This window comes from Talpa europaea (genome assembly GCF_964194135.1).
Source record: "Talpa europaea genome assembly, chromosome: 7".
In the NCBI taxonomy this organism is placed as follows: Eukaryota; Metazoa; Chordata; class Mammalia; order Eulipotyphla; family Talpidae; genus Talpa; species Talpa europaea.
The window spans coordinates 121,375,166-121,445,536 of NC_140074.1; the positions used below are offsets into that span (position 1 = coordinate 121,375,166).

The 70,371-nt window shown below is 48.4% G+C and overlaps 2 protein-coding genes across 7 annotated transcripts; one reads left to right on the forward strand and one right to left on the reverse strand.

Annotated features, from left to right (window-relative positions):
• Positions 1–6,355: 6,355 nt before the first annotated feature.
• Positions 6,356–35,206, forward strand: DHX8 (DEAH-box helicase 8; the record flags this gene model as incomplete). 3 transcript variants are annotated; one of them, XM_084236897.1, is made up of 23 exons in its annotated part: positions 6,356–6,503; positions 9,950–10,035; positions 10,547–10,619; positions 11,024–11,109; positions 11,424–11,546; positions 11,954–12,312; positions 12,710–12,854; positions 12,944–13,147; positions 14,057–14,144; positions 15,954–16,051; positions 17,306–17,453; positions 18,471–18,652; positions 20,527–20,721; positions 21,024–21,209; positions 21,332–21,542; positions 22,010–22,191; positions 24,262–24,402; positions 28,875–29,030; positions 32,029–32,166; positions 32,632–32,760; positions 33,161–33,357; positions 33,817–33,996; positions 34,987–35,206. In XM_084236897.1, the coding sequence occupies 23 exons, from the start codon at positions 6,356–6,358 to the stop codon at positions 35,204–35,206; spliced, it is 3,675 nt and encodes a 1,224-aa protein (XP_084093023.1). The 3 variants fall into 3 exon arrangements, with proteins under 3 accessions (XP_084093023.1, XP_084093022.1, XP_084093024.1); XM_084236896.1 differs by having other exon boundaries at positions 11,424–11,533; positions 11,941–12,312; XM_084236898.1 differs by having other exon boundaries at positions 11,424–11,533; positions 11,947–12,312.
• Positions 35,207–39,977: 4,771 nt separating this feature from the next.
• On the reverse strand, positions 39,978–53,833 carry ETV4 (ETS variant transcription factor 4; the record flags this gene model as incomplete). 4 transcript variants are annotated; one of them, XM_084236899.1, is made up of 13 exons in its annotated part: positions 39,978–40,202; positions 40,574–40,675; positions 40,939–41,111; positions 41,232–41,300; positions 41,423–41,497; positions 43,305–43,570; positions 43,825–43,986; positions 44,469–44,595; positions 45,769–45,822; positions 52,587–52,634; positions 52,850–52,943; positions 53,130–53,272; positions 53,788–53,833. In XM_084236899.1, the coding sequence occupies 13 exons, from the start codon at positions 53,831–53,833 to the stop codon at positions 39,978–39,980; spliced, it is 1,584 nt and encodes a 527-aa protein (XP_084093025.1). The 4 variants fall into 4 exon arrangements, with proteins under 4 accessions (XP_084093025.1, XP_084093026.1, XP_084093028.1 ...); XM_084236900.1 differs by lacking the exon at positions 53,788–53,833 and having other exon boundaries at positions 44,469–44,592; positions 53,130–53,189; XM_084236902.1 differs by lacking the exon at positions 53,788–53,833 and having other exon boundaries at positions 43,825–43,968; positions 53,130–53,189.
• Positions 53,834–70,371: the final 16,538 nt, after the last annotated feature.

Here is a 70,371-nt window from a genome sequence, read left to right on the forward strand (position 1 = left end):
TAGTCCATGGTGATAAAACAGGAAGGGAATTTCAACATGTCCTCGGTGCTGAGAACGATCAATCAATACTGGATCTCTATATCTTTGAAGTTTTTCATACGAATTTTGCTTGCACCAATATTTGAGAGTGGGCTGTGGGGGTTAGGGAAGATCAGAGTCTTTCTTTGTTATGTAAAAGCAAATCACCATGTCACATATAACTAAGGAGAAAAAACATCTTTGCCTCACACATACCCATGTGATAGAGAATTAGTCTCACTTCCCCTTTTCCCTTCCCTTAGCTAATCTGCAATAAAAGATGGTAAAATGGCAAAGGAACAAATAACTTTGAAAGGCAAAAGCCCAGGCTGGTGTTTATGGGAGAACTTGGGCATTATTGAGAGGCAAAGGGGATGCTTGTTAGGATGTAGGATGATTAGTAAACCAGGTAGGGCACCCCTGGCCCCTGGACTCTGGCTCATTCTGCTGGGCTCTGAAAAGCAGGAGCTCAGCTTCCTAATTGCTCCCTATGCTGGTTTTATTTGGTGGCTCAGCTGGGTGGAGTGAACTCTAGGAAGAGATGCATTCACTTATAGTTACCTCAGCAGATTGCTAATTTTCACTCTGGAGGCATAAATCACCATAATTACTGTAATCCCCCAAACGGAGTGGCAGCTAATTCTGGCACAGGGGCAGCCACTATTGCTACCAACATATCTGCTGTACCTGAGGTTAAGGGCCTGGAGAGCTGGGAGGGAGTCCACGGGGTTGGCTCAGTAGGACACTCTGGATTTGGAACAGAAGGCATATTGGAAATTCATTCTCCTTCACTTGGGGGAAGAAATAGAATCCCCTGAGGAGCAGTTTCTTTTGAGTTAGTGGCTAGGTGCAGATTAATACAGACCTTTGGCCCTGGGCTAACCAGACAGCTGTTTCCACACGTAGCTTGCCAACAGATTATCAGGTGCTATTTTCTCCGACCTCTTCTTATCAGCTTTTTGATTCGGCTTGATTTTTGTACATCTCTCCTGAGGAAAATCTTAAGGATTATCTCAAACAGAAACCAGAGGTGACAAAAATACCCTGCCTTCAGAGGTGGGGGCTATGTATCACTAGACAAAATAGAAGCCCAAAGTAACTTGTCACTCTGTCACCTATAGTTACAATATCAATTAAAATGTTTTTTTCTTGTCAAAGAAAACCAACCTACATCAAATCTAAGAAATAGCAACTAGATCCACAACCAGGGTCAAGTGATGAATAACTCATAAATAAACATACAAAAATTGCTTCCGATTCCCACAGAAGGTGAGGAGGTAGATAGGGGAGAATAAATTTTCTTAGTAAGTTCGCATTATGAGGGTGTCTGATTTTTTTTTCCCCTGACATTTTAACGACAGCCCTTAAAGTAAGAGGAAAAGGTGGGAACTTGAATGACAGAAAAGAAAAGGCCTGTTGAGGAGGAGCATTTTTGCTTAATACTATAAAACTTTGGAGAATTTAGAGCCCAAAACATCCATTATTATGATAGCAGGTTGATGGCCTGAGAAGAGAGGGAATTTTATTTAGGTCAGGGGCATCTTGCACAAGATTCTGGCTGTGCTCAGGCATTAGAAGATAAGGCAGACAAATAATGGATTGCAGCAGGAGGAACAGCTCTGCAAGATGGCCCTGGCCCTGATCTGCTCCTTCACTCCCCCCACTGCCGTCCAACAGACCTGCTTTGTTTTTTGTCTTCCAATCACCTGCCCTTATATTTAGGCAGCAGAAAGTCCAGTGTTACAAACACAGCTCTGCATCCAGCCACAGTGTGGTACTTAAAAGAGCTTTCTAATTCTTCCTTGATGTTTTCCACTACTTTTCAGACTCTTTTTAAAAAATATTTATTTTATTTATTTATGCATACAAGAGCTGGGGTGTAGGCCAGAGGCAGGGGGTTGGCAAGGGTGTGTGTGAGAGATTCACCAGAGACAGCGTGGGGAACAGAACAGGCAGATTGACTGAAATACACTGCTGAGGGGAGCAGTGGCGAGACAGGAGAGGTCTGCTGCACCATGTGTGTCAGCTCCCTGGCTGGGGATAGAACTCACTGCCTGCAATAGCTTTATAGTGCTGAGACTTAACCTCTTGCACCATCAGGGAGGCCCACTTTTCAGACTCTTAATGATCCTTCCAGAACCTACTATGGTGCCTGGGCACAAAGTCGATGTTCAACACATGCTTGATGAGTTGATTCAAATTTGGAGAAAAATTGGGAGGTAAAGTCAAAGGGGAAAAAATGAGGGCTGTTTCACTAGTTCACTTTCTTTTTTTAAAGCTTTTTATTTTTATATTTTTAAGATTTTTATTTATTTATACAAGAGCTGGGGTACAGGTCAGAGGCGTGGGAGGGTGAGAGAATTCACCAGAGACAGAGCAGAGAGCAGAACAGGCAGATGGACCAAAAACACCGAAGACCCGGCCGAGGGAGCGGTGGGCGAGGCAGGAGAGGTCTGCCACACCGTGTGGGTTTCTCCCTGGCCAGCCAGGACTTGAACCCGCGCTGCAGAGGCTGCAGACAGCTTCACAGTGTGGCTTTCAACCCGCTGAGCCACCAGGGAGGCCCCACTAGTTCACTTTCTCTGTGGCCCTGTTCCTAGCAGCCAGGACTTCCAGTGAAAAGGCTCAGCCCATTTCATCAGATTCTTTAGATCAGCTTCTGCCTCTCTGGTTGGGTTAGGGCCCCAGAGGAGTAGTAAAGGGGCCATTTTTTTCCCTGACGTTTCCCTGCAATAATAACAGTAACAGTTGGGTGGCAGGTACTACTTAGAAGTTGAGGCATTTCCCCTAAGATCTGAGTCTTACTTCAGCAGAAAAAGCCAAGGCTGTCTTGGTCGCAATGACACCATTTGTTTTGGTGATAGGAAGTCCTGTGATTTTTCTCACCAGCGTCCCCGAGAATGCCACCTTTCAGCTATTTCTTTTTAGCTTTTAGCTGCCCTCCCCAATCCAACCTAGTTTGCTAAGAGGCTCAGAACTTTCTTCTCTGCTTCCTGCCTCCCACCAAGCTCAAGTTCTAGCTCTTACCAATCTCTAGGACAGAGCAGACATAATGTGAGAATTGGGGTTGAACTCACATATCAGAATAGAAATAGGTATAAAAGCAGGACCCTTGTTACTACAAGGGGGTGGTAGAAATAATTTCTTTTCCATAATGGGTGGTGCTATGGGGAGGATAGTAACTAAGCGTAGGCTGTTTGTTTTAATATTTTTTGATGAAGGTAAATTATTTATTAGGAACTATCAGTGGCTGTATTACAAGGACCACAATGATTCTTAGGAAGGTCACATAATAATAATGTTCAGGGCCTCCCCGGTGGCGCAGCAGTTGAGCGCTGGGTTGCGAAGCTGCCCACAGCCTCTGCAGTGCCGGTTCGATCCCCGGCTGCTCCCCGGCCACCGGAGGAGGGTCCCACATGGCGCGCAGACCTCTCCTGCCGCCCGCTGCTCCCCTCAGCAGTGTACTTCGGTCCTTCTGCCTGCTCTGCTCCCCGCTCTGGCTCTGGTGAATTCTCTCAGCCTCCTGCGCTTGTGACTGTACCCAGTGCTTGTATAAATAAATAAAATAAAAATAAATAAAAAATATCTTTAAAAAATAATAATAATGTTCAGTTAATTATAGCTGATATTATGTGTGTATGTAATAGTATATGTATATGCCTGTCATATCCAACAGACCACTGGAACACTCTCATTTTATTTTATTTTAAGATTTATTTATGTATGCATACAAGAGCTGGGGTATAGGCCAGAGGTGTGGGGGGTGAGAGGATCCACCAGAGAGAGTGGGAAACAGAACAGGCAGATCGACCGAAGCACACTGCAGAGGGGAGCAGCGGGCGAGACAGGAGAGGTCTGCTGCGCCACGTGGGTTGCTCCCTGGCTGGCTGGGAATTGAACTTGTGCTGCAGTGGCTGCGGATTGCTTCATAGGTTGCGTCTTAACCCTTGCACCGTCAGGGAGGCCCCCACTCTCATTTTAGAAATGCATTTGGTTCAGTGACTTTTATGGCGTGATAGTGTAGAGATGTGCATCTATGTTTGGGCTATCAAGTTATCTGAAGGTCTTCCTGGTGGCCTAGGGGTTAAGTCCCAGCACTATCACCACTATTGCATCCTGAGTTCCATCTCCAGCCAGGGAACAAACCCAAATATGGGGCAGCAGACCTCTCCTGTCTCTCCTGCTGCTCCCCTCAGCAGTGTATTGCAATTAATCTACCTGTTCTTCTCCCCATTCTGTCTCTGGTGAATCTTCTCACCTCCCCGAATCTCTGGCCTACACCCTATGCTATGTTCTTCTATGTTCCCCTCCCAAAAAAAGTTGTCTGTAGCTTATTTTTTCCTTAGCTTCAAAATAATCCCTTGGTGTTACAAGATATATGTGTATTACATTAAAAAGCTGTCACTTCTGAAGCTGTCATTAATGGAATATGTGAATACATTTGAGTAAATTTTGCTGCTAATATTTACCAGTGAGATAATTATTCCCAATAATTCTCAACAGTATCCCAAGCAATTAATAAAGTTCTTACAGTATTTACTGCTACTACTACATGTTATAGTGCTATACTCCTTTTTCCCACAGACATTTTATTTTATTTTATTTTAAATTTAAGATGTATCTATTTATACACACAAGAGCTGGGGTACAGGCCAGAGATGCAGGGGGTGGGGGTGAGAGGATTTACCAGAGACAAAGCGGGGAGCAGAACAGCAGACAGACTGAAATACACTGCTGAGGGGAGCAGTGGGCGAGACAGGAGAGGTCTGCTGTGCCATGTGGGTTGCTCCCTGGCCAGCTGGGGATGGAACTTGTACTGTAGAGGCTGCAGATTGCTTCACAGTGCGGTGCTTAACCCCTTGCACCACCAGGGAGGCCCTCCCACAGACATTTTAAACCAAAACAAACTCCATGTTTGCTCCCCCTTCCCATTAAATATTGGAGGAAAGAAAATATATGTATGAATTTTTTTTTTTAAGCAAAACAGCACAAAGAAAGGAAGCCAAATGGATTAAGCCCTTGATATCCTATCTCCAAGCTGGCAAGTTGAACATGTTGAATCAAGTGCAGAATTTTCCATTCCATTCTTGGGGAAAGGAGGAAGAGAAAGGGCAGGAGCCGGGGGAGCACAGAGTGTACAGTACTGATTCCTTAGGACCCTTCATATGTGAAGCCCTGGGAGGCAGTGAGGGGGACTGCTCTGGGGTTTCCCCATCTGCCATTCTTTAGTCCTTGGGGAGATGTTGGAGGAACGGTGTCCAAAGGTACAGCAGTGTGATGCAGCCTGAAATGAAAAGCAAAAGGGTCTGATTTCTTTCCTTTTGATTGATTGGAGAGGCACTCACTCAGAAGCGCCTGTTACCTTATTCATCACACAGAGCAGTACGGTTGGGAAAATCACCTCAACATAGAGTTGCCACAAAGGAATGAGGACTTGAAGTAGAAGCTGAGAGGCCTGAGTTTATAACCTTGGGTTCACCACACAGCTGATATTTGGGGGAAACAATTCTGAGAAGACTGAGGGTATACACTGAGAAAATCAGGGGTTAAGAAGTGGTTTTCACAAGAAAGGAGTGGTTTTCACAAGAAAGGAGTGGGGTGGGGGGTGCTTTCTGGGGTCTCAGACAGAGAGGGGGGGTGTTTGACAGACGAGATTTACACCTACCATTATCTTGGGGAGTCCACACCTGCCATTTGTAGTGTGTCTCCTAAGTGTTAGGCTCTTTGCATAGTTATCTCATTTAGTCCTCACTACAGCCCAGGTAGAGCTGCATATACAGAGAAACTCAGGCCCCACAGAGTGATTTGCCCAAGGTCACTCAGCTGGGTAATGGAAGCCACAGTTTCCTTATCGGTAAAAGGAGTTAATGACAGAACTAGATTCCACCGTGTAGCAGGTTTGTTACTGAGTCGCTTACGCTGGATGTCGTAATGAGTTACGCAGAGGAAAAGCCCCAGGGACAACCCGATCCACTGTAAAGCAAATTTTGCCTTTTTCAGACTTAGTCGGGTTCCTGCGCCCGGAGCCCCTCGCGCAGGCCGCGGCCGCCCTCTGCCGACAAGGGCGGGATTGCGCCCAGAGCGCAGTTCCCCGGCGGCTAGGGCGCGCGCTGGCCTGTAGAGGGCGCCGCCGGCGTGCAGAGTAGTTCCGCCGTCCCTTCTTTAGGCACTTCCTGTCCCATCTCTATGATCCTTCCGGTCATACGTCATGAGAAGGGCCTGGGGTTTTGAATTTACGGTAAACAAAAGGGACGGACGCTGACCCGGAAGTGAAGCCTGGAGCCGGGCCGGAGTATCTCCGAGGGCCCCCTGCCTGGTGGCGGGGGAAGCCGTGGCGATGGCTGTGGCTGTGGCCTTGGCTGGAGCCGGCATCGGCACGGAGCTAGGCCCCGCCGAAGAACTCGCCAAGCTCGAGTATCTGTCTTTGGTGTCGAAGGTTTGCACGGAGCTGGATAATCACTTGGGGATCAACGACAAGGATCTGGGTGAGCCCGGGGAGGTGTCTGCGGTTGGGGTCGAGGGACGCGGAACGAGAAAGGGGTTGGTGACTGAATGTGTGTCGCGTGTCTGTTTGTCTCTCTGGTCTCTCACAGAGACTTGGGCGGCCGAGAGCCCTCCAGACCCAGCTGTTCTAAATCATTTCCCAGAGCTGTCAGTGAATCCGGAGCGGCCATCACTGCTTGCTTTTTTTTGTTTCGTTTCGTTTTTGTTTTTCACCCTCAGATAACTAATGTCAAACAGCAGGAGCAGCCAGCGACAACAGCTGTGTAATGATAATGATGTTGATAATCATGGTAGGGCATTTATTGGGTTCTCATTATATGCCAGATAAATGCTTTACATACAATATTGATCTTCACACTACACCGTGAAATAGCGTTATGTGTTCTAGATTAAAATCACAAGGCCCTAAGTAATGAAGTAATCCTCTCATCAGGCGTGAGCCTGGTCTGGAATTCAAGTCTCTTTAAGTCACTGTGCCTTTCACTGTGTTCTTAACCTTCCATTCTATACTGTCTCTGAAACACCAGTTATTAGATGTTTTTGGGCAAACTTCATGTGGAGAACCCAAACTGAGGAAATGGAAAAGGCGAGTGTGCTCAAGCTAAGGCGCTGGGCAGGTGGAGTCCCTGTGAAGACAAAAGGATGAATGTGGTTGAGATCAGAGTGGAGAGATTGACCTTTGATAGGTGTTGGTGTACTTCATTTGTTTTAACGGGAAGGAGGACAGAGAATGTGGATGTTAGTACAATGGGTTTAGAGATTGGTGGTAAGAAGATGAGGGAGAGAGTTCCATGTGACTTTGATATTCTAAATGAAGATGAAGTCATCAATTGGAGGGATGGAAGGAAAGGGGACAGACAGGGAAGTTTTATGTATGACCTTGGGTAAAATACTTATTTTCTTTGAAGCTGTTTTTCTCATCCAAGAAGTGGGGATAATAGTATGTACTTCATAAGGTTAGCAAATAGCACCTAGGAAGATGCCCTGTAGTCAGGATATTTTAACTCACTTTTTTCCTGCCTGCCAGGCAAAATGTGTCCTGTATGAATTTTCCTCAGACTCTCCTTCTTTTAAGTGATAGTGAGGTGACATTGTTGTCATTTTGAGATTTGAGCAGTATGTTCTCTCATTTAGCAAATAATTTCTTGAGCTAGGGGATTAGGACTACAGTAGAGAATAAGATTTCTGGGACCTAAGTTTCTTTTTCTTTACAGTAGACCCCTGCTTTACGATACATCTACAGAAGAGATCATAATATGAGCCCAATAATATTTAGGTGTTGGGTAATCCTTTCTAAAATGGCATCATTTGAAAATGTTGACACATAACTAAGTTTATATAAGACTGACTTATACAGTAAATCTGTTACAGGGCAGGGAGAGGGGCACCCCAGAATCCCCAAACCTACCTGTTCTAAATAGGTTCTGCCATCTGCCGCATCAAGACAAAACATATAAAAACTTTAATGGAAAGGAACTTTAATATAATTAGTGTGCAATATAGAAAAGACAAAGAATATAATTTCCAAATAAAGCACCCGAAGTTACCCATCCCCGGTGGGTAAAAGTCCACCCAAATGGGATTCGCCCAGAGCAAGGCCCAAAAACCACAAGTCTAAAGCACCTTCTGGTGGGGTCCCATAGAAAAGGGTCAAAAACAGACATGTCTGGGAGGAAAACAGCAAAATCAAAATCAAGATAAAAGGGCCTCCCCCATGGCGCAGCGGTAGAGTGCTAGGTTGCGAAGCTGCCGGCGGCCTCTGCGGCACTGGTTCGATCCCCGGCTGCTCCCCGGCCACCAGAGGAGGGTCCCACATGGCGCGCAGACCTCTCCTGCCGCCCGCTGCTCCCCTCAGCAGTGTACTTCGGTCCTTCTGCCTGCTCTGCTCCCTGCTCTGGCTCTGGTGAATTCTCTCACCCTCCCGCACTTCTGACTGTACCCAGTGCATGTGTAAACAAAACAAACAAACAAATAAATAAATAAAATCAAGATAAAAGCTGCCATTGTTAACCTCCCCACGGGTCTCTCACCCACATCTGTTTCAACCAGTCCAGGACCAAAAAAGCAAGTGCACCTTCTTCACATGTCTCTCTGCTCCATGTGCCTCCTCCAGGTCTCCTTCTTGCTTTCCATCCTGCTTCTTTTCTTCAGTCTTCTCTCCAGCTTTTTCTTCTCCCTGTTCAGCTCTACCCTCCCTTGGGTGGGGCAGGGAACCTGGAACCTCCCTCTTTTCTGGGGACCACCCTCTTACAAAACTACAAATATTTATTATAAATCATAACATCACACTGTTAAACACAGAATTAGAAAACCAGTGACATTAAAAATACTAGATAATGTGATAGATGGCATTGTTTTATTGAAACTAAATTGCCAGGGTTGGATTTAACAACTAAAAGATAAATATATGCGTCTTTCTACTTGATTCTTTTGATTATGACCTTCATGGATTATCATTTAAATCGGTATTGTTATTTTACCTGTTTTTAACAATGAACTTGTTTTTACTAATCTATTACAACTAATTTATGGACGCCTCAAATGTAATTTTGTATTTCACATCCTGATTAACGATGGCTGCAGTGTGAATGTGCTACTGACTACTTTGGTGTACTGACTCCTTTTGAGTATGGCACATCTAGCCACGTGGTTTAGTTCTTCCACAGAGTGGGGAACAGGCAGACTGACTGAAATACACTGCTGAGGGGAGCAGTGGGCGAGACAGGAGAGGTAATGATGCACCATGTGGGTATCTCCCTGGCTGGCCAGGATTGAACCCGTGCTGCAGAGGCTGCGGACAGCTTCACAGTGCAGCGCTCAACCGCCTGTGCCACCAAGGAGGCCCTCTCCCACCACATTTCTCTAAAGAATATGGGCTCTGAGCTCAGATTGCCTGGGTGCTAGTCCTGGCTCCACCAATTGTTATTGGGTAGGTCAGCATCTCAGACTCTCAGCTTCCTCATCTTTAAAACAGGGCCAATACTGCTACCTACCAGTGTTGAGGATTGTGGTGAGGATCATGGGGATAACCCATGTGAAGCACTTAGTAGGGTGCCTGGCATGTTCACAAAGTCTTTAACATATTTGAAACTGATTTCTTGCTCAAGTCTTCTTCTTTTTTTTTTTTTTTAAGATTTATTTATTTATTTATACAAGCACTGGGTGCAGTCAGAAGTGCGGGAGGGTGACAGAATTCAGCAGAGCCAGAGTGGAGAGCAGAACAGGCAGACTGACGATACACTGCTGAAGGGAGCAGCGGGCAGCAGGAGAGGTCTGCGCGCCATGTGGAACCCTTGCGCGGCGGCCGGGGATCAAACCGGCGCTGCAGAGGCTGCAGGCAGCCTCGCAACCCAGCACTCAACCGCTGCGCCACCGGGGAGGCCCTCAAGTCTTCATTCTTGTTATGATTTCTTTTTCTCATTTGCAGCTGAATTTGTGATCAGTCTTGCTGAGAAAAATACCACCTTTGATACTTTTAAGGCTTCTCTGGTCAAAAATGGTGCAGAGTTTACGGTATGTGTCAAAACACCTGTTTAATTATAATGTCATATTTTGATAGGATTTAATATAGGTATTGATATAGAAAGAAGATAATTTGTCCATACCAGTCAAATAAACCATTAAAGTTCATAATGTTTTCTTGCCATTAAACGATGGTGTGACTCCTTTCAAGGTAAATGAGGCAGGATTTCTATCATTAAGTCTTTATGGGTGTTTACGTTCCTGTTCTGTGAATCAGGGGCTCATACATGAACTAGGTTTTAGAGGGAGTTCTAAACCATGGACAATAAACTGGTTGAAGGGAATTAACTGACTTTACTCCCCCAAGAGCCTAAATATCAGCTTTCTCTGAAGCCACTAGGTTCATGCTACAGCAGTTTGACACACTATGTTTCTATGTTTCATTGTTCTAAATAGTTAAATACAGGTGCATAACCACCCCTCGCTAAAGGACATCCCTTTTTTAAGTGTAATTAAGCTCTGATTCAGGTGCTGACAATTTTTGTTTTGTTTCTCTTCAAAGGATTCTCTTATTAGTAACCTGCTGCGTCTCATACAAACCATGCGGCCCCCAGCAAAACCTTCCACAAGCAAAGGTGAGTGGAGCTGTGAGTTGAGCTGAGGTTCCAGAGTGGTCTAGGTTGTGAACATGCTTTAAATTGCATTTGTTTCCCTCTTAGCAGCTGCTGAGCAAATAAATATTCTAGTAAAAATTTTCAGATAACTTAAGACAAAATTAAAATTATAAGACAAAATAACTAAATGAGTACAAATGCATTCTTCCTGCCAGCACGTACCCCTGTAATTTGTTGAGGGTTTTATAATCAAGGTCATTAGAAAATTAAAGTGCATTTATGGTAATGTGTGTGGGTTATGTGTAGCAAAATGCCGGGTTTTGTTTTGGTTTGATGCAAATCTAATGTGGAAGTTATTTTGTTAACCATTAACAATATTAAATATCCTTTTTTTTTTATTCTTTCATGCTCTTTAATGAAACAAGATCCAGTTATTAAACCCAAAACTGAAAAAGAAAAGCTGAAGGAACTCTTTCCAGTTCTTTGCCAACCAGACAACCCCTCCGTTCGGGTACTGATACCATTTTGAGAATATTTATACTATATGTGCATCTTCCCCAACCCCAGCCCTTTTTTTTGTCTTATTTTTTTCTGACTTTAAGTTTGCCTTCATTGTTGTATTTTTCAAAATGAAAGTGTTTGCTCACTCCCTGAGCAGCCTCTGCCATGAATTGTGTTGGAAATTTCCACCTTCCTCAACTGCTTTTGCATAGGTGGTCAGTGATGTAGGGAGGGGCTGTCAGAATTGTAGAGGCACCTGATGTAGAGATTCTTGAGTGATTTTTTTTTCCCCTCTCCTGACTTTTCTGGGCTCTGCCCTTGTAGACCATGCTGGATGAGGATGATGTGAAAGTTGCCGTGGATGTCCTAAAAGAACTGGAGGCCTTAATGCCCAGTGCAGCAGGCCAGGAGAAGCAGAGAGACACCGAACACCGGTTTGTCCTATTTGTGTGGGTTTTTTGGGGTTTGTCCTGGATGTCCTGCCCTTTGGAAGTTTAGGATACTCTAATAGTTGAATTTTGTGGACCAGCCAAGCAAGTTTACAGCATCTGTACTGGCCATGCATCCTATGCTTGAATCTGTTTTCACTGCTCCCTGTCAAGAGTATTTATGCTGTAAATCATAAGATGTACAGAAGATAGAAAGCTGGGTCAGGAGGCTGAACATGCTTATGGCTTCATCCTTTATTGGCCTGCAGGAATGTCATGGTTACTGAAACGCTATTTCAGTGCCACCCTTAGAGGGCACCTACCATATGCATGGCTCTGTGCTGGGTCCTTGGGGACGCAAAGATGAAAGTGGCCTGGTTTCTTTTTCAAACAGATGTTTGTTGATTTGTTAGAGACAGGACAAAGAAGAAGAAGCGGAGCCGAAGCCGGAGCCGAGATCGAGACCGAGTCAGGGACAGAGATAGAGACAGAGACAGAGACCGCAACAGGGACCACAAGCGGAAACACAGGTCCCGCTCTCGGTCACGTTCCAGGACCCGGGAGAGGAATAAAGGGAAGTCTAGATATCGATCCAGGAGCAGAAGTCAGAGTCCACTCAAAGACAGGAAGGACCGAGACAAGTACGGGGAGAGGAATCTGGACAGATGGCGGGATAAGCATGTGGACCGCCCTCCTCCTGAAGAGCCCGCCATCGGGGACATTTATAATGGCAAAGTTACCAGCATCATGCAGTTTGGATGCTTTGTGCAGCTGGAGGGACTGAGGTAGGGACTGGGGCTCCTCTTTCACACCAGTGATGGGCAAAATTTCTTTTATTATTTGGGGTTTTCACATGGGTATGGTAAATGTGACACTTTAGTCAAATCAGCCTCACCAACTTGTTAGAATTTGATTTTTTGCATTTCTTCCTTTCTCTGCCCTCAGGAAATCTGTCCTTTTGCTATTTCAGACAGATAAGAATTTTTCTTGCCCTGTGGTCTCACCACATTTTTTAGTTTCTCTGGGAGAATAGTAAAACTATTTTATTAATTGACCACTTTCATGACACTTTCCTCTTGAGTTTAAGACCATTTATTTTTATTCCTTTCTCACGAGGGTGAACATTGGTTGGGGAAAAGGTATTTTTTAGGAATGCTCCAAATGTCTTCGACTCTCCCTCAGGAAGCGGTGGGAAGGCTTGGTGCATATCTCCGAGCTCCGGCGAGAAGGCCGTGTGGCCAATGTGGCTGATGTGGTGAGCAAAGGCCAGAGGGTCAAGGTCAAGGTGCTGTCCTTTACTGGGACCAAGACCAGTCTGAGCATGAAGGTGGGTGAGATGCCTAGCCTCCTTCCATATCTGATAGTCAAGGAAACATAAGAGGACAGTGAGTTAGTGTCCTTGTTTTTGTACCTTAGGATGTTGATCAAGAGACTGGAGAAGATCTAAACCCAAATCGACGACGGAATCTTGTTGGGGAGACCAATGAGGAGACCTCGATGCGGAATCCAGACAGACCCACTCACCTTTCCCTTGTCAGTGCCCCTGAAGTAGAGGATGACTCCCTGGAGCGCAAGCGCCTTACCCGCATCTCTGACCCAGAGAAGTGGGAGATCAAACAGGTTGGAGCCATTCCTTTGGTTTTTGTCACAGAAATGTTATATGCTGGAGTTCCAAAGTTGGAAATGCAAGGCCAGTTAATCCCAGGACATAGAATCTCTTTAACAATGGGCTCCTGCCCCAAACCTCAGTTATATATTTCCTCCTATATTATTCCCTGTACCAGCATGTGTGTCTAACCCCTCATTTATCACTGTTTCCCTTCCTCCTAACTCCTTTCAGTTACGTCCTCTGGATTGGCAGAGCCATTCACTTTTACGGCCACATGGTCATTCAACACAGAGCATGGTGGTTAGGTGTGCAGGCCTGGAGCAAGATAGCTGGGGTGACTTCTGGCCACTATCTAGCTGTGTGATCCAGTTACTCTACCCCTTTGTGCCTCTGCCTCATCTGTAAAACAGGGCCAGTGGTGGCAGCGTGGGGCTTAAATGAGTTAATAAAAGTGATGCTCTTAGGTCAGTGCCCGCATGTGGTAAGTGCTATAGAAGTGCTCTGTTTTCATCATTCACCAGTAAACATGAGAACCGTGGGTGTGCTGGGCACCATGTAGATGCAGGCTGCGGAGATGGTAGTTTACACCCTAAGGAACTTGGAGTGGAGTGGAGTGGAGGAGACAGGTTGAAACAGATAATTGTGAAGGTTTGTATATCATATAGCGAGTGTGCAGAGTGCTGTGGAAACAAGGGAAGGGGCAGATAACTGCCTGGGTATGAGACCTCTGAGCCCATGCTTTTGGGCACCATGTTGTCACCCCCAAGGATGGGATATGTGATGTTTGAGGTCCTGCAATCCCAGGTCAAGATTAGGAAAAATTCCTGGTTTCTTATGTGAAACCTTTGTATTAGCTGCCTTGCAAAAGCAGAATTTTAATCCTAGCAGGTTACAGATGTTACCTTCTGTCCTTTGGTTAGATGATTGCTGCCAATGTCCTTTCCAAAGAAGAGTTCCCAGACTTTGATGAAGAGACTGGCATCCTCCCTAAAGTGGATGATGAAGAAGGTAGGTAGCCACTTGGACTGAACAGGATAATGCATTGGGGGGATAATTAGCAAGTTGAGCCCCTGGACTGGATGGTTTATTTGTAGTTTTACCCAGTGGTTATGAATAATTTATTCCTTGAGTCTCACCACTCATCTCTCAAAAAACAAGGATCGTTCTATAATGGAAGCAAAAAAATTTACTTTTCTGGTAAATGTTTACATATTGTCATCATTGTTGCCTATAACAAGTTTTGAGAACATAAAAAGTTATAATCGTATATTGGGGAGTACATTTGATCTCATATTCTTAGTAATTATTTTAAAAATCCTGGGTCGGGGCCTCCCTGGTGGCACAAGGGGTTAAGTCGCAGCACTATGAAGCTATCCCCAGTATGAGTTTGGCCAGGGAGCTGACCCACATGGTGCAGCAGACCTCTCCTGTCTTGCCCGCTGCTCTCTCAGCAGTGTATTTCAGTTAATCTGCCTGTACTGTTCCCCACTCTGTCTCTGGTGAAGCCTCTAACCACCCCCCACAACCTCTGGCCTATACCCCAGTTCTTGTATACATAAATAAATAAATCTTTAGAAAAAAAGAATCTTGGATCCAAATAGATTATCTTTGTTTGCCCTGAAAGCAACCTTTAACTCAGCCCATTAATAGTTTCTTAAAATTGTGAAATAAATTCTGTAAAAGAGTCATTCCTAATTTATATAACAAAATAAAGGCATAGCTACACATCTATCCCCCAGCTTCAGTAGAAGCTTATAAACATCTTTGAAGCTACTATATACCCCCATGATTAAATCTTCTTTCTCTTTTTGGTAACCACTATGCTAAATTTTGTGTTAGTCTGTCTTTGCTTTACTTTGGTATTTTGCCATTAAACATATTGCTTAGTCTTTTTTTGGTCATTCATCATCATTCTTTGGATATTTATCTATGTTGTATTTTCTGGGTTTTTTTTTTTAAAGATTTATTTATTTATGCATACAAGAACTGGGGTATGGGCCAGAGGTGGAGCGGGGGGTGTGAGAGGATTCACCAGAGACAGAGTGGGAAGCAGGACAGGCAGATCTACTGAAATACGCTCCTGAGACGAGCAGCAGGTGAGACAGGAGAGGTCTGCTTCACCATGTGGGTCAGATTCCAGTGCAAACGTGCTGCAGTGGCTGGCAATAGCTTGATAGCACTGAGACTTAACCCCTGTGCCAACAGGGGGGCCCTGTCCATTTTACTTTTGATGGGCATATGGGTTTTTTATCTTTATCTTTATGAATAATATAATTATGAAATTCCTGTATTTGCCTTTTAATGCACATGTATAACACCTTATTTTTTCCCTAAATACATAGAATTACTGGGTAGTGAGAAATATGTGTGTTCAAGTTTCCAGTTTCCGTCCAAATTGTTTTCTGAGGTTTTTGTACCAGTTTATACTGCTGTTTAAGTGTGAGCTTTCATTGTTACACATTCTTGCCCACATTTGGTATTGTCCAACTTAATTTTTTTTCACTACTGTATTGTGGGTCAAGAGTTACTCTATAGTGAAGTTGGATTGTAAATATCTTAATATCATTTTCCACAGACTTCTTTTGAAAGTAGCTCTGATCAGTTTTTGGACTGGAGCATAAATGCCCTAGAAGTGATTGGGTGTGGCGCAAATAGTTGCTCGTATTGGAATTTCCTGTGTTGCTGTCCTTTTGACCTTGGGAGCTATCTTTGACAGAGATTTCTGGTGCCCATGAAAATGACTAGTTTTGGTGAAAATGATAGGTTATTTTTCTCTTGCTTTTGTTTGGCTAATTCTTTTTTTGGTGGGACTTCTAGATGAGGATCTTGAGATTGAACTGGTTGAGGAAGAGCCTCCATTCCTGAGGGGACACACCAAGCAAAGCATGGACATGAGCCCAATTAAAATTGTTAAGGTGAGAAATGTTGGAACTTTAACCTAGAACCTAAAGTTCACTCCAATGTGAACTTTTTTTTTTAAGATTTATTTATTTATGTATTTATACAAGAACTGGGGTACAGGCCAGATGCACGGGAGGGTGAGAGGATTCACCAGAGACAGAGCGGGGAACAGAACAGGCAGACTGATGAAACACACTGCTGAGGGGAGCAGCGGGTGCGACAGGAGAGGTCTGCTGTGCCATGTGGGACCCTCGCCGGCTGGCCGGCTGGGATCAAACCAGCACTGCAGAAACTGTGGACAGCTTCACAGCACTGCGCTCAACCGCCTGTGCCACCAGGGCAGGCCCTCCAATGTGAACTTCTTAGAGTAACAGTTTTTCAGAGCAGGTTATTAGATCTGCGTAAGCAGAACTCTGGCCACAGGAGGCAGTCCTAACTGTAGCTGAAGCTCTAGGAGGATTAGCTTAACAAGTTAAGTTAATAGCCTTCACCTATTTGATTTATGAGCTCTCATTTTAATGTGTTTTGGGAGGAAGCAGAGATAAATATCACTGCCTTTGCCAGGCCTTATAGCTGGAATCATTACCTTGAAGGTTCACAGGCAGCTTTGAAGGGTTCATTTGACCAACTGGGGCAGATCCTCAATAGAAAGCACTAGCTGTAGAGCAATGAGAATTCAAGCAAGAATTCATGGAATAGCTACAATAAAACTTTGGGAATGGAAAAAGAATCTTAAAGGTCTGCAGTGCAGCCACCCACGCAATGGTAGTAATCTACCTGTGTGCCCTCCTGCGGTTACTCCCATGTTTTCTCTCACACACCTGACATTGTGGTGGCAGCGCTTTATCAGCCCCTGAGGAGGCCTATCCATCTTTACCTGGATTTGGTCATTAGTTTTTCTTTAGGAGGAGCTGAAATTGTCATCACAAGGCATCTACAGTGGTCTAGCTTTTAGTTCTTGGGACCATAAGGAGAATTCTTACCTTTTTTAATGTCCTTTATCCAATTAAAGATAGCAGCATCCTGTCTCTCTTGGGGTTCTCGTCTTGAAGCTAAACAGCTCTAATTCCTATAGTGACTTATCGTTGTCATCATTTTCTCCAAGTATTCTATCTGTAGTTTATCAGTTTTTTTATCGTGTGGTCTGATAGATTGTATTGAGTTTTTCTTCTTAGATTCAAGTGGCTTAACATCTTACATTTTATTTCCTACACATGTAATGCATTTTAAAATCCCATTCTGATGTTTCTTTTTCCTTTGCTGCATAGAACCCAGATGGTTCTCTGTCTCAAGCAGCGATGATGCAGAGCGCTTTGGCCAAAGAAAGGCGAGAACTCAAACAGGCCCAGCGGGAAGCTGAGATGGATTCTATTCCCATGGGACTCAACAAACACTGGGTTGATCCTCTGCCTGATGGTAGGACCTTTTGGGATGTGGTGTGTGTGTACTTTAAAATTCAAGCACATGAGAAGTTGGCACGGCCAGCACATACTGAACATTTAACTCTGGCTTTAGTGATTTGGTTTGCCCCTCCTGCTGAAGTATGTTGTTGTTGTTTTTTTTAAACTAGATGTTTAAAACCAAAAATGTTTTAGTAATTTTGGTAAGAATATTAGCTTGGCTGAATTTTCCTTCTAAATAACAAAATTTTTTATTCTAAAGATAATATAGCATTGAAACTTCCTTTTTCATATAATCCTTTGTGTAGTAAAGAATTAACTGTTGGATATAGTCATAACAAATACTTACTAACTTGTTAGGCAGCTGGGGATACAGTTATGAATAAAACAGGATCCCTGGCATTATGAGGCTTACAGTTTAGTAGAGAAGATGGATATGAATTAAGTAATTAGCAAATAACTAATTAAATTGTGACTGATACCATGTGAAGAAGTATAGGTACTATGGTTGGCTGTGGTGGGTCACTTTCCTGGGAAAGTTGGGACCTGAAGGATAAATAGAACTTAGTCTCTCAAAGGGGGATGAGGTGGGGCCTGGGGACTGTGTTCCTAGCTGAGGACTGGCCCTGTGCGGGGATTGTGAGGTGGGGAAGCAGACCTGAAAGGAGGTCTATGCAGCTGGCGTACACAGAGCAGCCTGTGAGGGGGTGGGCGATGAGGTGTGTCACACCAGGACTTTTTTAGTGGCATTAGGAATTGTGTTCAATTAAAGCACTTTGGGAAATATTAAGTTTTAAGCAGGGGAGGTTTGCATTTTCAAAGGATTATTGAGGGCCCCTCAGAATGGATTAGAGGGGGCAAGAGTAGACACCTGAGATGAATCAGGAGGCTTTTTTTTGTAGGGGGTGGGGGTGGCTTGAGTGTGGTGGGAGCAGGTAGGGGGATATACCTGAGAAATACAATTTCTTGATTGTGTGGGAGAGACAATGAGGTAGCTTGAGGACAATACCGAGTTTCCTGTTTTCCTTCCCAGCGGAAGGCCGGCAGATTGCTGCCAACATGAGAGGCATTGGGATGATGCCCAATGACATTCCTGAGTGGAAGAAGCATGCTTTTGGGGGCAACAAAGCTTCTTATGGGAAAAAGACCCAGATGTCAATCATTGAGCAGAGAGAGAGCCTGCCCATCTACAAACTCAAGGAGCAGCTGGTCCAGGTGAGAAGCCCCTTTATGATGTATTGGTGTGGGGAGCAGGGTGTTTTCAAAAGAGGGATGACTTTTATTATTTTTTTATATTAATTTTTTTACATCATTGTTCATTTTTAAACAATATTTGCTTCCCCCCATCCCCTCAAGTGTAGACCCCGTAGAGTTTCCTTCACTAATGTACCCATGCACCATTACCTCAGTCACCCTGTGCTCCTCCCTCCCTCCCTCTGAGAAAGAAGGATGACTTTTAAAATGAAATTAGGTATGTGCATATTTGAAGTGGGTTTTTATTTTTTTTTAGATTTATTTATTTATGCATACAAGAGCTGTGATACAGGCCAGAGATGCGTGGGGTGAGAGGATTCACCAGAGACAGAGTGGGGAACAGAACAGGCAGATTTGACCAAAGTACACTGCTGAGGGGGGCAGCGGGCGAGACAGGAGAGATCTGCTTTGCTATGTGGGTTGCTCCCTGGCCGGCCGGATCGAACTCGTGCTGCAGAGGCTGCAGATTGCTTTACAGTGCTTTGCTTAACCCCTTGCGTGACCAGGGAAGCCCCTGAAGTGGTTTTTCCAACAGAGATAGAAAAAAGCAAAATATTTCCAGCTATTTAAAATATGTGTATAAGTCTATACATTTTTTTCTGCATGGGGAAGTAAATCTGTTTGAAGTGGGGGACCCTAGAGCAGTTCAAGTGGGTGGAGTCTTGTGTCACACAAATCAACAGCTCTGATCAGTAGGAAAAATGGGGCTGTTTGGCTAGCAGTGCCATGTTGGCAGGGAATTCACTTTGGGTACTTATTTCCATATTCTCAAGATCTGATTTTAAGACTGCCAAACCTTCCCGAGCAATTGAGTTTACTAATTTGCAGCAAGTGGATATACAAGCAAGTGCAAATATATGTCCTCACACACTATGTTTGATATGTACTCTGTGTGTTTCTAGATGGTGACATTATATACATTGTTCTGCATCTTGCTTTTTCCCCTTAAAGATATAGTTCAGAGTTTGTTCCCTGTGCAATGTGGGTTGCTCCCTGGCTGGCTGGGGACGAACCTGTACTGCAGTCGCTGGCGATAGCGTGATAACACTGTGTCTTTAGCCCCTGCACCACCAGGGAGGCCCTTTTCCTGTACTTTAAAAAATTTACTGTTGAATTCTTCAACCACATGTATGTAATACTTGAAAATACTTATTATGGTATCAGAGATATCTGGGGGGATATCTGTGGTAACTAATGGCTTATGCTTTCAGCTTCATCTTTGTTTTTATGAATGTAAGAAAGCTAATAAATTAAGAAAAGTAAATTTGTGTTTTCTAAAGAACACCCAAACGTTGAAAGTTTAAATCTGTCATACATAGGGCAATTAAGATAAGAAAGAACATCGCACATAAAAAATCACCACTGGGCCTCCCTGGTGACTCAGCGGGCTGAGTACAACACTGTGAAGCTGTCCACACCCTCTGCAGCACTGGTTCGATCCCCAGCTGGCCATGGAGATTTCCACATGGCGCAGCAGTCCACTCCTGTCTCACCTGCTGCTCCCCTCAGCAGTGTACTTCGGTTGCTCTGCTTGTAATGTTCCCCGCTCTGTCTCTGGTGAATCCTCTCACCCTCCTGTGCTTCTGGCCTATACCCTAGTTCTTGTGTAAATAAATAAATCTTAAAAAAAAAAAAAAAAAAAAAGTGAGATCCTTTTTTAAAAAAAAAATCACCACTAGCATTTTTTTCTATGCATGACTAAAAATAAATGAAACCCTGGTTATAATCTCTCCACACGTATTCTGTTGTATCTTCTTCACCTAAGCTTGAATTAATTTACAACAGAGTAACTTATGGCAAATTCTAATGACTGTATTTTTATTTTCTTGTTTCAGGCTGTCCATGACAATCAGATCCTGATTGTTATCGGAGAGACAGGATCTGGAAAGACAACACAGATCACTCAGTACCTGGCGGAGGCAGGCTACACTTCCAGGGGCAAGATTGGGTGTACCCAGCCCAGGAGAGTGGCAGCCATGTCAGTGGCCAAAAGAGTGTCAGAAGAGTTTGGTTGTTGTTTAGGACAAGAGGTGAGTGGAAGTGAAGAAACACCAGAAGAAAAATGTAAGGGCCCAGATCTCTAGCTCAGATTTTTCTTCGGGGGTGGGGGGTAGGATTTCTTTTTTGTCATTATTGATCTTGTCAAGGTCAAGTCCAAGGCAGATTTTACTATGAGGAAATCACTGTGTGTCTTGGTCAAAAATGTGCAAAGATGTACAAAAACGTTCTTATCTATTAAGATTATGGATAATAGTCTAGCTGGGCTGAAATCCTAGTGATTGCACAGAGGAGAGGTTCATGTTCAAGGGTTTCAGCTTCTGTTCTGCTTTAGGTGGGCTACACCATTCGATTTGAGGACTGCACCAGCCCCGAAACAGTCATCAAGTACATGACAGATGGGATGTTGCTCCGAGAGTGCCTCATTGACCCCGACCTCACGCAGTACGCCATCATCATGTTGGATGAGGCGCATGAGAGGACGATTCACACTGATGTGCTTTTTGGATTGTTGAAAAAGGTAACCAGGTCCTCTTTGGTGGGCCTCTTCTACCTGTTGGGAACTGAATTCTGGGATTGGGTTTGTGCGGTTGTTCCTTTAGGATGGTGCTTTTTGGTGAACCACATTGCGTTTCTCTTTAGACAGTTCAGAAACGACAGGACATGAAGCTGATTGTTACCTCGGCCACCTTGGATGCAGTGAAGTTTTCTCAATACTTCTATGAAGCTCCTATCTTTACCATCCCAGGCCGAACATATCCAGTGGAAATATTGTACACAAAGGAACCTGAGACAGATTATTTGGATGCCAGCTTGATCACTGTCATGCAGATCCATTTAACAGAACCACCAGGTAGAGGCAAAGGGCATTTTTTCCTCTTAGGCCAGTATCCTGAAGTGGGTATCTTTTGTGCTTATCTTTTTTGTGTGTGTGTGGGACCTTCGCCGGCAGCCGGGGAACAAACCGGCACTGCAGAGGCTGCGGGCAGCCTCGCAGCCCAGCGCTCAACCGCTGTGCCACCAGGGGAGGCCCTGCGCTTATCTTTTTAAAAATGCCTTTTAAATATTGGTTTCCCTGTAGGTCTCAGGCTTGCATGTTGTAAATAAAAGTGTGCAGGGCTTAAATGTACCTATTTGAACACAGACACAAAATTTTTAAAATTAAAAAACAAAACAACATGGAAAGCTAAAAACCTTGATTTATTGGAGGTCAGAATATGAGTCTGTTTCTGTCATTTGGAGCTCCATTAATGTCACGATGGCCTTTATATAGAACACACAGGGTCAGAAAGTAAGTTAATGTCCTCATTCTCTTCTTAGGTGATATTCTTGTCTTCCTGACTGGTCAGGAAGAGATTGATACTGCTTGTGAGATTCTCTATGAAAGAATGAAATCCTTGGGACCTGATGTTCCAGAGCTTATCATCCTTCCAGTGTACTCTGCTCTTCCCAGTGAGATGCAGACACGGATCTTTGACCCAGCTCCACCTGGCAGCAGAAAGGTACCTCTGGACAGAAATGAAGCCCTGTGTGCTCTAAAGCCATGTGGTATATACAGCTGGCTCAGTGGGGATTACTTAGGAGTATGCCAGTCTTGTTTGTTATGTTTTAGAAAGTAGTCCAACCAGTCTGTTAAAGAATGAGGGTCCTGTAGGTGACCCCTGCCCCCTTTCCTTCATTCAGCAAATATTGTTTTAGCACCTATTAGACTTTGGGGTTGACACAGGACTGCAATCTGAGAGCAGGCCTCCATCTGCTGTGGGACATTCACCTAGTAGACCGGCCTTTAACATACAGTGTGAAAGTGGTACTGATGCTCTGAATACCCTGGGGAGCAGCCCCCACCAGTATCCTTAGAGAAAGTAAGCACCTACACTAGTCCTGAAGAACACACACATGTTCATCCATGTAAGAGCAGGAGGACACACATTCTAAGTAGACAGAACAGCCTGTTACAGCCTGGAGGTAAGCAGGTGTGGCCATTTCAGGCAGGTGCCTAGTTCCAGTAGCTGGAAGGGATTGTGTAAGTAAGTCTGTGTATGAGGCGATGAGAAAGGAGACAAGTTCTTTTTTAATTAGCAGCTTTATTGGGATGTAGTGTACATAACATACAATTCACTCCTTGAAAGCATGCAAGTGGTTTTTAGTATATTCACAGAATTGTGAACTGTTATTGATAATAATCTTTTGAACATTACACTTAATTTTAGAACCTCTTCATCATTCCCTAACAAACCCTGTACCCTTTAGCAGCCATCATCCTTCATTCACCCTTCTCTTCAAACTCTGGGAACCAACAATCTACTTTTTATCTATGGATTTGCCTGTTCTGGACATTTCATATAAATAGCATAATGTATGGTCCTTGGTGATTAACTTCTTTCACTTAACTCTACCCAAGGTTCATCCATGTTGTAGCATGTGTAATGCTTCAGTTATTTTTGTTTCCAGGTAATATTCTATTACAGAATAGTTTACATCTAAAATGTGCATATACCACATCTTGTTTATCCAGTCATCAGTTGATGGACATTTGAGATGTATCCACATTGTAGTTATATGACTAATGCTGCTATCGACATTTATTTATTAGTTTTTGTGTGAACGTGTTTTTATTTCTTCTGAGTATATGCTTAGGAATGGAAAGCAGATGGAGTTGAATAACATTAAAGATTAGAATGAGAAAAGACTTAGTGGGTGCCTGGAGGTAGAGGGAAAGAGGCCGGAAGGAAGTCAGGGATGACTCCCAGGTTTCTGGCACGGGCAGCTGGATGGAAGATGGTGCTGAGGCGGGAAACATGGGAGAGGAGCAGGTTACAGGGGAGAGGTGGCGAGTCCTTTGTTTTATTCCTGATTGCTGGTCTTTCTAAGCAGGGCTTCTGTGGCTCTGACAGGTAGGAGCCTTTTCAGGGCCAGTAAGATGCAGGTTGTTTTGGTGCCTCCTAGCAATGATTTTTCAAAGCAATCGTGTTTTATTAGCCGAACCTCTGGGTGCAGGAACAGTGGCAGTGCCAAGCTGAGACCAATAATCTTCTAGATCACATATATTGCTGCATGCATACAAATTGTGAAATGCCTCTCCCGCCTCATGATTCATTTTATGATCAGAAAAAAAAAAACCCCTTCTTCTTGTTCCACATATACAAACAGCCCATTTTGTAGTCCAGATGTCCCCATGGGGGAAGGAAAATCTCATTTTGCACTGGCACATGTGATACCAGGAAATCTCTTCTTTCCCAGGGTGCTGGAAAATTAAAATTGTAGTAATCAACATTGGATCTAGAAAATGAGATATGTAGCCATTAGTGCCAAATGAAATTGGCTTTAATTTGCCTCAGCTTTTCCCTATTCCACTGCTCAGGTGCCACCCCCTCCAACCTAACCCTTAAGGTATAGGCCCCCTCCCCTTCCCTACTTTTTGCACCCAAACTGAGATTAAGTGCTATCTAATTGTCTAGAGAGGAAGATAACTGAACCCTCCTTTGGGGAGATGACTGAGTTCAGGAGTCCCATCTCACACCTCAGGACTGAGCCTGGGTAGCTCAGTCTGGCTGTGTCCCTCTCGCCTGCAGGTCGTGATTGCCACCAACATTGCAGAGACATCACTGACCATCGACGGCATCTACTATGTGGTAGACCCTGGGTTTGTGAAGCAGAAAGTGTATAATTCCAAGACAGGGATTGACCAGCTCGTGGTGACTCCTATTTCTCAGGTATGGTTGCTTTTTTTTTAAAGATTTATTTTATTTTATTTTATTTATTTATACAAGCACTGGGTACAGTCAGAAGCGCGGGAGGGTGAGAGAATTCACCAGAGCCAGAGCGGGGAGCAGAGCAGGCAGAAGGACCGAAGTACACTGCTGAGGGGAGCAGCGGGCGGCAGGAGAGGTCTACGTGCCATGTGGGACCCTCCTCCGGTGGTCGGGGAGCAGCCGGGGATCGAACTGGCGCTGCAGAGGCTGCAGGCAGCTTCGCAACCTAGCGCTTAACCGCTGCGCCACTGGGGAGGCCCATTGGTTGCTTTTATCAACAGCTTTCCTGAAAATCCTGGGATTCTGAAATTTTTTGTTCTTGTATTTTGAACTTTATTTTCAAAGATGAACTTTTAAGATACTGGGTGCTTTCTTGAGCTAAGGGAGAGTTTATGTTTGTTTTTAATATTTAGAGTAGTGTCTCACAATAAAAAGCCCCTAAAATGTGAGCTTATAAGTTTAAATCTCAGCTCTCTGGATGATCCGAGAGATTAGGTGTGAGTATGTCTTTAAAAGTGCTGTAGGTAGCCATGGCTCTCTGGGGATAATTTATGGAATGATTGTGTGCTTCTTTGGTAATTATGGAATAATTTCATGCCTTAATTATAAGAAATTGAATAACCTGATCACCTTTTTTTTTTAAGATTCATTTTTATTTATGCATACAAGAGCTGGGGTGTAGGCCAGAGGTTGTGGGCGGGGGAGTGAGAGGATTCACCTGAGACAGAGTGGGGAGCAGAACAGGCAGATCTACTGAAATACACTGCTGAAGGGAGCAGCAGGCAAGACAGGAGAGGTCTTCTGCACCATGTGGATTAGCTCCCTGGCCAGGGATCAGACCAATGCTGTAGTGGCTGCAGATAGCTTCACAGTGCTGCAGATAGCTTCACAGTGCTTGCACCACCAGGGAGGCCCCCTGATCATCCTTTTTTTTTTAATTTTTTTAAAGATTTATTTATTTATGCATACAAGAGCTGGGGTACAGGCCAGAGATGCAGGATTCATGCAGAGGATTCACCAGAGACAGAGCAGGGAATAGAACAGGCAGACTGACACACTGACACACTGCTGAAGGGAGCAGCGGGCGAGATGGGAGAGGTCTGCTTTGCCATGTGGGTTGCTCCCTGGCTGGCCAGGGATTGCAATTGTGCTGCAGAGGCTGCGGATTGCCTCATAGTGCGGTTCTTAACCCCAGCTTCATAGTGCTGAGACTTAACTCCTTGCACCACCAGGGAGGCCCTCCCTGATCATCCTTTTTGAAGGCACCTTGGCCACAATTGTAACCAAAATGGTAAAGTTCATCTCTTTAACCTAATAGTTCTGCTTCTAGGAATATATCTAAAAGTTAGAAGTGGTGGAACATATATCTAAAGGTAGTAGAAAAGAATGTTCACTAAAGTATTGTTTGTTTATATTAGAGGAAACATGGAAAAATTCTAAATGGGTTCCAGAGGGGAAGTAGTAGTTTAATAAAATATGGTATATCCATGCTGTAGAATGCAACATGGCGTGAACATAGTGGTGTGTATCTATATTTAATGATAGAAGCTTGTAATGCTGATGTATTATTTGAAAAACACCAGCATGAACAGTATAATCCAATTTTTGTTTAAAAATGGATGGTATGGGTGCCTCCCTGGTGGTGCAGGCGGTTGAGCGCAGCGCTGTGAAGCTCTCCACAGCCTCTGCAGTGCCAGTTCGATCCCCGGCAGCTGCAGAGATACCCACATGGTGGGGCAGGCCTCTCTTGTCTCGCCCACTGCTCCCCTCAGCGGTGTATTTCAGTCAGTCTGCCTGTTCTGTTCCCCGCTCTGTCTCTGGTGAATCCTCTCACCCTCCTACACATCTGGCCTATACCCTGGTTCTTACATAAAAATAAATAAATCTTAAAAAAAAAAAAAAACTTAAAAAAAAAGTCTTTACTCTTAAAAAAAAATAGATGGCATGCACTTGTGCAGTGCGTGTGGGCAAGGTGTGCTTTAGACTGAGAACATGTAGTCGGAACGTTAGACAAGTTTATTTCTGGCTGGTGCTTCTGGTTATTGTGTTAATGAGTGAAATGCATTTTTTTACACTTCTATATATTGTTTAGTATTTTGTAATTAACTTCTATAACAATGCTTAGTATTTTATATAATAGTATTTCATAATCTTTAAAAACCTAAGGCTACTTTTACTTAGAAATTGAAGTAATTGCTGACACTGGCAAGGAACTTACTAAGTGCCCGGCACTGTCTTAGCTGCTTTCACACATTACATTCTCACATCGATCCTTTGGGATAGTGTTATCATTTCACATATGACGAGATTGAAACACAGAAGGGTTAAGTGATTTGCCTAAAGTCACACAGCTGGTGGACAAGGATTTGAACCTGTATGTGTGCTCAGTACCACTTCTCCTTAGAGTGGTATGTGTAACTCACAGTAATTGAGAAATTAGTTACACTTGTCCTTCCTGACGTGGAGGGACGCATCTGTAGATTCTGTCATGGCGCGTGATTGTTACCTGACTTGTGGTTAGTGTCTTGTCCTCCATCTTTTGGTTTGGAGCTGGCATAGCAATTTGTAAATCCTGATCCTATTTGTAAGACAGATAGTTTTGTCAGAAAATAGCCTTTTTCAAAATTGCTTTTTACTATTCCCTAGCAACCTGTTGCTAAATGATTATATATGTATATATATAATTTATATATGTATATGTACACTAGGTACACACACATATATTTAATTTCAAAAGTTAGCTCCTTAATCCCCTAAGTGCAGAAGTAATACTGCATTATTTTTTTTAAAGATTTATTTATGCAAACAAGAGCTGGAGTATAGACCAGAGGTGGGGAGGAGGGGCAGAATGAGAAGATTATCACCAGAGACAGTGGGGAGCAGAATAGGTGGATCTACTGAAATACACTGCTGAGGGGAGCAGCGGGGAGACAGAGGTCTGCTGCACCATGTGGATTAGCTCCTTGGCTGGGGATTGAACTCATGCTGCAGTGATTGCTGCTGTGGATTGCTTCATAGTGCTGAGACTTAACCCATTGCACCACCAGGGAGGCCCCAATATTGCATTATTTTTTGGGAAATAGGAAGAAAAAAATAATTCATAATCCTGCTAACACTTCTGTCATCATTTGATGTTTTTCTCGCCCAACTTTCTTCAGAAGTGTTTGCAATTCTGGTGGTCTAGTTAATTTGTAGTTTTGTGTGTTTCTTGCTTAATTATTAAATTTTCCTGATTAAGATAGTACATGTTAAATATTGAATATTTGATAAAGAAAATAGAATTCCATCTGCAAGTCTTCCATCAGTTAGCCACAGTCACCGTAAGGGTATTTTTCCCCCAAGTTTTTTCCTTCTGTTAGTTTATATCTACACATCAATTTTTATTTTTTTTTTATTTTTTTTTTTAAAGATTTATTTTTATTTATTTATACAAGCCCTGGGTACAGTCAGAAGCGCAGGAGGGTGAGAGAATTTACCAGAGCCAGAGCGGGGAGCAGAGCAGGTACAAGGACCGAAGTACACTGCTGAGGGGAGCAGCGGGCGGCAGGAGAGGTCTGTGCTCCATGTGGGACCCTCCTCCGGTGGCCGGGGAGCAGCCAGGGATCGAACTGGTGCTGCAGAGGCTGCGGGCAGCTTCGCAACCCAGCGCTCATCCGCTGCGCCACCGGGGAGGCCCTACACATCAATTTTTAAAAATAAAATTAGAATTGGAGCCTCCCTGGTGGCGCAGTGGGTTGAGTGCAGCACTGTGAGGCTGTCCACAGCCTTTGCGGTACAAGTTTGATCCCCAGCCGGGATGCAACCCACATGGCACAGCAGACCTCTTGCCCCTGCTCCCCTCAGCAGTGTATTTCAGTACAGCTGCCTGTTCTACTACCCACTCCCTCTGGTGACTTTTCTTACCCCGGCGACTTGGCCTGTACTCCACTTAAAAAATAAATAAATAAATAAAATTAGAATTGTCTTGCTTTGTAACTTTTACTTTTTCACTTGGGAACGTTTCCTTTTGTCATTGAGTATCTCAAACCTGATTTTTAAAACAGCTGTTGCACCCTCATTAAAATCAATTTATTTAGTTCACTTATATTTTTGGTTATAACTGTGGGGTGGTATTTTGTCATCTTGTTTTGTGTTTTCTCATTTATGTTGTGCTACAATATTTCAAAGATATATTTCTGTGATCTTTACAAAATTTCTTCCATTCCCCTTTTTTAAATTTGCCTTGCTTGAACAATCAGCTGACATGTTGAGTAAATGGAGAGGCGATGATGTGAGTTTGCTAGTCTTGGAAATAGTCTTAAAGAAAGTGAAATAAATCACATTTCTGATTTTGTTAGGTCCTCAGTGCCCTCCTTTTAACAGATTTCCTCAGTATAGCTGTTAAGCTATTTTTAAAAGATATTTATTTTACTGTTATGTCCCTTCCCTTCTAGGCTCAGGCAAAACAACGAGCTGGCCGAGCTGGCCGAACAGGCCCAGGAAAGTGCTATAGGCTGTACACGGAGCGTGCCTACCGAGATGAGATGCTGACCACCAATGTGCCAGAAATCCAGAGAACCAACTTAGCAAGCACAGTGCTCTCTCTTAAGGTAGGCATCACTGACTTGTTAGAATGGATTGGTGAAAGGTTCCAATCTTATGGCTTTAGTCAGTGAATCTCAGTTTTATGAACCTTGTTCAATACATCAGTGACCTCATGCAAGCAGTCCCTTAGAGTAAAATGTAAGTGGCTGTGATCACAGCCTCTCCACCACGGGTCTGGGACTAACTTGGCATGTCTGCCGTGAACACACATTTTTTTCTTAACCGTAAGAGCCAGCAGGATATTTGGTTGTAAGAGATTTTAGTTAGGAGCAGTTTCTAAAAGGAAATTAGAGAAATCTAATCGGTGCCAAACTGGGGAAAAACTCACTTCCCTTAACCCCTTTAGCTTTCAAGTCCAATTTTCATCTTTTACAACGGAAGCAAAACTCCCAATCCAAAAACTTTACAGGGAACTGTCAGTACAGGTTTCAGACTGGCCCCATGGGGGCTTGGTTTCCATTCTGAATCACTGCTTTTCAGTCCCCGGTGAGGACCTTCATTCTCTTTTGGCAAGGGGAACTGCATGAGTAATTTCCCAGATGATGGCATCCTCCCCCTCTGCCCCAACACTGATGCTACCCTGGAGCCCTGGCACTTTACTGGTGCAGAGTGCCAGTTGCCATTTATTATTTAGTCATTGTAAAAGAGGCTAAATCATAGCTTCAGAAAAAAACCTGCTCCAGTCTCTCCAGGGCATACAGAGAGACATCTGTGGGTCAAACTTCTACTCTAAGCCATGTGTCTTTGGCAAATTTATCTCCTTGACACTCTGCTCTTTATCCTCTCTACAAGGAGCAGGGATGGGGTGGGGCAGGTGATAACTGACTAATGTGAAGATAAATGAGAATATGCAGGTAAAGGCAGTTGGCACAGTGCTTACTGATTGTTAACCTAATTCCTTGCATTGTTATTCATCCAGTGGGCATTTACTGAACACCTGCTGTGTTTATGGTCACGATCACTTTACTGGAGGACAGCAAGTTTAGGTCCTCCCACAGCACCCATTACACACACTTGGATAGTCATCATTCAGTCATTTCTTTTATTCATCCAATTAGCTAGCAAGTGTATTGAATACCCACTCTGCCAGGCACGCAGATTGCACTGGGTTGTCATGGTTCCGTGTCCATGTCGCTCACCATTGTGACTTCTGAGAGCAGGGACTACATCTTAGTCATCTTCATGTCCCTGATACCATGTATCAGGATCAGGGTACCAGGCACTTCCTAGATTTATACAAGAAACAGTTAAGCTAATTTTTTTTAATTGTATACACAACAAATTAGCATTGTAACCTTTTTTTTTTAACATCTATTTATTTATGCATACAAGAGCTGGGGTACAGGCCAGAGATGTAGGGGAGGGGGTGAGAGGATTCACCAGAGACAAAGCAGGGAGCAGAACAGGCTGACGGACTGAAATACACTGCTGAGGGGAGCGGTGGGTGAGACAGGAGAGGTCTACTTCACCATATGGGTTTCTCTCTGGCCAGTCAGGGATTGAACTTGGGCTGCAGACGCTGCGGATTGCTTCATAGTGCAGTGCTTAACCCCTTGGGCCACCAGGGAGGTCCCCCATTGTAGCCTTTTTATTTTTTTGTTTGTTTGGTTTTTACAGATTTATTTATTTATTTATACAAGCACTGGGTACAGTCAGAAGCTAGGGAGGGTGAGAGAATCTACCAGAGCCAGAGCAGGGAACAGAACAGGCAGAAGGACCAAAGTACACTGCTGAGGGGAGCAGCAGGCGGCAGGAGAGGTCTGCGCGCCATGTGGGATCCTCACCCGGTGGCCGGGGATCCAGGGATCGAACCTGCGCTGCAGAGGCTATGGGGTAGCTTCGCAGTCCAGCGCTCAACCGCTGCGCCACCAAGGAGGCCCCCATTGCAGCCTTTTTAAATGTAGATTCAGTGGCATTAAGTACCTTTGTAATGTCATGCATCCATCTAGACCATGTCTAGAATTTTTTCATCATCCAGCTGTTAGTGGAATCATACAATATTTATCCTTTTGTATCTGACTAATTTTACTTAATGTTTTTATGATTCATCCATGTTGTAGCAGGTGTCAGAATTTCATCTCTTTCTTAAGAGTGGATCATATTTATTATATATGTATATCATGTATATTTTGTTTGTCCACCCCTTGATGGACATGTGGGTGGTTTCCTCCTTTGGGCAATTGTGAATTATGCTGCCGTGAACGTCAGTACATGTATCTGAGTCTCTGCTTTCAGTTCTTTTGGATATATATCTGGAAATGAAGTTGCTGGATCATATTTAATTCTGTGTTTAATTTATTGAGGAATCATCAAATTATTTTTCACGGTGACTGCACCATTTTACATTCCCAAAAGCAATATGTGGGGATTCTTGTTGATCTTGCCAGTTCTTTTCATTTTCTGTTTTTTAGCCATCCCAGTGAGTCTAATGTGGTATCTCATGGGTTTGATTTGCATTGCCCTGATTACTAGTAATGTTGAATCTTTTCATGTGCTTGTTGGTCCTTGGTTTATCTTTTTGGGAGAAATGTCTATTTAAGTCCTTTGTCAATTTTTTTTAAAGATTTATTTATTTATACAAGAACTGGGATACAGGCCAGATGTGCGGGAGGGTGAGAAGATTCACCAGAGACAGAGCAGGCAACAGAACAGGCAGACTGACTGAAATACACTGCTGAGGGGAGCAGCGGACAAGACAGGAGAGGTCTGCCCACACCATGTGGGTATCTCCGCGGCCAACCGGGGATTGAACCCACACTGCAGAGTCTTCAGACAGCTTCACAGTACTGCGCTCAACCGCCTGCGCCACCAGGGAGGCCCAGAAAGCATTTGCTTTTTAATAGTCTGGGTTTTGTGGGACCTAGAACCTGGAAGTTATTGCTAATCTTGCCTGGTGGCTCCCTTATTGCAGTTGAGGAAACAGGAGAGTGACAAGTAGTCTTCCTCCATGTTGACACTGCATGGTTGAGCCTGCCTTCACTTGCTTTCTCCCTCCCTTCCTAGGCCATGGGTATCAATGACCTGCTGTCCTTTGACTTCATGGACGCACCACCAATGGAGACTTTGATCACAGCCATGGAGCAGCTGTACACGCTGGGGGCCCTGGATGACGAGGGCCTCCTTACTCGCCTGGGTCGCAGGGTAGGAGACAGACTTAACTTCTGGTGCTCTGGGGGAGAGTCCCTGGCTAGCCAACCTTGCTTTTTGTTCTGTACAGAATCAAACTGAGGCCCTGGACAAACTTTGAGTACAATTACAGATGCCTGTTTTTAACCTGGGCTTTTCACTAACACTTAAAAAGTACTTTACAGAAAAAGGAATTCTCTCCACAGTAGATTTTTATCTCAAGGTATATAATTGAATCTAACCTTCACTTTAAAAGCTGACTGCCTCAACAGTGGTCATGTTCTTGGTCACATGCATTCCTTTGGGGTTTACTTGGGAGATAAAAAACCAACATTCTTCTAATAAAGACAGGCATCCCATGTCATGCTCTGGTAAACTTCCTGTGGTCTGCTTCCCACTCTGGCCGGAGGGTGTCTCTCACAGGCCAGTTCAAATGGGTCTTCCACGGGAAGCAATTGTACTTTCTTCTTCTCCCTGTAGATGGCAGAATTCCCCCTGGAGCCAATGCTGTGCAAAATGCTGATCATGTCTGTGCACCTGGGCTGCAGTGAAGAAATGCTGACCATCGTGTCCATGCTGTCTGTGCAGAACGTCTTCTACAGACCCAAGGTAGGGAGTTCACACCCTTTTTCAGATAAGGATGCAGTGATGTTGAGTGAAATCAGCTGAAGTGGTTGATATGGACACTTGACAGGGCCACATAGGGCTTCCTGGAGTGGCCAGTTGTTGGGTGGGGGCCTCCTTGGTGGCCGAGGGGTTAAGTCTCAGCCCTACCACTGTGATGCCCTCTGCAGTGGCCTGAGTTCAATCCCCAGCCAGGATGCTAACCCACATATGGTGCAGCAGAGCTCTTTTGTCTCACCCACTGCTCCTCACTCTGTCAGGTGAACCCCCTCACCCCCCACACCTCTGGCCCTACACCCCAGTTCTTCATGCAAAAACAAATAAAATCTTAAAAAAAAAAATAGTAGTTGGGTGGCTAATGATCCTCTGTCCTACTGCTTGGCAGGATAAACAAGCCCTTGCGGATCAGAAGAAGGCCAAATTCCACCAAACGGAAGGGGACCACCTCACCCTGTTGGCTGTGTATAACTCCTGGAAGAATAACAAGTTCTCCAACCCGTGGTGCTATGAGAACTTTATACAAGCTCGCTCCCTGCGCCGGGCCCAGGACATTCGCAAGCAGATGTTAGGCATAATGGATAGGTAACATCTGGTGACTTCTCATATTTGGGTTGAACCTCCTTGAATGTCATGTCTGTTGTCTCTGTACCTATGAAGCCATAGGCACCTGTACACTTGCTCCTCACATAACCCTTCTTCCAGCTTTTCTGTCTTTTTTTATACTCCTCAGGGAAGGGTGTCCCTAAAAATCACTTCAAAAATTCCCAAGAAGAAAATAATTTATTAGTTCCTGAAAAATACTTTGTTTACAAGCATCTGGAGCGTTACTGGTCAAGTTGAATTAAATATCTGGCTCCTGTGGCACCTGTCCTGTCCACTGTGTGAAGCTACCCCTGTAGTACACAGGGCTGGAAAGAGGGTCCTGCTACCTGTTCTGAGGACCCAAGATGGGAGTGTTGGCCTCCGTCATTTGGGAAGATAGAACCTCTGAAAGCAGAGTAGGCTCATCTCTTTGTCCATTTTGATTCATTCTCCTGACAGACACAAACTGGATGTGGTCTCCTGTGGCAAGTCCACCGTCCGAGTGCAGAAGGCCATCTGCAGTGGGTTCTTCCGCAACGCTGCCAAGAAAGACCCACAGGAGGGCTACCGGACACTGATCGACCAGCAGGTGGTCTACATCCATCCTTCCAGTGCTCTCTTCAACAGGCAGCCGGAATGGTAGGTGGGCAGGACCCAGGGCGGGCTGTTCTGGGCAGAGAGCACCTGTAAATCAGTGCACTCTGTGTGGTGTCTTTCCAGCACTTCTAGTGTTGCTTTTATTTCTGGAGCAGCAGAAGTCTAAATTTGACACAATATCTGGCCCTTTTGAGAGAAATAAATGTAATGGTAAGAGCTTGGAGATCATCTAGTGAAGTGGTTAAGAAAAAAAATTTTTTTTTTTTTTAAAGATTTATTTATTTATTTATTTATACAAGCACTGGGTATAGTCAGAAGCGCGGGAGGGTGAGAGAATTCACCAGAGCCAGAGCAGGGAGCAGAGCAGGCAGAAGGACCGAAGTACACTGCTGAGGGGAGCAGCGGGCGGCAGGAGAGGTCTGCGCGCCATGTGGGACCCTTCTCCGGTGGCCGGGGAGCAGCCGGGGATCGAACCGGCGCTGCAGAGGCCACGCACAGCTTCGCAAGCCAGCACTCAACCGCTGCGCCACCGGGGAGGCCCAAGAAAAAAAATTTTTTAAGTGGCATTTAAAAAATTGGAGTCTTCCAGCCCTTGTATGAAATTGTATAAAATTGATTTAAAGCCGCTGTGCCACTGTGGTAGAAGGAGGGTTAGAGATGTAGAGCCTTGTCTGCTTGGCCTTCCCCACCCTTGTGGCAGCCTCTGAGACTCCTCTTGAGGGCCCTGGAGTTCTGTGGACACAACTTGAAAAACTACCCTCCAGGAAATAGCTCCAGAGAAGGTAGTGATTGGCTCATGTCACTTAACTAGAACCAGTACCAGGACTAGAATGCATTATCCTGACGGCTTTCTTGTGGTATGCAGCTGCCTCAGTATTGGGCTGTCGTCACCATAAACAGAGACTGCAGTCTCCCGAAGGGTAAGGCAGAGAATGTAAGTGGGTAAGATGTAAGCTCAGTTGAGGCCCATCAGGGACCAGGTACTGTGGTGTGGGGCCTGTTTCTGAGGCTTGAGCCTCTCTCTTCCCTCAGGGTGGTGTACCACGAGCTGGTGCTGACCACAAAGGAGTACATGCGTGAGGTCACCACCATCGACCCCCGCTGGCTTGTGGAATTTGCTCCAGCCTTCTTCAAGGTCTCCGACCCAACCAAACTAAGCAAGCAGAAGAAGCAGCAGCGTCTGGAACCTTTGTACAACCGCTACGAGGAGCCCAACGCCTGGAGAATATCACGGGCCTTCAGGCGGCGCTGAGAAGCCAGACTTGTCTGTTTGCCTTTCCTGCAGCAGCAGACCAGGGCTTGGCCTCATTCTTTTTATATGAAAAGCTGGTCCCGAGTATACAGCTCTCCTGTGCCTGAGTATCTTAACTGGGCATTTTGTGAACTTGACTGATTTCTTCCCAGGTAAAATCGAAACAGGGAGTTAAGCCTGGTTTGGCTAGAGCCTCCAAATTCCATACCCCACGTCACTGGGGCCAGCCAGGCCTCACGGCCAGCACGGCGGTACACGGCATGACCTCCAAGGAAAGGACAGCTAGTGCAGCCCTCGAGGAGGACAGGGACTCTTGAGTGCCTGACATTGGGGTACAGTCAGGGCCCTAATACCCTAGCTGGTACTCCTGGAGGAGAGTCACGAAGCTTATTTAAAGCTTTGACCCCACCTCTTGCCCCTGTCTAGCCCCTACACTTTTGTTTAATCTCCTGGAAATATTTATTTTCTTAAGGAAACAAAAATGGTTTTCTGTGGCTGTTTCTTATAGTTGAAAGATTAGGATATTGGCTTGGGCTTAGGGTAGGGGAGACTTAGTATCTGCGGTATTGGTGGCTGTGGTCTAGTTCCCTAAAACCAGAGCCTGGGCCTCTTTGGACTGGGAGGTGAAGCTCAGCGCAGACCTCCTGTTTTGTCTCTGGGCACCAACATTAGCCCAGCTCTGCTGCTGATTGCATAGTGAGAACAAGCCGCCTGGTGCTGCTGTCTGGGCACCTGCATGTGAAAAAGCAGGCTCCCTGCTGCTCCCCCCCAACTCCCCGCCCCATGCTCACGATCACAGCCTGTCCTCTTTCCTTTTGAAACATGCTAAATAATGACATGGCTTTTTATTTTTAAAATTTCCCCCCCTGAGATCCTCAAAAGCCTTCCCTTCCCGACCCCAACACAACACCCCTCGTCTGGTTTGTGCTACCCGGCATCTCGGCTCCATTTAGTGATTTTTCTCTTGGCATTCATTTGGGGGTTGACCAACTCCTGCACCCCTCGCATAGGTGCTGACCAGGCTCTGTACTTGGAAGAAAATAACAGGCAGATGCCACCAGGCCAGGTTGTGAAAACTGGTCCCAAGGTCAGATTTGTGGAGATGCACCTGGGGTGTTAGGCACATCCTCTGTTGTGGCCCTTGCTGCCTCCCCCAGCTCCACACCAGCATGTTCTGAAATGATAGAATACTAGAGCTACTAGAGACTGTAAGAGACTATACGATGTTCTAGAATATGAAGGAATGTGGGCAGCATTGGGTTTGATCCCATTGGGCAGCAAACAAACCATCTGACAATTCAGAAAACCCAGCAGAAGAGCGCAGGCCAGCCAGGGAGTCTGCTGACTGCAGCTCCTGCCCCTTTGTTGAGCTGAATGAGTACCTTGTTCCGAGAGCGTGCCTTGCTCTGAGCGTGTGTGTTGGGAAACCCGGGGCAGTAATTCAGGGCAGGGGAGCTTCCTGTGTTAACCTTAAAGGCCTCGTGGGGAGACAGTGCAGAGATCACAGAAGAGAAGTGGGGCTTGGGCTCCCAGCTCCCCCAACTTAATTCCAGCCCACGTCTCTCAAGTTCAGGAATAAAGTTGACTTGGCAGCCGCCTGTCCCAATGGAGTGACCAGTACTGATGGCAGTGGCACCTCTGAGCTCATCGCCCCTAAGTAAGGTTTGTTTGTTTGTTTAAAGATTTATTTATGCATACAAGAACTGGGGTACAGGCCAAAGGTGCAGGGGGTGAGAGGATTCACCAGAGACAGAACAGGCCAATTGACTGAAATACACTGCTGAGGGGAGCAGCAGGCGAGTCAGGAGAGGTCTGCTATGCCATGTGGGTCACCTCTCGGGCTGGGGATCAAACTTGCGCTGCAGTGGCTGCGGAGAGCTTCATAGTGCTATGTCTTTTTTTTTTTTTTTTAATTAATTAATTTATTTATTTATTTATACAAGCACTGGGTACAGTCAGAAGCGCGGGAGGGTGAGAGAATTCACCAGAGCCAGAGCGGGAAGCAGAGCAGGCAGAAGGACCGAAGTACACTGCTGAGGGGAGCAGCGGGCGGCAGGAGAGGTCTGCGCGCCATGTGGGACCCTCCTCCGGTGGCCGGGGAGCAGCCGGGGATCGAACCAGCGCTGCAGAGGCCGCGGGCAGCCTCGCAACCCAGCGCTCAACCGCTGCGCCACTGGGGAGGCCCGTATAGTGCTATGTCTTAACTCCTTGAGCCACCAGGGAGGCCCCAGGTTGTTTTTTGGGTTTTTTTTTTAAGATTGATTTATTTATGTATACAGGAACTGGGGTACAGGCCAGAGTTGTGGAGGGTGAGAGGATTCACCAGAGCTAGAGCAAGGAGCAGAACAGGTAGAGTGACCAAAGCACACTGCTGAGGGGAGCAGTGGGGTGAGACAGGAAAGGTCTGCTGCGCCATGTGGGCAGCTCCCTGACCAGGGATCAAATTCGTGCTGCATTGGCTGACGGCTTCATAGGTGTGTCTTAACCCCTTGCGTCACCAGGGAGGCCCCCCAGATTTGGGTTTTAAGCTGAGGTTGCCCAGGGCATGTTGAACAGGCCGGGTGACAGACAGTGGGGCAGACCATCTTGCAGGGTTAGGAAAACAAATAGGACCCCAGCTATGTGGGTGTTCCCTGAGCATCTCTTCCAAGAGCTGGGGTCACCTCTCTCCTATGATATCATGGCTGCGGTCTGACCTCTGACTGGCCACCAGGAAACAGCATGTAGGCAACAGAGCAGAGCCTGCTCAGAGGGCGAAGTGGGCTCCCAGCCAGATTCGGAAGGAGGGCTTGCCTGCTGTTCCCACACAATGTGGCCCTTGTTTCTCCTTGAACCAGTGTTTCCCCGATATTGAGTGACAGCCCCAGAGAGGATGTGGGTCTCATGCGGAGAGCTGGAATCTTCTAGGACATGAAAGTATATTGTTCACTCTGGCCCTGTGGGAGCCCATGAGCATCCAGCCCCTCACACGTGCTGAGTGTGTGCTTGTTTGTGTGTGAAGGGACAGGCCCCGCAGGGAGTGTGGGAGTGCGCTGCTGAGTCAGGCTCCTTGGTCTGGGCTTCACCTTCCTCTTGCCCAGAACCTAACTAGGTATCTGCTGTCTCCTCAGAGCAGTTTCCTCAAATGTGAGGATTTGAACAAAGCTGACACTGCGGGGAGTGGCTTGTTAATGAATACTCAGAGGGCAGACATCACGGCCTCAACCTTTTCCAGGCTGCTGCTTCTCATCTCAATCTTGTGTGTCCTTAGGACCTCAGGGTTTCCACTCAGCGTGCATGCCTCTTCCCACCACCATAGCCTGGCTTTAATGTACAATTACAAATATTTTCCAAAAACCTTGGATTTTTGTTCCTTGAGTTACACTGTAAATGTACATTGAGAATTTGTTTCTAGGGCAAAAAAGTGCTTTTTATTTGTGGGTAGTGGTTGAGAAGTATCCCTTCCTGCGAGGGTTGCTGTGGTCTCAGCATGCATACTGGGCAGAGGCTGCTGGCATTGAGGGTTGCTGAGTCTAAAGCTGGCACAAAGCATGGCCGCAGTCCTGGAGTATTTGTCCTGAGCCTCACTCCTGGGAACCTAGGGACTAAGTCTAGAAGCACCTATCCTGTCCTCACCCCACCACCCCTTTTCCATTTCTACTCAATCTCATTCCCTCCCTTGAGTGTCCTTTTCCTTCACTGACCAGAACCCTGGGTCTGCTCTGGCCTTTTCCTGCACCCTCTTGACTGGGTACCTTTCACCCTCTCCGACCCCCACCCCCACCTCTCATTCTTCAGGTCTTACAAACTTGTCCTCAGCTTCAGCAAAACTAGCAACCTGGAGCCAAGGCTGTTGGGGTTCCATGTAGCGTAGTCCTAACTGATCACAGGAACTACGCTGCCCGAGGAAGCCCAGGAGGGCCTCCAAGCTCAGTAGCCCTGCCCGCTGCAGGGCCTGATTACAACGCATGCTTCTTCATCTCTGGATACTCAAGACTCCTGGGTGAGGGAAGAGCAGGCCCCCCCGAGCCCATTTTTCAGTCAGAGGTGAACTGTCTTTTCTCTGACCCAGGCAAGAAGTTGTTGTCAGGGCTTGGTTCCAGCACTTTCCAGTGCTTTTCCTTCTCCCACAGCAGCAAAGAGGACACAGAAGTAACAGGAGAAGCAGGGGCCTTTATTAGGATCTGGCAGACATGGAGGGGGAGGTGAAATCCAGGCCTGGGCCTAGGAATGGCAGAGGCAACGGCCCTGGAGCAGGAGCCCAGCCCTCTCTGCCTCGGCCCAGCAACCCCTCCAGATTGCAGCTTCCTTACTCCAGCCTCCCCTGCCTCTGGGAACACAAAGCACCAAAAAACCAACAAGCAGGACCCTCCAAGGCCACAGCTTGGAGTGGAGTGCAGGGTCCAGGCTTTTTATCTCCCCACAGTGGTAGCTCTGGGAAACTCAAAGCACCCCTCTCTGCCAGGATAAAGTGGGGAAACTCCTTTCTCCCCTAGAACATCCCACTGTGATGAGGGAGAGGGTATGTGGCCTGGGCCTCTAAGCAGGACCTAGGAAGGGACCAAGGTGAGACTCCCAAAGTTGCCTGAGACTTCACTTCTGCACTTACAGTGTCTCCACTTTTCCATCCACTCTGGTGATCAGAGTCTGGGCTGGGGCGACTGACAGGACAGTGGGGGGGTCTGCCCCAAAGACATCTGTGGGTTTCAGAGTGAGGGTTTCCTCAACACCAAATTCATCTGTATATACACAGGGCAGCACCCATGGGCGGCAGTGGGGGGGCTGCTGGGGGCTAGTATGAGTAGCCACCCTTGGGACCAAAGGGCTGGGCAGGGCCAGCCAGCTCTGGGAGGTAGGCGGGACTCTCGTCCAAGTGGGACAAAGGAACTGTGTCCTCCTCACTGACCGGCCGTTCAAACTCGGCCTTGAGAGCTGGGCGCTGATTGTCCGGGAAGGCCAGGGAGAAGAGGGCCTCGGGCTCGCACACAAACTTGTACACGTAGCGCTCGCCAGCCACCTGCGGGGAGAGGGGCCAGGTCAGCCCAGGGGCCCTCCAGCTTGGTGGAGGGCAGGGAACGCAGCCCTTCTCCAGGGGGAGGCAGATGTGTAGGCACATTTTTCTCCATGTGCTGTTTCCTCCAAGAAGCCAACTCCCTTACAGTTTTCCTTCACTCTAATCTCAAATCTCCCCCCACACTGGGCTTTTCAGTTACTATTTGGCAATTTGGGGGGAAAGGGACAGCTCAAAACTGTCTACAATTTCTTGTCCTCTCTGCCTGTTCATTGTCAGCTCCTACAAACTTGCAGCTCTTTGAGGGCTCCCCAGCTCCCCCTATTCCATGAACAAATACTGCTACTGCCCCCACCCTTCTGTCCCCAGACCCTGACCTTCTGCATGATGCCTTTCTCATAATAGTATCGGAGTGAGCGACTCAGCTTGTCATAATTCATGGCTGGCCGGTTCTTCTGGATGCCCCAGAGCCTGGCAACCTGGGAACAGGAGACAGTTTTAGGATGTAGGTACTAACTCAGCAGAAGAAAAATGGGGGGCAGGTCAGAAAGAGCACTTAGATTTTTGGTGCAAAATGCTAACAAGCTTGCTCTGTAACTAAGCACCAGCCCACAGTGCCAGGATTGGCAAGAATTCAGGTTAGAGAAAACAGCAATGACAGTGAAGGCATGTGCCACCAACTGCCAGCCCGCTAGGCCCCAAAGCTGTCCGGAGGAGCAGTGGGGTCATCTGAGAGGCCCACCTCCTCGGGCTCAATTAGTTTGAACTCCATCCCCCGGCCCGTCCAGGCAATGAAGTGGGCGTTCGTAGGATCATCCAGCAGGGCCACCAGAAACTGCCACAGCTGCAAGGCACCCCGGCGCTGGTAGGGTGGTCCCTCTCGAAAAGCTCCAACCCCTTCCTGCTTGATGTCTCCTGGGGAACACAGGAAGCTGGAGGTGTGGGATCTGTGCCTTCCGGTTCCCCAAGCAACCCCTTTTCTCCCCAGGGGTCTCTCAAGACCCTGACCCCCTCACCAACGGGCATTTCTCTGACCTTCAAACTTCTCAGGAACAACGCAGACATCATCTGGGAATGGTCGCAGAGGTTTCTCATAACCATAGCCTTGAGGGAGATGTTGGGAGTCACTTAGAATCTGAGGATTCACTGACAGGAGACCCCGAGGACCAAAGGGACCCCTGACCAAGGAGACCCTCCCAATGCCAGGGAGGAGAGGGCTGTCTTACCCATGGTCCCATCACCTGGGGAGGGCCCGGAGAAGCCCTCCGTGTGGAGGTACATCGACGCACACCCAGGGACATCTGAGGGAAGAAACAGGCATTATACCTGCAGCACCTGGTGAGGGTGGGTGTCTTACGCACATTCAGGCACTTCCTACCAGCCTGACTTAGGGTCCTTTCTCTATGCCTGCCTACCACCAAAACCCAGGGGAAGTTGACCCCGTGGCTCGAACCCCTCAGCTTGAGGGCTGTGCCAGAGGGCACGGATGGCAGCAGCTGGGGCTGGGTGAAGCTGCTCCACAGGCCGAGATTCCAGGGAGCAGCTGTTTCCTGTGAGTTTAGGGGGAGGAGGGGGGTAGGGGCGAACCTCCGGGGAAAGGGTTCAGTGTACATGCCTAAGACTCCTTTGGAATGGGCTAAGGTCCGGTCAGCAGGTCAGGTTCCCAGTTTGTGTGTGTGTGTGTGTGTGTGAGAGAGAGAGGGAGAGAGAGAGGAGGGAGGGGCTGCATGCAGCTATACAGAAGGCAGGGGCAGTGGGCACTTGGCTGTTTTTTCAGGTCTGACAGCAGAACACATTCCACTTCATTTCATTCGGTTCCAGAGGTCTGAAACCTCCCCACTCACTCCGCCCGGAGGCGGCGGTAGTGCGAAGCCACCCATTCAGTTCCAGTTCCACCCTTCCCGCCCTACCCCCTCCACTCCCACCTTTGAATGAGATGGTGAAACCCGACACCTCCGGGAGGAGGCGGGAGGTGGGCTCATTCAAGCCTCCATTTTGTGAATGGAATTCCTGACTCCATTCAGAGGAAGCTGAAGGGGGAGGGGCAGGAGTTCAAGGGCATGTAACACGATCCCCTCCGGTCTACTTCCTTTGAAGGTCAGCGGCAAGAGCGGCTCCCTCCTCCGCCCTTCATCTCCCAGCCAGGCTCCGCTCCGCTCATCCCCCGCTGGAGAGGCAGGCCCTCTGGCTCTCCCTCAGGTAGCCTGGGCATTTGTGCTGCACCCTCTACCACTAAAAGACTGGGCACCAGGAGAGGATTCAAAAGCTCTAGCTAGCTCTGAGCCTTCTCTAACCTCTGGATTTATCGTTCTTTTCCTTTTCTTTTTCCATTTACTTCTCTTTCTAATGCAAGTTTGCAGTAAATTTGGGGATGGCAGCCATATAACAGAAGCCAAGGTTTTCTGGGCCCTCCCTTGGAGTTCGAGGCTTTCAACTTCAGCTATTTTTGACCATAGCTGTGTGCAGCTCTCTCGGGGTCAATGACCAGGTGGAACTGGAATTGAAAGCGGTCCCCACTTCCCCGACCCAGTCCTGCTGGGGTGGGGGGGGGTCATCCATCCATCTGGAGGCTTAACAGGATGCGGAAACCACATATTAACCCTGAGTTCCTATTGGGAACTATGAGCCTGGCCAGTTTCAAGTTTGTTTCTCTTCATCCCTTTGTATTTTTAAGCTTCTGCGGGGACAGGGACCAACGACACAGCCCGTACATCTGTGTGCCACCCAACTCCACACAGGCTCCTGGCGCAGTACTTTGGTCTCAGGAAGTAATTAAAACCCCAAACACCTGTTACATAGAAATAGAAACAAATACCTTAATTTCCCTGTTAAGCCACAAGCTACCTGAGGACAAGGGTTTACAGTCCACTTCTCTTTTTATCTGAATATAAGTCTGCTGACTGAAAACTGACAATTCTTTTGCATCTACGAAAAAAGGGAAGGGGCAGCTGGGTTGGAAGTGTGACCTGGCAAACGGATGAGGAAGGTAAAAACCAACCTTGCTCGGTGACTTTCTGGGCCAATGGAACCATTCACTCAATCGTATGCCACCCCACCCCACCATCCCACCCAAACTCCTCCACCCGCCCCCCAGGAGCTGTCTCTTACCTGAGTCGTAGGCGAAGTCCTTCTGCTCCTGTTTGATCACCACCCCCGCCCCTGGGTACCCGTGCCCATTGACCCCACCTTGGCCCACAGAGGGCTGGCCCGCCTGTTCATACAGGGGGTCAAGGTATTCCTGCTTGAAGCTCTGCTGGGGGTAGGGTGGGCAGGGCTCCGACAGCTGGTGTTGGTAGGGGGCTGGGAGGGGTTCCCGGCCCCCTCCCTGAGATGTGAAGGAGTGGCAAATGTCCAAGGGCTGCTGGAAGACAGAGCTGGATGTGGTTGGATGAAGAAGGAAGAGAAGAGAACAGTAAGTCAAGCCTTCCTCCTCCTCCTCATGCCTGCCACTCACAGACCTTTCAGAGTGGGCTCCGGAGTGGGGAGGTGTGTCAATATCCCTTCCTCCTTCTTCCCCCCAACCCCCCTCACCCCTGCCAGGTCTCCTAAGGGCAGGGGAACACTCAGGAACTGAGAAAAACTGGGTGAAACCTGACCACCCATCCTGTGGGGCTCGCAGTCTCCTTACCTATGCTCCCCAAGGTACCCATGGCCAGGGTGGGGCTGGGAGGTGCCAGAGGATCTCAGGAAACTTCGTTGTTCTGCCCGGGAAAAGGGCGGCAGGGGCGACTGTCCGGGGGCACCAGGGGCAGGGGACTTGATGGCGATTTGTCTAGGGGGGTCATAGGCACTGGAGTTGGGGGGAGATAGGGGTGAGGGGGCAGAGAAGCAGGGCAAGCACCTCTGAACCCTTCATCCCCAGGGACGTGGTCACTGGGATTATGGAAGAAGAGTAGAGGGGGCTGGGGAAGAAACAGCATGAACCAGACTCAGCCCCCAGTGAACTTTTTCTCCTGTCATAGATCTTCCTGAAACTGGGTATAATCTTGAGAACACCTCTCCCCCCAGGCCTGAGGACTCGGGCAGTGGAAACAGACTGTTCCAGCCTAAAACACATCCCTTGGGCTCCCTGCTGCATTTTAATCCAGGCTACTCAGAGGAAACGCTGGGCTGAATTGCTAGAAGCTAGGAAATCCTTTCTGGGGTCTAACCTGCGTCCCAACTACGGCCTTCACCCTTTGGTGCCCCCTCATCCAGTTTCCCCTGCGCCCCTGCTCTCCTCTTGTCCTGACTGCCTCACCCCACCCTCCACGCCCCCCACCCCACGCTCACCTGGAATAAAGGCACTGCTCGCCATGGTGGTAGGGGAGGGGGGGCTTCCTGCTGCAGGACAGGGCCGGGTCTGTGCGGGGACTCTGGGGCTCCTTCTTGATCCTGGTGGTGGGGCTGTGGAAAGCTACTGCGGGGGTGGGGGAGGTAGAGCATCAGGGAAGAGGCAGGAAGCTGTTGCCTGCTCTCTGAGGATGGACAAAGCCTCCGTGCCCTCTCTGGGACTCAGTTTTCCGAGATACCTCGTCAGGCACTCTGAAGAACTGTTTGGCCATTTACATTATGTCTAGTTTTATATGTCAAGTGAATGCCCCAACATGAACCAAAGAAACTGTCCAAAGGTTAATATTTAATGCAGCCCTAAACCCCTTTGTAGGAGTGAGTAGCTCCACGCTAGGGGCCTGTGGTTTTCCAGTGTGCCCTGGAAAATTCCAAGGAAAGAGATGTTTTCTTATTTGGGGCTATAAAGAATCTTTCTTCTTCTGGGTAAGGCTGGCTATTAGCCCACTTGCATGTCGGCTGAATAACATTACACACATGCTCCTAATTATCTGTGAAGAACATTGGCCTTTCCTGTGGCCCCTGCTGGGTCCTCAAACTCCAGTCACCAGGCTGAGCAGCAAAGAGTTGATTCCAAGCCTCGAGTGTGAGAGTCTGTCTGACTTCAGTGGAGAGTCAAATGCCTGCCATTGACTCTTCTGTTATCTGCTGTTTTCGATTATCTGTGCCCTGTTTCATTTCATTGGCGAAGGCAGCTGAGAGCAAAGTATCTGACATTAAAGCAGGGTTTCTCAGTAGCAGCACTATTGACAGTTGGGTCAGATCATTTTTTTGTGTGTGTGGGGGTGCTGTCTGGGGCATTGTAGGATGTTTAGCAGCATCCCCAGCCTCAGTTCAAGGATACCCCGACACCCCCTTGGCGACTTTCTATAGACTTTGCCACATGTCTCCTTGAGGGCAAAATCACCTAAAGTTGCATCAAAGTAACTTAGAATGTTAGAACTGGAGCCTGCAGAACTGGTCCAAGACCCTCATTTCAAGAATAAGGAAATGGAGGATCAGAGAGACTAAGTGTCTGCTCCGAGGTCACACAGCTAGAACTAAGCAAGCCCCAATTTTGAATTAAGATCTTCATCTTCCAGTTACTGCCTTGGTCTTTGAGTCCAAGCCCAGGAATGGGGAGCCCTGCCCATCACCCTTTTCTTTAGGAAAGAACAAGTCCATCTTTTGTGATTCTTTATCCCTGTGACTCATTTCCTGCCCTCCCCTACTCCCATTCCCTCCACCAAGGCCCTCAACTCACAGTTTTCTGCATGGAAATCAGGAACAAACTGCTCATCACTGTCTGGTACCTGAGCTGCAGAGAGAGGTCAGAGGTGAGTCTGAGATGGGGGGGGGGGGTGGCAAGGCAACCCCTGGGAGACACAATTGTTGCAGCTCTGCAGATTAGCACCAGCCCACGGGGAAAACAGCTTCCCAGGCTTGACGGTAACTCCACCCCGGGTCCTAGTGCCCGCCATCTCGGGGCTCCACTGGGATCCTTGAGGGGAGGCTGCAAGTTCCCAGAACCTGTCCGAGCAGATTCCAGAGTCTTTTTCCTAGCCGCTTTGTCTTTATTCCCTCCATTTTTCTGAGGTGAAGACAGCCCTGCCCCTCAGTTTACAAAGTTCCCTCAAAGTTCACAGCAGAGTCACACCTGGGATGGGCAGGCGTTAACTGGGAGTGAAGCCTGTGGACTGAGAATCACCTGGGGAGTCTGCATTGGGGCTGGGCTCAGGAGTCTGCATTCTAAACAACTGCCCTGGTGGCTTTGAGATGCACCAGGAATTAGAGCCTGGGAAAGTAGATGGAACGGAGCAAGGAGGGGAGTTCAAGAGAAGTGAAGAGAGGCGGAGCCTGGGGACACAGGCAGGTCACGGAGCCTCAGCCCTTTGATGTGCAGTGAGAAGAGAGGATGTGCCAAGCTTGGAGGTCTGAGGAGCACTCCTAGGGTGCCAGTGTGGGCACAGCTGAGTTTGGGGATTAGGCAGGAAAGCTAAAATAGAACAGCAGCTCATCTGTGCCTCCAACCTGGAGATCTGGAATTTCATTTCTACTTATTTTCCTGGCCTCATCAACGCCTTCAGGTGGGTATTCAGCTCAGTACCTCCCCTCACCCCAGAGTCTTTGCTCATTTTGGCCCCTCTTTCAAGAATAAATAGGTCACAGAAAAAAGGGGAGGGTAGACACGCTGAACGTCAGGATAATTCAGGAAGAGACTGCCTTGAAGGTAAGGCAATGGAACCCACGACTAGACTCCTGTTTCCCAGATTGGACGAGGGGGAAACTGATGAATAAAATGATGAGAATGAGAATGGCCAGAGGGGTAAGGAATTTAAGAAGTTGGGAGAAGTCTCCTCCCAGCTTATACAGCACACACCCTAGTCTCTGCTGCTTCCCTCCTAGGCCAAGGCACTGTCTTTTCTTACTTGAATTTCAGGCACAGCCTCTTATCAAAACCCCTTATTTCCACTCTCACCTCCTACGGGTGAGTTGTTCGCCACATAGTTGTCTGATCAAGCTTTTTACAACAGAAATCCAATCACTTCTCTCCTTGGCTTAAAGCGTGAATCCCAAGCTCTTTCCAAGGCCCTTTGTGGTCTGCCCTGCTTACCTCTCTGACTGCCTCACTTTACCTGTAACTCTCCAGTCTCCAAACCTGACTAGCTCCTTTCTTTCTCCCCAGTCTATGCCTGCCATTTTTTCCTGGCCATTGAAGACTTAGCTCACTTTGTCACCTCCTCAGAGCCCTTCTCTGACTACCCAAACCAAAGTAGTCCCTCCTGGTTTCATTTTGTCCCTAGCACATCTGGCTAACGAAACTTACTAATGTTTGTTTACATGTTTAATGCCCATTTTCTCCATGTAAAGATTAAACATGGTGAGGCAGGGGCTTATCTATTTTGTACATCTGATTCCTCAGCAAATACAGCAGGGTCCAGCTCAGGAATAGACACTCAGTATGTTATTTGTTGACTGTGTGAATAGACACAAAGTGACCCCTTGGGGCCAGTATTGTGAGTCTGGGAGCAAGGCCCAAAGGGACCCTAGCCCTGCACCCCTAGCCTAGCCCTCCACCCCTTTGTCACCTGTGGGCTCTGTCCACCCTGTTAGAAGCAGGTCCTTTGTAAAGCACATCTCAGGCTGTGATCAATGGTTGGGCTGGGGGTGAGTGGGAGGCTTCAACTTCCTTTAAATATGAGAAGTGTCAAGTGCTTTGAACATGCATACATTTGTAAATCATTGACTTCTGAGCAGAGGGGATTGGGCGGAGGGCTTTAGCAATCAGGAGCCACTGGCAGCTACAGAACTTATGAAAATTCAGAATAAAACAATTCTAAAGTGATCAACTAAATCAGCAGGACATGAAATCCCTTGGTGAAAACAAACAACACAGACAGCGCAAATCTTTTCAGGAGCTCAACAAAGGCAACCATTCTCAGGCTGGGCCGTCAACAATCCCAGGGGCATTGTAGAAAGGATGCCCAGTCCCCTCTCCTGGAGGCTCATTCCACCAGGCCCCACCCCAGGCATCTGTATTTCCAACAAGGCTTCCTCCACACCCCCAACCCTTTGACCCTTAATAACAGGAGGTTTGGGGGGACTTCCTGGTGGCTCAAGGGGTTATGTCTCAGCACTATGAAGCTTTGGCAGCCACTGTAGTACGAGCAATACACGTCCAGGGAGCTACCCACATGGCGGAGCAGACCTTTCCTGTCTCACCCACTGCTCCCCTCAGCAGTGTATTTTAGTAGATCTGCTGTTCTGCTCCCCACTCTGTCTCTGGTGAATCCTCTCACGCCCCCCACCCCATACCCCAGCTCTTGTATGCATAAATAATTAAATCTTTAAAAAAAATTAGGAAATTTGAGAAACTTTGGATAAAGGGAAGGATGGAAAAACCTGCTCAGCTACCCAGAGACATGAAGCTGCAATTCACCCATGCTGTGCCCTCTGACCCACACAGGCAGCACCACCAAAGGTGGCAGAAGGGGGTTCCAGAGCAGGATGAGCAACATTTCCCTCCCTGCTACCTAGGCAAGGAGGGTCCCGAGGGCAGGGGAGGTGCAGAACATGGGGGAGGCTGACGCACTCTGGGCCCCCTCTGGGGCTTCATTAGCTGCCAGTTTCCATTGAGGTAATGGGCTGGGGGCATCTCCTATTGGCGTCAGAGGGCAGTACACATGACACTGGAGAGCCCTAGGGGTCCATCTTGCCTTTCCTCCCACTTTAGGCCAGAAGGTGACCACACCCCCTTCCCCAGCAGCACCCCCCCAGGATGATGCTGCCACCCCCCCCACCCCCCAACACTCCCCAAAAACCACACTCCAAGAGGTGGTGCCACCCTCTTCCCAGAACCAGGAGAAATCAACCAAGACAAAACTGTGTACAAACCCACTCCTGCTTGGCCCCTCCCAGAACCCTGGCCTTCTCCCAAGGGGGCAGGCCAGGGCCTCAGTGCTCAGAGACTGTCAACAAGGATAGAAATAGGAATAGTAACCTTGAGTCTTGCGTTCCTGGAGAGCAGGAGAATTTCTAATACCATGTTTGGTCTTGAGCATATGCCACTCTATTTATTTGTAGATTTGGCTGATTTTTGGCTGCCAAGCTAGTGTGCCAGGGTCTGCCCCCAGTTCCATCCTGGCACTATGGTGGAGTTTATCTGCCTAGGGGGATAGGAAAAATGCCAAGACAGCATAATGCCCAGAAAGAGAATTTTAGGGAACATTCCTCCAAATTGGGGTAGGGAGGAAGTTAGTAGAAGAGGAAGGTCTTGGGGGGCTTTCCAAGCTGGCCTCTAAGAGAATTGGGGGATTAAAACAGTTAAGTAACTAACCCAACCCCCAGGTTAGTCACCTACCTACACCATATATATCCCATCACCTTCTCCCCTTTCTAGGGTCCAATCACAGGATGAAGTCCCTGTGGATTGGGGGGCAGAAAGGGAAGGCATTCTCCCCAGCTTCTGCTCCATTGTGTCACCACTGGCCTTGTCTCTCACCCTTACCCCACCCCCACCTGGCAGCCTCTGTGCTGGAAGGAACCAGTTCTCTATCTATGGAGGGGACATTTGTCCCCAGAAGCCTTCTGGAAGGGGAGGAGACAGAAAGATGTAGAAGGCATTGTAGCTAGGAAAGACTGGAGGAGGGATTAACCCCATCTTTCCCCCTGCCCCGCTGAGACACCAAAAGACTCCGCCGCACACAGAACCACACACCCTGATTCTTTTTCCTTCCTGGCAGCACCCGGGAGAAACATCCTCCATGCAAACCCTCCACACATGGGGTCTCTTTTTAGATGTACAAATAGTGGTGGGGAAAACCAAAGGAAAAGGGAGCTGGAAACCTTGGAGGAAGACATGGGTGGGAGCAGGGATTCCTGAAAAGGGCAGCACAGACCTGTCTTTTTGAGAAGCTCATAAAAGCTATAGGTTATAATCTTCCTAGGAAAATTCATCTTCCTTTGTGTATGGTGCACCCCCAACAATTTTACACACCACATCAGAGGGCTCAAGGACCCCTGTAACCCACTCAGAGCTTCCCGAGATCTGCAGACCCCAGCCTCATACAAAGGACATGCATGGCCCAGCATCAACGCTCCTTACTACCAAAAAGACCAAAGCCATTGTCCCCACAGGTTCCTGAGATCTCCTGACAAATCCGGAAAGGAACCCTTGACCCAAGCAGCACCCCTTTACCCATCACCAGACACAACCTGGGCTCAGTCTGCCGGAGCCTGGGTCGCCTGCAGCACCCTGATCCTTTCTCCAGCAACTCAACAGATCCTAGCTACTACCCCCAAATCAGACACACCCTGATTGAAGCCTCACTTCATTCCCCCACATTCTCCATCTAGAAAAACCCCAATCCTCAAAATGTCTACGCTGCTTCTTCAGGAGCTCTACTCATAACCCAATGATGCACAGACCCTGCATCTGTACCCACATCCACTGGGATCCAACTTGGGTATCTCCCCCTCTACCCAATTTTCAGAGCCCCACCCACCCCACATGGACCTGCTGCTTCTCTCCAAATTGAGGCTTTAGGATGAAATCAAGCTGAGGGAGGGAGGGAGGCTGGGCTCCGGGCCCCCATTCTTCCCTGACGCACCCCACCACTGGCAAGTTTCCAAAGAAACTATTCCCTCCCTGCCCCCCAAATTCCCCCTGGGCTGCAGGGATCACTGACCTGGTGGGAAGAGGCAGGAGAGGAGACTGGGGTGGTGCTGGGATGGTGCAGGGGGACAGGGCCCCGGCAGCTGCATCTGTCTCCGCAGAGTGAGAAGGAGCAAGCGGCCTCAGCATCCCCCCCTCAGGCCTGGCCATCCATCGCCAGCTGGGAACCTGAGCTGCTCCCTCAGAAGGAAGGAGAGGGAACCAAGGAGATCCCAGAGCGCCCCCCCCCTGCAATTCCCACCCCCACCTCCCCACCCACAAGGATTTAAATGTACAGGGACTCCCAGGGTAGCGGCATGAAACAGACACACTCACTGTCACACGGACACAGGCGGACAGACACACGTACAATCTCTAGACCCCCACCGCCAAGGGGTGGGGCTTCCAAGGTTGAGAGAGAACATTTCCCTCCCCTTGCCATTCCAAACCCAGGCACAAATGAACCAGCTGCTGCCAAAATGCCACCCTCTGAGCCTACCCTCTCGATCACAGTCCCAGGAGCTGCCCACTGTGGGAAGTGCAGGGACCCTCAGCTGACAGACAAGGAGGCTGGCGTGTCACACAGAAATCAGGTGTTGGGAAAGGAAGTCTTTGAGAGACCCTGGAAACTGACACCTCTGCGTTCTTCAGCTCCAGCCCAGCTCCGGAACCTCGGGAGGAGGATGGGCAGACTGGGTAAAGCTTTGCCTATAAGCCGGAGCTGGGCATACAGGGCTTGCAGTCAGGGAAGATGTGCCCAACACCCCCAGGCGCCCCAGATCCCCTTAGCACCCTTGCAGCTATTCAGCCATGAATTCCACAAATAGTCATTCTGCTAACACACATATTTCGGGATAGATAACCACAGCGGTCAAGACAGATTCAGCCTCATTCCGAGGATCTAGCCAGGAGTCTTTCCCTCTACCCCAAACTTTTATAGAAGGTTACAGAGGAGCAGGTTTCAGTGTAAAAATTTACCGAAGAAACCCAGGATCTTAGGTAATGGAGGGATGGAAAGACCGTAAGGCAGAGAAAAGCCCTGGAAAAGGGGTTCCTGATGTTTGGTTTCCTGGTTTTTAGAGTGTTAAAATAAAGGCACCCTAAAATAGGGCTGTTAACCCCTCCCTGAGAGATTGTCTAAACACCATAAACCTCCTACCTGCAGTCCCACAAGCGACACCCTCAGGCCCCACCAAAACGCAACAATGAACCCAGTCCAGAGACCCCTGGAACACAATTCCTACCCCATCAGTAGGAAGCTAACCCCGGAGGCAAAACCAAGGGGGAACTTGCCCGAGGCTAAGGTATCTGGAAGGGAAGGAGGGTCAGTTGCCATCAGAATTATAATCAAGGCTGGGGGTGGGGTGGGGGTGAGGGTGGCGCTGGGCCCTCATTGCGAAGTGCTGTAAAAAGATTTAAACTTTTGTTGTTCTTTTGGCTCAGACAGTAAATTGTTTGGCACTGGGGGCTGGGAAGAAGAGAAACCAACAGGGTAAAAATCAATGTTTTGGCAACTACTAAAAAGGGGTAACAAATGAATTGCTTCTCCTCCTCATTCTCCTGTCACTCTCCCTCTCCTCCCCAGCCCCCCCAAACACACCTCGGCCTGGTGGCTGCTGCCAAACAAACTTTGCAAATGAAAATTTCAACCAGGAAAACAGGCCCGGGGCCAAGTTCCATTCAAATAAGCAAATACCCCACACAATGGTCTGATTCATCCCTAGGCCTAGTTACACAAGCCTGGCTCAGGGCAGAGAAAATAAATATCAGTATAAGTGTCCACACTGGGTGCTGGGGAGAGCAGTGAGGCAGGGGACATGAGGAGGGGTACTCAGGGAGCTCCTGGAATTGGGGAGCGGGAGGAAGTGGGCCAGGCTGGAAGAGAGCGCCTCCCACCCCAGTAACAGAAAGGTCACAAAACTACTCACCTTCAGCCAGCCACGTCTCCTGGAAGTGACTTAGGTCCTGGAAGAGATCTAAGGGGTGAATAATGGAATTGCAGAAGGTGAGGTGAGAGTGTACCCGGGTGCCCCCCCAGCCCCCCCAAGCCCCCACCCCCGTCCTTGGAAAGTAGGGGCAGAAAGACCACAGTCCTTAGGTGAGCCTTTTCGGGGAAGGGGCAGGGGCTCCAGGATGGCCCTCCGGACGCGCGGGGCGAGGAGAGCCGCAGCTCGTCTCCGCAGCTCTTTACCTTCGGAGTCGGGGGGCGGCAGGGAGCCCGGGTCCATGAGCTTCCCTTGAGGGATCATCAGGGCTTCGCGCAAGCCCCCATTTCCGGGCGATTTCTGCGGGGAAGGGAAAGAGCCCCCGCGTCACCCTGCGGCCCCCGGGCTGGGGGCAGGGCTGGGGTCCGGGGTGTCGGTGGGGCCGGGCGTCCCCGGACCCCGCCGGGGCCGCGGGGACTGGGCGGCGGGGCGGGCAGGGGCGGGGTGCGGGGCGGGGGCGGGCGTGGAGGCCGGCGCGGCGCTCACGCTGCAGAAGGTGTAGGGCACTTGCTGGTCCAAGTATCCGCCTTTCATCCTCCGCTCCATCCGGCCGCTCCCTCCGGCCGCGCGGCCCGGGCCCCGCGCGGGGGCTGAGACCTGGGGGGGGGGGGCAGGGAGCCGCGTCGGGGCACCGTCCAGCGAAGGCAGCGGGCGGGGGCGGGCAGGGGCGGCGGGGAGGGCCCGTCCCGAGGCCCTGGGTCCGACGGCAAAACTTCTCCGACTCACTCGGGCGCTGGGGAGGTTTCCGTCTGTCTGGCCGGGCGCCGGCACTACTCCCCTCCCACCAAGGAGGTCCCACCTGCTCCCGGGAGCGGGCTCGCTGTTTCGGCGGCTTTCTGCAGCCCGCTCAGCTCCAGCTCAGTTACATAAGACGCGCGCGTGTGTGTGCGTGTGTGTGTGTGCGCGCGTGTGTGTGTGTGTGCGCGCGCGCGCGTCTGCCTGTGTGTGTGCGCTCGCGCGCGGAGCGGCGGGCCGGGCGTGCACCCTCCGCGCGCCCACAGCTCCCTCGCCCCCTCCACCCTGAGCCCAGCGCCTCCCCCGACCCCCGCCCTTCAAGCCAGGGAGGCGGCGGGGAGTGTGCGAGCGTCGGAGGCCAGGCGGGGAGTCACAGACTCTCTCTGCGCCCCGCCTCCCGCAGCCTCACCTGAGGCCCGGGCGTCTGTGCTGGAGCCGCCGGGGGTCCGGAGCATGCCCCGGGGGCTGCACCGAGCGCCGCGGGGCTGTGCGGGAGCTACACGGCCCCGGCCCGGGGTCCCCCGCGCTCTGGCTTGTTTTCCGGGCGCCTCCGACAGTTGCGAACCCGGGGGAGCCGCTGATTGGTGCATTTCCTGCGCCTCGGCCGCGGCTCTCTCCCCCCCGCACCCTCCCCCCCGCCCCGCCCCGCCACCCCATTCCCTTTGTTTCATTGACTTTTGTGAATGAAACCCCAGGGCCGGGCACGCCCGCCAATCCGGAGACTCGGCCGGCAGAGGCGTGGGGCGGAGTTTCCCAGCCTGGGAGCCAATCGGAATGCAGGGGCTGGCGCCCGGCTTCATTCACTGCTCGGGCTTTCATTCATAAAAAAAAAAAAATCAGCACGGCCAGAGTTCATTCATAAAGAGCTGAGAAAAGGAGGGAAGCCGAGCTCCGGTGACTTCTCCACGGGGTTCGGCGCTGGCCCAGGGGCTGGGCTCCGCGAGCTGCTCGGGCTGCGTGTGCACACGGCTCTGTGCATCTGTGTGTACGTGGGAGTGTGGCTCCGTCTGCTTGTGCGCCCTGGGGGGAGGCGGGCGGACTCGCGTGCCCAGAGGAACAATAAGAACTAGCTGTATATGAAGTGCTCCGCTTCCACATGCTCGTTTCAGTCCCATAACCTGGCGAAGTGGTTCTATTGTTCCCTGTTACAGAGGCTGAGAACAAGGACTAGGAGAGAGACGGTGATTCTGATTCTGCTGGGGTTTACAACCCCTAATCTCCGATGTTCTCCTGTGCAGCCCTTTGAGGCCACAATTAAATGAACTAAAACTATGTGGCCATGATTGATACATAGTAGGTGCTCAACAAGTGTAAACTGGCACGGAATCCAGGTTTTCCTCAAGGGTTTGTGCTCAGCAGAGCTATTCTGTGACCCACTTTCTATCGATTGCAGCAGAAACGGGAGGCTGCAGCCTGGACCTCTGTAAGTGTAGTTCCCTCTCAGCCATCTTTCCTCTTATCCTGAGAGCAAATGCAGGGTGTTAGGGATTCCCAAAGGATCTGAGGTTCTGGGTGCCAAAAAGCAGGTCTCTGTCACCTCATTGATCACCACTTCATTTAATAAACATTTATTGTGCCAGACAAGGTGCTGGGTGCCAGAAAGGCAGTTGTGACCTAGCCAGACACTTGATAGACCTGGGCTGCTTAGGCTGTAGTTGTGGGGGCACGCAGGACGTGGAGTCCCCCAAGTTATTTTTCTGAGATGGTTCTCAGGGACTATACTATATGCACTCCTGTAAGGAGAGCCTGATTTTGTTTCCTGCCTGTTTGTGATAAACTTCAGGTGATTAGGTACTGTTTTAAAAATTCATTGAACCTAACACCCGCACTTTATAGGTGAGGCAGTAGAGGTTCAGAGAAGAAAGAACACGCCAGCTCTTTCATCTAATCAAGATCAGAACTAGGACTAGAACACCAAACTGCTGGCATCTGTTTAGGACTCATTCCATGAGATCACCTTGGGCAAATGAAAATAAACTTCTTTGTTCAAATATCATTCAAGGTTCACGTCTATTGCCCTTCTCCTCAAGAAAGGCTGCCATAGAACCAGAATCAGTTCATTAAGGGCCCCACAACATTTTGCCTGTATCTCTGATATGCTGTCTTTCTTTCTGCCTCATGGTCTAGTCCCCACTATGGATGGAGAGCTCTTAGGTGCTGGAAGAAATATCACTTGCTTCTTTCTATAAGTCTTTCCCTAGCCTGCTTCATGCTGGTGAGGGTCCCATGAAATACTTGTTTAGTGAATTGGTACGATGCAGACTAAATTAATCGAGCAGGAACCCTGCCCAAGGAAAGAGAGACAAGCCCAAGCAAATCCCAGCTTTGGGCTGGATGGAACCAGTTTAGGGAAGAGCTTCTGTCTCCAGGCCAAGAGAAGTGGGGGAGAAGGGCAGAGGATTCCTCTGGGGAGGCAGCTCTGTTAGGTCTCCATGACAATGAAGAAAATTGTGGTGGGTCTCAGAGCCAGCACTCTTGTTGGGGACTCTCTGGAGGTGCCCCTCTGATTCTGGGTTCTTACATTTCTCTGGAGGGCCCCTGGTTCCCTGGAGAGTAAGTGCTCCCTCTCATTCCCCATCCAGACTCTGACTCAGCAGGTAGGCTGAGTGAGACAAAAGACCTCTGCTGCTGCCATCGCTGTTGTCACCTGGTCTCTGATTCAACACCCAGGCTCAGAGCAGTGACATCTCCAAGGAGAACATTCAAGCCTCTTCTAGGACAAGTCGGGGAGGTTGTCCTCTAGCAGGGCTGGAGGTTTCTGACGTGAAGTCAGATCACCATCACCAGCGTTTACAGAGCATGCCCCACACGCCATGCCTGGCTGCAAGGCTCGACCTGCATTAGCTCATGCAACCTTCGCAGCAGTCCTGTGAGGTAAGTGTGTTGACTGTTCCCATTTTACAAATGAGGAGACACATCTACCTCAAAGGCCTAAACAAGAGATAGAGGACACCCCCAGTGGACTCACAAGCACAGGCTACAGTTTGAGGGAGCACACAACAGGCTGGATGGAAGACATGCCTGAGCCAGACAGTACATAATCCAGACACACCTGGATTAAGATGCTCACCATCCCCTCCTGGATACACAGTTTCTAGGAGAACTCACCCATCCTACTCCCTGACACCTCCCTAGGGACCTTTGGGGAGTTACTTAGGTAAACTGGGTGGCGATTTCCCAGGAATCTAAGTTATAAAATGTAAATGTTGCTTCAGATATGCAAATGTTTATACAAAGGCACCCTGGGGCTTTCTCTGAAACTTGGAATTGTAGGGTACCTGGATAGGCATGACAGCCCAAGAGCCATCTGAGAAGCAGGGTCTCTGCAGGTGGCTTCAGAGAGAAGCAGGGTCTCTGCAGGTGGCTTCAGAGAGTGACCCTGGATGAGATTGGCTCTCTGGGTTGGGTTAGCTAGGAACATTCTGTGGGTCACCTGGACAGCCTGACTGAGGGGAGGACAAAAGTGTCTTTAAGACCTGGATTCCTCAAAATCTAGAAGAAATGAGAGTTCCAGAGGCTTAAAGGATGAAACTCAGAAGATAACCAAGGAGACCACTTGAGTAAGACCAGATGGAAAAGACAAACAGGGTCAAGTGGTGTCTTTTGTCCCTTTAGTGACTCCCAGTGAACTATCACCAGGGAGAATGAATCAGAGAGCTGGGTCAGCAAGTGGGGGTGACGGAGCATGGGGTCTTCCCCATTGATTGGCCAGGGCCACCAAAAAAAAAAAAGAAAGTGCTACTCTTGGACTTCCTGTTGTCCTGTCTCATGGCCCCATTTTCGTATTGCTTCCTCTAAACAGGGGTCGTGCATGCAGGGTGCATGGATGTGCACCCCCCTGAAACTAATGGCTTGTGTTGGTGTGCGTGGGTGCAGTGGTGCAGTTTGCTGAAGAAGGGTTCGCGTAGCTTTCATCTGGGTAATTACTGAGCAGGTCCGTTGAGATGCATTTAAATGTTACACATTTTTTTTTCCATCCTTTCAAACAAGGCTAAATAATGTGTCCTCCTTTCATCTGGCATATTGTCCCACGAGGAAGTTTGAGCCTAATGCTGGGGAAAGAGCTTGGGAGGCCAAGGAGAGATCAAGCATGTCTGGAGGAAAGTACTTTTTATTTTTAGAAGGTGCTGGTGACTTCAGCTTTTCATATTTGCTGGCTGCAGTAGCACAGGACTCCCCCCGCCCCCGCCCCACAATGCAAAGTCCGTTTCTTCCCTTGTTCCTTTAGATTTCAATCCTCTGCTTTTCGACACCCAGAGCAAGGATAGGTTGTCTTGGGAAAATGCAGGATATAAGATATCTTTTTTTCTTTTTGAAAATTTTCTTTTCCTGTCGAAGAGAGACAAACGGACAAATGTCAGCGGCCTAAAGGATTAGAATGGAATTGGTGCCAGTTGGGCAGAATCCAGGATGCTCCCCATTTTAATTAAGTGTGGACTTGAATTATGAGGGGCCACTGCTCCCATAGGGCGGGGCTTTGCTAAGGAAATGCAATTTCTTTCTTTAAAGATTAAATGCCGTTTATTCCACTTAGTCTCTCCTCAGTTCTCCGAGAGTGTCTATATTTGTTCTTGTCACCAAGAATAATGGGCAACCAAGTGGATGCCCCAGCTCCCTAAGGCGGAGGCGGGAACCCACAGCTGACAGGAGCCTGGGAGTTTCCTGGGCTCTTTTCTTTTTTCGTTGGAGGAACAGGGGTAGTGGTGGGGATTCCTGGCTTTATTTCTGGCTGTTTTTTCCCCCTCCCAAAGAGAAACCCTTTGCTGGCTTCTGTCACCACCAGCCCCACTACCCCTGAGGTGCCCAGGACTTCCGCGTGACTTGGGGAGCTGCTCCTGTAGATTTATTTCTCCTGTTGATTCTCATCTATCCTGCTGGCAACCCCAGTCCATTTATCTGATAATTTAAAGCCACAGTTGTTAATTTATGATCTGGGGCCTTAGACCCCAGAGCTCAGGAAGGGATGTTCCTTCTGGGTGAAGGCGCTGGTTTCTTCGCTCTCCCTGGGGCCCAGAAGAGGATGGAGAAAGGAAGCACAGTAGGGGCAGGCCTGCTGAGAGGACACAATACCTAACCTGATGGGGACCAGACCTTCTGAATCTCAATGTGAGTTTCCAAAATACGATGTTTGCAGAATGCTTTACACTTTATTGTTTTCCTAAGCCTTTTCAGATATGTTATCTTATTACATTTTCCCAGCATTCCTCGAAGTAGGTATTTTTAGTTGCATTTTATAGTTGAGCACTCTAAAGTTCAGAGAGCAATTTGCCTTATGTCACCCAGGGGTAGTAGGGTGGGGGCGGAGGTGGGGTGGGGGAGGGGACCAAACTACTGGCTAAGGGAAGGCAGTTTATCCAAGGGACACTCAGCTTCAGGGGTTGTGGCTTCTGAAAGCTGAGTACCAGAGACAAAAGCAAGTTCTTGGCACCAGCCTGGTCCTCAGTCCTCCCATATCCTGACCCCACCTGACCTCCTCACCTTCATTTCCTTCTTATGTTCTCTCTCCTCCTGCCCCCCCCCCCAATCCTACTTTCCTGTGAAGAAATACCTGTTAGGGTCTTGTTAATTGTGTATCTTCTTAGGGGGTGGTGCACATTTTCTTAAATTGCTCATCAGACATGAATGTCTCCCACAAAGGGAAACTGATGGTGGGGGGGGGTGTTGCATTTTGCGCCCTAGAAATTGAGAATGTAAAGTATATTTAATTAAAATGATAAATCTGATTTTCAGTTTTGTTTTTACTACTGCTAAAACTAATCTGTTTTATGCATATTTGCAAAAGGCTGCAGCCATCAAATCAGAGATTATTAGAGCTGTGAGGCACCTGGAGACCTTCTGGGCCAAACCCTTCATTTTATAGACAGAGACACAGAATCTCAGATCGGGGAAGGGACCCTTAAAGTTGCAGTGATATGTGAGAAGCTGCTTCTTCATGGCTCCACCTTCTCCCTACTTCAGTTTATTAGTATTACTGTTAGGGCAGGAATCACCTGGCTTTGCTCCTCACTCTTTAAATGCTCCTCTTCCTCAACTCCCACTGGGAGGGGTGTGTCCTATGACTTGTTGGGGGGGGTGGGTGTCCAATTTGGTTCTGGTCATTTCTTTGCCCAGTTTCTGCATTCAGGCTTTCAAGGCTGGATCCTTATTATGCATGATTACTTGGTGAGATTTTAAATTGTGTTTGGTGCTCTGTGAATTTTTCTCTGCCTTACTACAAGGTAGTAACCAGACCTTTGTTTTTCTTATTCTTGCTGTCTGCAGAGTTGAGAACAGAAGATACTGAATTTACATTTTTGTCGTTTTTACTTAAAACAAGGTTGTCCATGCTATAAATTTTTTTTTATGTATTTATTTAGAGAGGTAAAATATCCACCTTACACAAAATGTAAAAATCATTATCGGGGCCTCCCTGGTGGCCTAGGGGTTAAGTCTCAGAGCTGTCACCACTATGTCTCAAGTTCGATCCCCAGCCAGGGAGGTAACCCACATATGGCACAGCAGACCTCTCCTGTCTCAACTGCTGCTCCCCTCAGCAGTATATTTCAGTTCAATCTGCCTGTTCTGCTTCCCACTCTGTCTCTGGTGAATCCTCTCACCCCCTGCATCTCTGTCCTAGACCCTAGTTCCTCTGTGCAAAAATATATAAAATTTTTTAAAAGATTTAATTATTTATGCATGTAAGAACTGGGGTACAGGCCAGAGTTTTGGGGGTGAGAGGATTCACCAGAGACAGAGTGGGGAACGGAACAGACAGATTGACTGAATACACTGCCGAGGGGAGCAGTGGGCAAGACAGGAGAGGTGTGCTGCGCCATGTGGGTAGCTTCCTGGCCAGGAATAAAACTTGTGCTGTAGTGGCTGTGGTGAGCTGCATAGGTTGCGTCTTAATCCCTTGCGCCACCAGGGAGTCCCCCCAAAAATATATAAAACATTAAATAAATCATGCCATGCTCTCCAGTGAAATTAATAATCTCCTCTCAGCAATCCATTTTGCCTTCCTAGAGGCAAGCTTCCTTGTGCATTCTTGGTGCAACAGACCACACATGCATACGTCACCAAGAGAGACCGCACACAATACATTCATCCCCTTTCATCTGACAGAGCCCGGAAAACCAGAGAACAAGTAGTTCAAGAAGGAACTAATGTAGCTGAACTAGAACTTCTAGAGTTGTTCTATGTACTGTTGAGATGCTCATGCCCTCTCTACCACCTCCCAGGCCATAAAAATAAAAGCACTGTGGACCTTAGAAAAGATGAGAGGCAGTCCAGACAAGACTGGATGCTCATCCTGACCACCAATACCAAAATATGTCAAAGAAAAAAAATGATGCCTCTGCTTTGCTCGAGTCCTAAGCACAGCTTTAGTCTGACTTTGGATATACTGGCTTGGTTTTGAGCTGGACAAGGGAAGTCCAAATCCAAATTCTGGTTGTGCGCTGACTGGCTTTGTGACCTGGTTGAGTCAATGAGTCTCTCTGTGCCTGTGTTGCCTCATCTGTGCAATGGGAATAAGATCTTGGCTCTCGATTTCAATCATTCGTAGGAGCAGGGGACCAGAGAACGTGTGTAGTAAATGCTGAGTTAATGGGAACCAGCCCTGTTCAATCTGTGTTGTGTGTGCAGTGACTATGCAAGGTGCCTGAGCCAGCACCCCCCCTTTCCCTTCCCTTCTCTGTCTCCACCACTTTAGGCCTCTCTGGTACCCAGAGATGGGTGTCGGGTCTTCTGGGCAGCTCTGTGCTAGCTCTGGGGTCAAAGGCACCAGTAGCAGAAAGCAGACTGAATCCAGTAACCCCAGAATTTCTCTCAGGGAGGAATCAGCCAGGAACAGATGCCAGGGTGAGGAGGAGAAAGCAGGTGAAGCTGGGAGGCTTTTTTCAGTCCTTCCTGATTATTTCCCTTCTCCTGCATGTTGCTATCCTGGGGAAACAGCAACAACTGCTTAACCATGGTTCAGGGGTGCCAGTTAGGAGCAGAACCTGTCTCATTACTGGGTCTTGGTGGCCAGACTCATTTGGAATATAGGTCAAGTGACTTAAAGTCTCCAATCTGCAGTGGCTTTGGGATGTCTACATTTCTAGGGACAAGCGACTCTGCCATCTTTAGTGAAGTGGGGGTTGGATTAAAAGGCAGGAGGTGGCTATCAGAGAGGGAGGATTGTGGGTTCTTGTGTATGTGTGCATGTGTGTTTGTGTGTGTGCGTGTGTGTACATACAGCAGTTATAAAAGTTGCTGCTTCACTTCTCATTTCCAAGCAGTCAGAAGGCTGCAGTAATTCTGAGGTTGTGCCCAAGATAGAAGGAACAACCCAATCTATTGGGTTCAATTGCCATCAGAAATCATCACTGTCATCCTCTCTCTCAACCCCAACTTCAATTCTTAGCAAGCATTGACCAAAATACACTTTGTGAAAAAATCATGCTCCTGGGTGTACAGGCTCGGCAATGAGTCAGCCCCTGCACCTGCCTCACCATCTGGTGATGGGGGTGGGGAGCAGCTACATGGTCTCAATGTTTTTGTGCAAAAGCCAGACGGCTCGCTTTTACTGGAGTAAGAGACAAGGGTGATAGCTTTGGTCCTGGAGCTCCTGTTACTTCCTGTCCATCTCAGATGCCATTTGCTCCAGGAAATCTTACCTGGTGCATTTATTTTCCCGGGAAGTCAGTTTCTCCGCTTCCACAATCTCAGTATCTGCTGCTGAGAAACTATTCACTGGAAAAGGTAAAGTCTCTCTCTGAAGGCCAGTCTTCCTCAACCTTATAGTAGTAGAATCTTTGAACTTGTCTTGGATCCCCCCATTGGATTAGACGTTCCTTGAGGGCAAGCTGGGTGCCTCACGCGTATCCCCCCTCCTCCCTCTCCACACCCAGTCCAGGCCCGGGAACAGTCTCTGCAAACTGCCTGCTGAGGCTGACTGCTTTGTGCAGCCTCTGAAGCTTTGTGTGCCTCAGGGGATGCTCTCTGGAGAAACTTGCAGGGACTGGTGCCTCTGAAGCACAGTTCAAGAAACAACAGCCCTGGGCTGAGTTGGGCCAGAGCTAGTTTTGGAATAGCCTGTAACTTTTTCAATTGTTGGGGAAAATCAAAAGAAAAGTAATATCTTATGATATATGAAAAAGGTAAGGCACGCCGCTTTTCGTGTTCAAAAAGTTTTTTTTTTAAGTTTTATTTATTAATGCATACAAGAACTGGGGTGTAAGTCAGAGGTGCAGGGGGTGAGAGGATTCACCAGAGACAGACTGGAGAACAGAACAGGAAGATCCACTGGAATACACTGCTTGGGGGAGCAATGGGCCAGGCCGGAGAGGTCTGCTGCACCATATGAGTCAGCTCCCTGGCTGGCCTGGATCAAATTCATGCCACAGTGGCTGGTGATAGCTTGAGATCTTGATAGTGCTGTCTTTAACTCCTGTGCCACCAGAGAGGCCCTCAAAAAGAGTTCTACTGGACCACAGTCATGCCTATTTGTTTGCATATTTGTCTGTGGTTGCTTTTGTGCCATAATATTTATTCCCTGAACCTTGCTCTGAAGTAAAGACAGACAGAGACTTAATTCACAGATCATGAGACTCCATATTGAAGTCAGGCAACCCAAGGGAAGGGGACACGTATTTCTGGGTTAGTCAGAAGCAGGGCAGTACACATCCATCTTTGCAGCATGATCCCTGCTTGGGGCTAAGAAGGCCCTTTGGAGACTGAATCTTCCCCAGTTATGAGACCCCGGGCCCAGGCTTGGACTTTGGTGACAGTGACACGGGGCTTTGGGCTTTGCTTCAGGGGCAGGTTGTCTGGCTCTAGTTCTCTGCTCTGCCCAGAGCCCTCTGGAGGTGGGGGTTAGAATGGGGGCCTGAACAAGGGCAAGAAGGGGCTCCAAACACCTTGAGCTTACCTTCCTGAAGGCTAGCCTTTTAGAATGAGGTAGAGAAACAGATTGAGATCATCGGGGGAGAGCCCTGCACAGCAACTTGAACTCCATCTTCTCAGTCCACAGGTGAGAAGCGGTTGAGACCCTTGGGAAGGGTCCTAGCTTGAACAGCCACGAGTCAGGGATGAGCAGACCCTGTGCCTGGGAGGCATTTCTTTGGGACAGAGGGGTCAAGGTCACCATTATCATCAACCCCAGAGGCCATCTTGAGGGCACTGACATGCACCCTTCTGGAAGTCCCGCACCTGCACTGCTGGTCCCCACCCTCCTCACTCATTCATTCACTCACTCCATTCCCTTCATTTCTGGAGTTCTCTCTGTGGGTTGAACTTACCCTCTGGTGGGGAAGATTTGACGTTCTCTGCTATGGGGAGAATGTTACAAGTCAAACAGAAATAGCGAACTAACATTATGGAGAGCTTCTAAGTGCCAGGTACTATTCTAAGCCCTTTGCTTGTATAAAATCCTTTAATCCTCCCCAAAACGCTCTGTGTTTGAGAGGGGGGCACAAGGGGAGGTTGGAGAGTCACTGTCATTATCCTCTTATTTATAGACGAGAACACACAGGCTCAATCAAGCCAGGAGAGGGAACTTGCCTGAGGTTACCCAGCTAGGAAGAGGCAGAACCAGCCTATGAATGCAAGTTTGCCTGATTTCAGAAGCCAAAGTCTTAACCACACCCTGAACTTGGGTGTTCAAAGGAGACCCTTCTTAATGGGAGGATCAGAGACTCTCGGAGGAGGTAGCATTGGAGCTGGGTAGGTGGAGGTGGAAGGATTTGGATGTGGGTCTTCAGGGAGGGTACTCTAGGCTTAGGGGACTTTAGGACAAAAGGCAGAAACCTGAGAAGCACAAGGCCAGATTGGGGGAAGACCAGCTTGGCGTGGAACAGGGCATGGGAAGTGGGAGAGTAAAAAACCCTGAGACACTAGTCTTGAAATTTTTTTGGGAAATCTTGACTCTGTGGTTCCAGGCCCCATGTCTATGTTGGCTGTCCACAAAGATGAGTGAAAGCTCCTGGCTGTGGGAGAGAGTCTCCTGCTAACCCTGACCTTGCACACACCGGTGGCCTTTGATGTGCTTCTCAGGACTCAGATCTGGTCTGGACCATAAGGATTCTGTTGAATGGAGCCTGGACTTGCTCACCTGCATGAGGTTCCCCAGATCTGCCCGTGAGTGTTCCACGGGGCCATTGCTCTTGTACTGAAGAAAGAGAGGGGGTTGCTTTTCTTTGCAAGCATGTGGGCATGTGGCTTCTCCCCGGCTGGACCCGCTGCTCCCTTCTGTAAAGGAGCAGGAAAATTTACTTTGGGAAACTGGAAAGCCAAGTCATTGACCCAATTTGGAGATGTAGCAGCTGACACCCCAAAACTATGAGCCTCAGGCATCCAATCTGGGTCCCTGGCACCTACATCAGTGCTTAATAAATATTTGTGAAAGAAGGAAGAAGTGAGTGGGTGCTGGGGAGGGGCCATCCGTCTGCAGAGGTGTAAAACAGGCCTCTGCCTGTCTGAGGCTTCCTGTGTAGTCGGGGAGGTGGATGGGGAGTGGCAGAGTAATGTTATAATAATAACAACATTCTTCCTAACTCCACTTGGAGACACCAGAGACAACCCAAGGAGTTCTACGAGGAAGCGAGGGTGGGGAAAACCACCCCGGGGTGGGGGGTGGGGTGGCCACTTCTGGCCTAAGGAGGCTCTGAGCTCCCACTCAGCTTAGTAGGGCTTTTCCTAGAGGCCCTCTCAGGATCTAAAACTCTGCAGGCCCCAAAGTATTTCTGACCAGCTTTCACCTCCCAGGGCAGGTAGCATGTTACAGGGAAGGGGCCCTTCAGGCTAGCCCACCTCTACATTATCATACTACAGCCTGGGGACTCAGAGAGGTTAAGTGATATTCCCAAGGTCACACAGCCAGGAATGGCAGCTGAGCCTGGTTCTGTCCAGTGCTCTTTCCACTGCATCAGCGAACTGGCTAGTCGGGACAGGAGATGCGAGGCCCGCTGTTTCAGACACCTCCATCCCAAGGAGTAGGGCCTAAGAGCCCCAAGTGAGGACGCTCTGAGGTAATAGAGATGCAATGAAAACTGGCTGGAGTGGAGACCATGAAAAGGAAAGGACCCATTGGTGGGAGGCTCTGGATTCTCCATATCAGAGGCAGGATCTCCAGGACAAGGGTGCAGCCTGGTGGCTGGGACTCAGGATTCCCTCTGTTGCCTGCTCCCTGGGGTGGGATGGGGACAGGTATTAATTATGTGGAACCCTTGGGCCCTGCCTTCCAGAGGAAATAGCAGGCTAATGGAGACAATAAATTGGTGCTATATCTGGACACAGCATTTCTGGAGCCGGGGTGGGGGGAGGAGGAGGCTGTGGAAAGTAATGAATTAATTAATGTATCCATTTTATTCATTTATTGAGCAACTGTTAGAAGATGGGAAGCCACAGTAAATGACAGCCAAAAATAACAGCAAATCCTTTCAGCACTCGCCAGTGCCAGGTCAAAGGTTTTACAGGTGTTACTCACTTATTCCACATCACACACATGTGGGGCTCACTGCAGTCAAGTAACTCCCAAAATCACAGAGCGAGGAAGTAGCAAGAGGTGGCACCTGAGTGAGCTCATGGCCTCAATAGAGCAAAAGAGTCCCTAGAGCCGTGCAAAGCTGGGAGTGTCCTGGGAGATTTGAGAGAGGGGCTCTACTTGGGGGGAATGGGGAGGGAGCATTTGGACCTAGCCTTGTAGGAGGAGTGAGATTTCACCCTGAGGGTGGGGAACGGGCAAAAACCCCAGTGGAAATAGTATCGCAGGATGCTGACAGGTGTGGGTATTAAAGGCGGAGCTGGGGATTGTGAACCTTCTGGAGGCCTGTATGGAGGTTGGGATTATATCTTATAGGGCAGAGAGGGGTGTGTGGGGTGTTCAAGCAGTTTTTTTTTTTAATTTTTAAAAGATTTATTTATTTATTTCATATAAGAGCTGGGGTAAAGGCCAGAGGTGGGGGTGGTGAGAGGACCCACCAGAGACAGGGTGGGGAACAGAACAGACAGCCTGACTGAAATACACTGCTGAGGGGAGCAGCAGGGGAGACAGGAGAGGTCTGCTGGCCATGTGGGTTAACTCCCTTGCTGGGGATCAAACTCTACTACAGTGGCTACAGATAGCTTAGTGCTGAGACTTAACCCCTTGTGCCATCGGGGGGGCGGGGGGGGGGCCCATGATGGTATCATTTGACCCAGACAGATAGTGGTACATTGCCTCTAGGCCAGTGAACTCACAGGCTCCAAAGACTGACTCTTCTTGCCTTGCTCCCAACAAGCTATGGACTAGAGCAAGGTAACCATCATCATCCTCATCTATAAAGTAGTGGTATTAATAGTACCTGCCTCAGAGAATTGGCTGTGAAGATAGAATGGGATGACAGAGGGGAGCAGGGTGTCAGGCTGTCAGTAAATGCTAGTGCAGTACAGGCTGGTTCTGGGTATCAGATGGCACTGCCCACCCTGTCTTGGGACCGGTCAGCACTGACTCCAGAGTGTCAGGAACATGGGGGGGGGTGCTGGGGGGGCCTGACCTGCACCCTCTCCTGCTGTGGATGGAGCCCATCTCCCCTTACAGCCTTTCAGGATGGGGACAGGAAGCTTGGTGCTAACACTGCAAACATCCACACTCTGCCTATAGGGTTCCCTCTCTTCGCCGCCCCTCTCATCGCAGCTCCTTCCCCCTTTCCCCTCCCCTGTGATTATCATAAACCCTCTGGAAAGCTCGCAGCGGGCTTGGCTGGGCCCCATGCCCCTTTGAAGTCCTCAGCCAGGTTCCCAGTCCCACACACTGACTTCTGAGAAAGCTGCTTCCCATCAAATCCTGCCGCCAAAAAGACTCCCCTTTTAGGTGTTCCTGCCAACTCCGTTTTATAATCTCCAAGCAGGGGAGGGAGGACAGTGCAGGCACTTTGTGCGCAGGAAGGAAGCAATTAAATTATTAGCACTTTGAGAAATTAAACGACATAACTTATGGTGGAATAAGTTTAGCAAAAAAAAAAAAAACCTTGTAATGTGAGAAAACAATTAAAAAGAATTATATAAGGTTGGGCTCGCTCCTTTATTGCAATAGAGTTAGCAGTTCATTGATTATCATCTTGTTATAATGCAGCAGGATGGTGCGGCTGCCATGGAGGCAGCGACACTCAGGAAGCAAAGCCCTTAGCTGGGTCCTGCGAGAGGACACGGAGGAGGAGCTGAAAGGTTTTCCTGGAGGGGCAGGGGGGAGGGGAGTAGGGGTCAGGGGAAGATCACTAGAGCAGCCCTTTTCCTTTCTTCAGGCTCCTGCTTTGGCAGAATGGGAAAGGAGCTTGTCAGTTTCAGCCTGTCCAGACAGCAATTCCATGCGCAGGTATTCAAGGCGGAGGAATGGTCACGCAGCTCCCTAGGGGCACATGGCACCCAGCACATGATCCCCGAGGCACCCTGTGCATCCCTTGCTGGGAGAGCAGAAAGGTAAAATGGGGCTAACGTATTGCATCACGGAGCAGTAGCAAGAGATAGTGGAGTGGCGGCATACAGAGCCACGTGGCTGGAGCTGAAATTCCGATGGCTCCCCGCTGGTGAAAGAGCAAACCACTGCTGCCCACACCCCACAGAGCATCCAAATCTCCCAGACAGAGCAAAAGAAGCGAGACATGAAAGAGGACCCTGTGTAGGATTCCATCAGATGATGTTCAAGGACAAGCTGAGCTAATGGATGGTGATAGAAGCTGGAATAGTGGCCACCCCTGTGTGGAAAGGGGAAGGGAACAGTTTATTCACTGGGAAGGGGCACATGGCCACCTTTCTGGGGTGCTGGAAATGTGTTATATTTTGATCTAGGTGGTGATTACACAGGTGTATATATAAGTTAAAAAATTGAATTTTATAAGGCCAGTGCACAATGCACGCTAGATTGTATGCACACTCTATCAATAGGAGAGAAAGGACAAAGGGAAAAAAAAAACAAAAGTAGGAAACAAGGTGGTGGGATGTAACACCGTGTAGGTAAACTAAAAATCACATGCAGGGCCTCCCCGGTGGCGCACCGGTTGAGCGCTGGGTTGCGAATCTGCCCACGGCCTCTGCAGCACCGGTTCGATCCCCGGCTGCTCCCTGGCCGCTCCTGGCCACTGGAGGAGGGTCCCACATGGCACGCAGACCTCTCCTGCCGCCTGCTGCTCCCCTCAGCAGTGTACTTTGGTCCTTCTGCCTGCTCTGCTCCCCGCTCTGGCTCTGGTGAATTCTCTCACCCTCCTGCCTTTCTGACTGTACCCAGTGCTTGTATAAATAAATAAACCTTTAAAAAAAACCCAAAAAACACATGCATATCCATCCATTCTGCAAGAACTCAGAAAACGGAGAGAGAGAGAGAGAGAGAGACACTCTCCTATGGACTTAGGTCACAGGAGGAAAAGAGATGTAAGATATGAATGAATGAGACCACAGGGCAGAACCCTGCAGACATTACTCGTGCTAACAGGCCATGAATGGAGACCGTGCAATAACTCAGCCTTCTTGCCTTAGAGGTAGAGGTTTGTAGAAACTCCCTAGTTAATTTTGGACTGGATGTGGTATGTGTGGGGTGTTGGGGCATTTAGATAATGAAGAGTGAGTTTAGACTTAGTCACGGATGCCTGCCAAGAGGCTAGGGAGGAGCTGAGCTCACGTCTCCATCTTTCTCTGCAGTTTGCAAAGTGATGTGATTGTGCCTTAGAGGACCTCATAGGCTGTGGGTAGCTCCTGCAGCCCTGCTGGAGATGGCTGCCTGCACTCAGCTCAGACCTCCTGCGCCCAGCTGTGACCCCTTACGTGGGGCTGATCAAAGGGTGCCTAAGGTCAGGATGGACTAGAGCAGGGGTTAGCAAGGTTTAAATGTTAAGGGCCAAATAGTAAATATTTTAGGCTTTGTGGGTCCTAACAGTTTCTGTCATAGCCACTCTGGATGTAGCCAGATGCAAGTGAAGGCGAGTGGCTGTGTTCCAGTAAAAATTGATTGACAGACACTGAAATTGGAGTTTTATATGATTTTCATGTGTCACGATTAACATTCTTTCTCCCCCCCTACCCCCAGCCATTTCAAAATGTGAGAATGATTCTTAGCTGGCAGACCGTGCAGATACGGGCCTTGGTTTGCTGTCCCCGGCCTAGGAATGACGTGAGATGGGGCAGTACGGGGCACTGCAAGAGCTCTAGGAAGTTTAGCTCTCTCCACCCTCACCCCCACTGTATGGTGAGAAAGCTGGGGTTCAGAAAGGCAAGGTGGCGCCCCAGGCCTAGCGAGTTAGTGACATAACAGGGGCTCAGACCTCATCCCCAGAGCCCACATGCAGTGTGGTGGTTCCCCCGTACTTTCAGCAAATGCCCCAGGAGGGAAGCGTCAGGCTGTGTGGCTCACATCCCCTGTCCAAGTCCAGTCTTGCTGGCTTTACCCTGGGCGCCTGGTCTCGCTTGGCAGATCAGAGGACTCCTAGCATCCACAGAGTGCATTTACCCTTCAGAGCCCCCCCAACATCTTTTGTCTAAATGAATGCCTGTTTCCCAGTCTTTTGTACTCCCCCTGTCTGTGTGATGAAGTTCCTGATGTTGATGTCATTGTGGGGCATCAGCGTGAATTTCTTTTTTTTTTAAAGATTTATTTTTATTTATTTATGCCTACAAGAACTGGGTGGTGGGGTGGTGAGAGGATTCACCAGAGACAGAGTGGGAACAGAACAGGCTGATTGGAGCAGAAGGTGAGACAGGAGAGGTCTGCTGTGCCATGTGGGTCAGCGCCCTGGCCCTGGGATTGAGCTTATGTAGCAGTGGCTGCTGATAGTGCTGAGGCTTTAACCCCTGAGCCACCAGGAGGCCCTCGACGTCAATTTCTGACCCCATTTATATGATGGTCAAACCCAGACAAAGCTAACCCCTGCGTGCATACAGGTCAGGAGAGTGGTCACCTAGGGAAGGAGGCATTTGGGGGTCTAGGGGGGTCAGGAAATCTTCTGTCTCTTGATCTGAGAACCACCTTTGAGAAAGGACATGGACCTACGCTTGTGCTCTGGACACA